Genomic DNA, 72,089 nt, shown 5'->3' on the forward strand with positions numbered 1-72,089 from the left:
AGCCAAAAGCAACCCTTTTGTGTTTGCTCTGTTTAAAATTAGTCTCGACTGATTAAAGGGGCAACATGTTCTGCTTGGCAGGGGTGTTCTGGCTGAAACATATCAGAACTGGCCTGTCCCACTTTAAGGTTATCTGTCTCCAATATGAGATCAAATTTTCTCTCTCCATAGTTCTTGCCTGATTTGCTGGCATTTCCAGTATTGTCTTCTGGGTTCAGCTCCAACCTGCATTTTACAGCAGGTCAGAGCTCTTGCAGAAATCCGAAGCCAACTTTTTGTTTTTTTTTGTTGAAAACTCTTCAACCAGAAATGTTAATTCTTCTTTTCTTCCTATACATGCTGCTTGATGTGCAGAAGGTTTCCAGCATTTACTTAGTCATAGGGCCCACTCAGCTAGTCCTAATTTCCTTTATCCCTCCAAACACTATCCCTCTATGTGCCTGTTCAAGTGCTTCTTAAAGGAGAGGAAAGATCTCTTTAGGCCCAGATTCAAAATACCCAATAACAATTGGAAGAGTTGGTTGTATTGACTTCTGGGGAAAAAGTTGGACTGCCTGGGCTTACATTCGAATTTAGAAGAGTGAAAAAGATTTAATTGAAACAAAATAAATAATCCTGAGCTCTTGACAGGGTGGTTATGAAAATGATGTTTCCTCTTGAGTGAGAATCTAGAATTGAGGATCATTGTTCTTTATATAAAAAAAAAAAAGGGTAATCCATTTTTGGACCTCTTGCTCAAAGCTGGTAGGAGCAGAGCCATTGTATATTATTTTTATAAAAGAGACCAACAGATTATTGAAAAATGAGGGTGTCAAAGGTTATGGCAAGTGGCAGGAATAAGGTTAACATTGGATCATTTGTGATCATAGTAAATGACAGAAAACTTGAGAGCTAATGGTGTGCTCCTTCTAATTATTCATGTATTTTTAATTTGCATTTGTACAAAATAAACAGCTGGAGCTACTCATCAGGTCAGTCAGCTTCCAGAAGAGAGCAGTCATGTTATCCTTTTAGCCTCTGATGACAAGTCATTGACTTGAACAGTTAATTAATTTTCTCCCTCCATAGATGTTGTCTGACCTGCTGAGGTATTCGTACATTTCTTGTTTTAGAAAAAAGGTGCAGGAGTAGGCCATTCGGCCCTTTGAGTCTGCACTGCCATTCACTGTGATCATGGCTGATCATCCACAATCAGTACCCCGTTCCTGCCTTCTCCCCATATACTTTGACTCCACTATCTTTAAGAGCTCTATCTAACTCTTTCTTGAAAGCATCCAGAGAATTGGACTCCACTGCCTTCTGAGGCAGAGCATTCCACAGATCCACAACTCTCTGGGTGAAAAAGTTTTTCCTCAACTCCGTTCTAAATAGCCTACCCCTTATTCCTAAGCTGTGGCCTCTGGTTCTCGACTCCCCCAACATTTAGAACATGTTCCTGCCTCTAGTGTGTCCAATCCCTTAATAATATTATATGTTTCAATCAGATCCACTCTCATCCTTGTAAATTCCAGTATATACAAGCCTAGTCGTTCCAATCTTTCAACATATGACATTCCCGCCATCCCAGGAATTTACCTCGTGAACGTACACTGCACTCCCTCAATAGCAAGAATGTCCTTCCTCAAATTTGGAGACCAAAACTGCACACAATACTCCAGGTGTGGTCTCACCAGGGCCCTGTACAACTGCAGAAGGACCTCTTTGTTCTGATGCTCAACTCCCCTTATTATGAAGGCCAACAAATTTTATTTCAGATTCTCAACATGAACAGTATTTTACTTTTGGGTATATTTATGGAATGCTGCTTGAGGCAGGAAAATATCCCAAGATGCATCATTAAGGCATGATTGGCCAAATGAGCCAACAAATGTGATAATAAGATAGCTAACAAAAAGTTTCATCAAAGTAATAGGTTAAAAGATATAAGGGGGAGGGATAAATATAGTGAGACAATTTACAACTTGGAGTTCAGAAGGCTGAAATCTATTATGTGAGTTGGAAAAGAATAATTTAACTGCATGTGAGAAGAATTTCAAGCCGGTCTAAAATACTGCCCACTGCTGAATAATCTCATTACCACTGAATTCATTCTGATAATGCTACATAGCAAGCATACAAACCAGAAAGGAATTTCACCTTTTTGAAGAGATTCTTACTGTTGCCTTGTGTAAGTATTGAAAAGGTGGGTGCAGTATGAGGTAGCGGTAGGTAAATTAAATCAGAATAGATGGACGTCCATTTAGAACAGAGATGAGGATTTTGCTTAGCTAGAGGGTGGTGAATCTGTGGAATTTAAACCTTTGATTTTAAATGTACTCAATGTCTTGGCTATGGAGGCCAAATCATTAGGTATATTTAAAGCAAAGGTTAATAGGTCATTGATTCATAAGAGAGTCAGAGGTTATGAGGAGAAAGCAGGAAAATTGGGTTCAGAGGGATAATAAATCAGCCATGATTGAATGGTAGAGAAGACTTAATGGGCAGAATGGCCTAATTCTGCTCTTGTGTCCTATGGTCTTATAGAAAGATGTAGCATGATCTGCTACTCCATTTGTACAGGGCAACCTCAGTACCCTTACAATTTTCTGGCTTTCTTTTTGGTGTGCTTAATTTCAACTGAGATTTTTTGGCTATTTTATCTCCTGTTGTTGGCTATCAAAAGACCCCTGAGCAATTCACTTCATTGAAGAACATTTTACAACAATTACTTTGCTTATTTGCTTAACAATACTTTTTTATTAATTCATCCTTTTTATATAGATGCCACAATGAGGGCGGCAATCAATGACTGACCTTGGTAGCCCAGGATAATAAATTCTTTGCCCGAGAGGGTTGTGGAGGCTAGGTCACTGAAGATCATTAATGAAGCAGTAGATGAATCTTTAAAGGATATTGGAATTGAGAGTTATGGGGAACTTGCACAGATGAGGACTTGAGGCCTGTGGTAGGTTAACCAGAAAGTTATCAACATGGTGGGAAATGTATGGGGATCAATTTTTATTTTTATTTATTACAATCTAACAAAAAACACAAAATACAGCACATCCACAAAAACCACCACCACAAAATCAAATTAAATATTGAGCAGCAAAAGAGAGAAAAATATAAAGGCAAAAGTAAACATACACAGCAGAGGTGCACCACACCAAAAAACCTCAGTCCTCACCCCGTAAGAGAGTCCAATACAGGGCCCCATAGTTTTTCAAAGATGTCCCCTCTGTCCTCATTACATAGTCTCAGTCTCTCCAAATGTAAAGTATTTGCCAGTTCCCTCAGCCACAGATTGTACGTAGGCACAGAGTCCATTTTCCACATTTGCAGGATTAACTTCTTAGCAATCACCATTCCAAACAATACAGCCATTTTTTCATACATATTGGCTGAAGGTAGGGAGCTTGTTGCTCCAAGGATGGCTATGAGCGGGTCTGGTTCCCACTGCTTCCCAAAAGCCTCAGAGAAACAGTGAAAAATACTTTTCAATATGCATAAAGCTTACAACATGATCAGAATGAATGTGACAAGTTACTGTTCACAGATTTACATCTATTACAAACTGGTGAAACATCAGGGTAGAAACTATGCAACTTTTCTTTGGAATAATGGATTCTATGTATTGTTTGAAACTGTGTAAGTCTGTGTCTGATGTTGACCGAACAATCATGTATACTCTTTAAACACTCATCCCTCACCTCCTCTGTCAGTTCTATACCCAATTCATCCACCCATGCCTGTTTAAAACTTGCAGTATTCACCGAAGCTCCATTATGTATGATCTGATAAAAATAGGATACTGCACTATGAGTAACAGGATCAAATTTATTTATTGCCCCAGGGACTCATGTTTGTCTAAAACTTCGAAGTGACGTACAGTATATATTTCCTAACATAATCTCGAATTTGTAAACATCTTAAAAAAAAAACTAGATGCAGGGATATTGTAAACTGCTTGTAACTGTGCAAATGAGGCAAAGTTTCCAAATGTTAGGAATACATTTGCCTCATTCTCCTGTATTCTAACGGGCAGTTTAATCTGTTCAAGTGGCTTTTTGGAGGACTGCTAACCCAATCATATTGGGCAGGGCTAGAATAATGTACGAGCTTGACAAGTTAGTAAAAGTAGATTTAATTCCTTCAGAAAATTGGTTTATTTACAGCAACTGATAGCTTTGCAGTCACTTTTACTGATAGGAATACAATGCGCTGCAGATGTTGGAAAGGTGTGAGAGAGAGAGAGAGAGAAAAAAGAAAGCAGCATCCATCACCAATATCACAACTTCCAAGCCATGCTCTCTTCTTGCTGCTGCCTGTGGGGAAGGTGACGCAGGAGCCTTGGGTACCATACCACCAGATTCAGGAACAGCCATTACCCTTCAACCATCAGGCTTCTGAACCAGCGAGGATAACTTCACTCACTTCATCAATGAATTGATTCTACAACCTGTGAACTCACTTTCAAGAACTCCTCAACTTGTGTTCTCAATATTATTTATTTACTTTTTTAATATATTTTTATAGTTAGTAATCTTTTGCACATTGGTTGTTTGTCAATCTTTCTGTGGCTTTTGAATAATTTTACTGTTCTACTGTGAATGCCTGTGAGAAAATGAACCTCGGTAGTATATAGTGACAGATACATATTTAGATAATAAATCTGCTTTGAACTTTGTGCATATGTGAAAAGAGTTAATATTTCAGGCGGATGGCCTTTCATCAGAAAACCTGCTGAGTATCTAGAGTATTATGTGTTGTCAATTTGCTTTTGTGGATGATTAATTTTTCATTAATTTGTTCTACCACTTTATGAAATAAACCATTAAAGAACTTGATAACTGGCTTGAATTGCAGTAAGATTTTTTTTTAATTTCTGTAACTAATTGAGCTAGCTGTTTTGAACAGAAAATCTTGGCTAAATATTTATCTTGCAGAAGGTTCTGTCCAATGCTTGGAATAAGCCACTGCAGTTTGTAATTTGTGGATACGCTGTAACCTAATCAATAATCTTGGTGAGATAAAGCCATTTCTAATGATTTATTGATGGATCTTTTGACCGTTCTTGAAGGTGGATTTTGAAGTTTCACATTTTCTGTGGACAGCAAAGGGTCGGCTAGATTTTTTTTAACATGTACTTCTTTGAAGTACCAGAAAAAGCTGTTAATTAGTGTAACCATGCCAGTTACGCACTTGAAGTATTGAAAGCACAGTGATGAGACAAAACTTGAACTAATACCTTTTCCCCTTCTGATTAAACACTTGTTATGATGGCCCATCATCTTACTGACTATATACTCTGGAGGTCTGAGCTTGCAAGAATGCTCTAGAATTATTACATTACTACATCTATTAATGCCAGTAATAATAATGTGATATAATATGCTCACAAGGATTTTGATAAAGGCCTATTGTGTTTAAATAATTCCAATAGAATCCTCAAGTTGTACAGCATGGAAACAGGCCCTCAACCCTCCAAGTCCATGCCGACCATTAACACACTAATGGCAATTTATTCTTATCAACTACCCTAATCCTACCCCTAACTCTGGCCCAAATGTTAATTAATCTGAAGATGAATCTGAACAGTTACATTTGTTTGTGAAAGACCAAGGAATTGAGAGCTGTGGGGAGCTGGCACGGAAGAGGTGAGGCCTGGATGGCTGGGTCATGCGAGAGGAGTTGAGCAGTCTATCTCTGCTCCTACCTTCTGATCACCTTGATTTGTATGCTCACAAGGTTGGCCATGTTGCTTGGATAAAGCGAGTTCTCCAAGAGCCCTCTCCTGTATAGTCTGGTGAATTGTGTTTGCCATGACATTAATTGGATGTGTGATCAGGGCTGAGACTGGGGATGGGGAAAACCAGAGGGTTGGAATGTGAGCAGGTTTATGGCCACAGCCCTTCTCCAGTGGACGGCTAAAGTGGGAAATTGCAAACAGGAGAAAATCTGCAGATGCTGGAAATCCAAAGCAACACACAAAATACTGGAAAAACTCAGCAGGTCAGGCAGCATCTGTGGAAAAGAGTAAACGATTGACTTTTTGGTCTGAGGCCCTTTGAATTCAGATGAAGGGTGTCGGCCCAAAACACTGACCATTTACCTTTTTTCCATAGATGCTACCTGGCCTGCTGAATTCCTCCTGCATTTTGTGTGTGTGTGCGTGTGTGTGTGTGTGTGTTTGTGGCCAAAGTGGGGTTTGGATTATTAATACTAGAGGATTGTAGCTGGAATGCTTGTATATTTTAGCTAAAAATATAAACTTAAACTTACCAAGACATTGTTCTTTCTGTGTTAGGATTCATTACAATGTGTCATTACAGTGTCTGTATCATTACCAACAGCCCTGGTTGAATCCGTGTTTTTCCTCTTGCACATGGAAAGTCAATGTCTCACAATTAACAAGGATTTCGTATACCTCAAGACATGCATTACTTGCAATTACCCTGCTACCTCGATCTTTCTGAGATACGCCTTTTAGATGTTTCTTTACAAGCAAGTTACTACATAAATGTTACTCATTTTACAGGGTGAGCAACACAGCATTTTTTTTTTTTGCAGTGACAAAATCCTTGTGTGCAAGTCAGAAAATCCCAACACCATAGCTGCGTTAAATAAAAGATTAATGCTTGACTCAGTGAAGGAGAAATTTGATGTCTTGACACTTCATACAGAAACCCCAATGGACTGTTCATGCATTTCTGAATCTACAGCTTGTTTTATTTCTACTGTTCCAGGACATGCTTTCATTTTTCATGCATTTTTGACTTATGAAAGGTGCACTAAAATAACCTCATTAAACTGCATGTAGAACAAACCATTTTATCTCCAACTCTCCAATGCAATGAATCTCTAAAGTTGCAGCATAATTATTAAAGCACAGGAATAATTTAGACAGAGCTGAAATCCTCCAGTGTATTGGTTGCTAGGATTTTAGTATTGATAAAGGTACACTTGATTTTGTTTTATTCTGAATTTCCAAGTTTTGCATGGCAGATGCCAATCATTTCTTTCCCATCAAGTTTGTAAAATTTATTAGCAAGATTGCATATTTTGTTTTGTTTCTTGGGGTTTATTAGGTTATCTTCAACTAATATCTAGTTTTTCAGCATGTCAGTTCTGAAGCTAAGATGCTTATTTTTAAGAATCATTTTTCTTCCACTATTTAACTAAATCCATCACTGTTGTGCTTGCATGATGAAGTGTTGGCAGATTGTTCAGAAATAATGACACATCATAGATCTAGCCTCATGTGGTACTTAACTGTGTGTTCTGGCAGAAATCAGATCGTACCAGGTGTAGGAATACAGCATTCATTTCGATTATAAAATACACAAGTGGGGTGACTGTGAGCATTACAAGACCAGAGCAGAAATAATATGTATTGTTATGGTCATCACAATAGAAAACACTTGGACAAATGCATTGTTAGGAAAAAGGATCAGGGGGATATGAACAAAGTACAAATAAATGGAACAGGAGTTACACACACAAAATGCTGCAGGAACTCAGCTGGTCAGGCAGTCTCTATGGAGAGGAATAAAAAAATCAACATTTCGGGCTGAGACACTTCATCAGGACTGGAAAGGTAAGGAAAGAAACCAGAATAAGGAGATGGGGGAGTGGAAGGAGAACAGGCTGGAAGGATATAAATGTAGCCAGGTGAGGGAGAAGGTAGGTAGGTGGGATGGGTGGGGGCTGCAGAGATGGAAATAAAGTGAAAAGCTGGGAGGTGACAGGTGTAAAGGACTGAAGAAGAAGGCACATGATTGAAGGGTTGGAGAGCAGCAGAGATCACAGAGGGGGAACAGTGAGAGCAAATCTCATTGAACTCCTACCAAAGGGAAGTTTTAAACTACTTCAGGGTAGAATAGATGACCATCTTGGTTGATTTGGACGAATTGGAGTGAAGGGCCTGTTTCTGTGCTAGATTACTCTGACTCTTTGACATTACAGAAAAAATAATACAATTAGATCACAAGATATAGGTGCAGAATTATGCTAAACTGCCTATTGAGTCCAATCCACCATTCAATCATGGCTAAATTTTTAAACCCATTCTTCCATTGTCTTCCTTTAACATTGAACCCCCTTTCTGATTAAGAATCAATCAACCTCTGCCTTAAGTATACCCAATGACTGAGCCTACATAACCCTCTATGGCAACAAATTCCACAAATTCACAATCCTTTGGCAGAAGAAATTCTTCCTCATCTCTATTTGAAAGAGATGTCCCTTTATACTCAGGCTGTGCCCTCTGATCCTGGACTCTCCAGCTAATGGTAATATCCTCTGCACATTTACACTATGCAGGCCTTTCAGGGTCGAGTAGGTTTCAATCAGTACTCCATTCAACACAGGCCCAGAGTCATCAAACACTTCTCATGTGAAAGACTTGGTAGGCACTGAAAAAGCTTACAAAGGTTTACAAGAGGAATTCCAGACATGAGAAAGAATTGGTTAGGCTGGAGTTGTTTTCTTCACAACAAAGCAACCAAGGACAGACTTAATCAAGATGTATTGCACATCATAAAATGGGTAACAGTCAGCATGGTTTCCTCAAGGAAAAATCTTTTCTGACAAAATCTGTTGGAATTCTTTGAAGAAATAACAAGCAGAGTAGATGAAGGAGAATTGGATGAAGTTATGTACTTGTTTTTCAGAAGGCCTTTGACAAAGTGCCACACGTGAGGTTGCTTAACAAGCTACAAGCCCATGGTATTACAGGAAACATCCTAGCATGGATGAGGCAGTGGCAGATTGTCAGGAAGCAAGGAAAGGGAATAAAGAGAGCCTTTTCTAATTGTTTGCTGGTGACTAATTGTTTTCCACAGGGGTCTGTGTTGGGATTGATTCTTTTTATGTCATATGTCAATGATTTGGATGATGGAATTGATGGCTTTGTTGCAAAGTTTGCAGATGAAATGAAGATAGGTGGAGGGGCAGGTAGTTTTGAGGAAGTAGAGAGGCTACAGAAGGACTTAGACAGATTAGTAGAATGGGCATAGAAATGGCAGATGGAATACCATGTTGGGAAGTGTACGGTCATGCATTTTGGTAGAAGAAATGAAAAGGTTGATTATTTTCGAAATGGAGAGAAATACAAAAGAAATTGAGGTGCAAGGGAGTTTGGGAGTCCTGCAGGATTCCCTAAAGGTTAATTTGCAGGTTGAATCTGTGGTGAGGAAGGCAAATGTTATGTTAGCATTCATTTCAAGAGGACTAGAATATAAAAGGAAGGTTGTAATGTTAAGACATTAGAAAGCCCTGGTGAGGCCTCACTTGGAGTATTGTGAGCAGTTGTGGGCCACTTATCTTGGAAAGGACGTACTGAAGCCGGAGAGGGTTCAGTGGAGGTTCACAAAAACAATTCCAGGATTGAATGGCTTGTAATATGAAGAGTGTTTGATAGCTCTGGGCCTGTATTCACTAGAATTCTGAAGAATGAGTGGTGACCTGATTGAAACCTAATGAATGGTGAAGGGCTTTGCCAGAGTGGATGTGAAGATTACATTTCTTATGGTGGGAGACCAGAGGACACAGCCTCAGAATAGTGGGGTATCTTTTTAGAATAGAGATGAGGAGGAAATTCTTTAGCCAGAGACTGGTGAATCTATGAAATTCTTTGCCACAGGAAGCTGTGGAAACCAAGTCTTTATGTATATTTAAGGCAGATGTTGATAGATTCTCATTGGTCAGAACATGAAGGGATATGGGGAGAAGGCAGGAAATCGGATCTGAGAGGAAAATTGAATCAGGCATGATGAAATGGCAGAGCAGACTTAATGGGCCAAATGGCCTAATTTTGTTCCTATTTTTGTTTCTAACTTTGAAGTCTTGTGGTATTATAATGTCATGAGAGGCCGAAGCAGGTTTAAGAACAAGAAACGATTTCCCTTAGATGAACAGCCAAAGGGGAGAGCTGGGAAAGATATACTTTCACCCAAAATGGTTGTTTGAAACTCGTCACTTAAGGGGGGAAACCCACCTCACACTTGGGAAAGCACTTTATGTAATGTAGACCTGAAGGCCATGGATTGAAAAACATGAGGTGGGCAGACTTGTCTTGTGCGTTGTATGTAATTATGCAAATTTAGTCAAATTGAGAATTGAACAAACTAGAAGTGGGGCCAAGCAATGAAGTGATAACATTCTTGTGATCTCATGGATTATTCTGCAATTGGCGGTAAAGCCTGTTTTACAGAATGTCCTAATTGCAGTTGGAACTGGAATATTTCTGGCCCAGGCTCTTGATGTTGTCTTCTGACCATTCAACTCCAACTGAGGGCAGAGGGAGACTTGGATGTTTGCTGTCAAACATTATTCCTCATTTTATTTGCTAGCTTCTCCTTGTCAGAAGACATGGAAAAATTAAGAAAGTTATCTGTCTCTTTTAAGTGGGATTTTATTCACTCGGATGAGTTGGGCTGAAGTGTTTATTTCTGCCCTGAATAACTCTGACTCTACAAATAAACTGACTTGCTAACTGGTTTGATTTGCCCATTATCCCACCTTCCCCTCTCTCCTCTCAGAACACAAATCACATATCTCTGTCTCACCACGCCCCCTCTCCATTTGATACTGGCTCGCTGCCCTCTCTGGGTCAACATCCAACACATCGACAGTTCCTTTCCTTGCTGCACAGATGCTGTTTACTTGGTGGAGTTTCTCCAAATAAAATGATCCAAGTGTATATCCCAATCAGCTAGTTTCATTTAGTTAGTCCCCTCAAAACATAAAGACCAGAAATGGAAAAAAAGATCTTGCAAGTAGAAAAGTGGTATTCCACATTCATCAAATGAGAACCTAAAAAAAGTGATAGATGAAAGACCTCCTGCCCATTAGGGATTTACTGTGAATTGCTGTTTGGTAATTGGTTTACTATTGTCACATCTATTGAGGTACAGTGAGAAACTTGTCCTGTCCATCATTTACAGACATCAATATGTTACAACAGTGCAAAGTTAGCAATAACATAGTGCAGAAAAGAAGTGTTACAGTACAGGGAAAATGCGGTGCATTGCCCATCTTGCCTGCCCATCCATAAAGTTGTGCTCACTTACGTCTGTGATCTCAGAGAATCTGAACTGCAATCTCGCACTGATGCCTACACTGCTCTCGAAGCCTCAGTCTCCAAATCATGGGCTCAGAACCCATCCAGGTTCCCGCTGCTGACATCGCATTGCTTGGATTGAACTTGCATGAAGCCTGAAATTCTGTGCTCTGTACTATCAGCTCACTTAAAAAGGGCTGAAGAGTTGTCTACCTGTGCCTTTTTCCCAGGATGCCAAAGGCCAATAGCAGAGGACATCTGTTCAAAGTGAGTAGAAGAAAGTTTAGTGGAGATGTCAGAGTTGGGTTTCCTCCACAAAGGGTGCTGGATTGGTGAGACCCGCTATAAATTGGGGGACCACTCCACTGAGCACCTCATCAAAAGCAGAGCTTTCCGAAGCCCCAAAATTTAAATTCTGATTTCCATTCCTGTTCTGGCTTCCTTTTGTGGTACGATGAGACCACCCTCAGACAGAGGAGCAACACCTTATAATCTGTCTAGATACCTCCAACCTGATGGCATGAATTCAATTTTTCCTTGCAGTTAAAAAAGAATTCCTGCTCCTCTCCCCTCTTCTTCTGAGGCTTTATGGCAGACAACTTTAAGGTGCGTTACTGCCACCTTCTGAACTGGAGTGTGGGTCACAATATGCAACATTTTTATATTTGTATCAACTTCTCTCATAAAAGACCCATAATCCTGTGATCTTCTCTGCAAAATATTGTTAATAATAATTTGTATTTTATTTTATGATAACTTTAAAGTCAACCATGCTCTCTCAACTATATCTTGAACACCTCACCAGTACATGCTCAACTATTCCTTGCTGATTACAATGCTCACATTTCCCATTATTTAAAAACAATATATTACTTAACCTAGTGAGCTCAAATCGCAATCTCGATATAATCACCTTCTCCCTCCCGCTCTTTTCTGCATGCCTCGACCATCCCACTTCTTTCTGGATATTATAAGGATGTCTTCCTGTTCTCTCCTGTTGATTTCACTTTTAATAATCTTTTTAGTTTCTCCTTTACTGTAATTTATTTGGACGTTCAAATAACTGGAGAAATTGGCTGTCTAGTTGCCTCCTTTGCTAATTTATCCGCTTGCTCATTCCTTCTCCCATTAACGTGCTGAAATTCATATAAAACATATACAGAGTCCCATCATTTTAAGTCTAAATCAATAATGTATTATCTCACACATAATGTCTGGTCTTGTCTCTGAACGTAAATCGCTTAGACTCCTGATTGTTGTGCTTCAATCAGACAATATAAAAACTCTCATCACTCTCACTTCCTCCACCCATGGCAAAGAAAATAAATGGTCCAGCTGTTGTTTCACCTGTATACACAGAGAAATTATCATTTATCCTCACCAGCTTTTTAATGTTAAAACTAGACACTACAAATCCTACGTCTAATCTACTATTACCATTTTTAGTATTTTTTGTGTATATTTCTAAATATCCATACTAATTAATATTTACCTAAGATTCAACTACACCTTGATTTAAAATTACTTCTCTATTTCCTGTCTCGTTTTGAATAATTTAAAATCTTTCTCTGGTGCTTCATACAACCAGGGAGGCACCCCAGGAAAAGGCACTGTAGCACTCACTGCCTTGTGACTAATTCTGTCCTTTCTGCTTTGCCTTCAATAATTCATGCAAAACTTTTGATTTTCTTTCCTTCCTTTTCCCGACATAGATCTGAAAACTGTTTAGTTGGACAATTTTCTTCAGGCCCTTGCAGGTTTACCCACTATGTTAATACAAGCTGTGTTCTTCTCAGTTCCAGAGATGTCTCTCCCAACTCCGCCTGCATTGCCATCACTGGTGATGTCTTTATGGTTCCACTGATTAAGCTTACTGCTTGACTTTGAATTGTATCCAATTTCTTGGGCATACTGCGTGATGCTGATTCATATACCATGCTTCCATATTCCAGTATTGATCTTGTATATTGCTTTCAAGGATATCCTATTGGCTCCCCATTCCTTTCCTATTAACATTAAGCACTTTCTTACTTTTGGTTATTATTTCCTTAATGTGTGTTGACCATGCAAGTCTTGTATCAAACCAAATTCCCCTCTTCTTCTCACGAACAAGATAAAATCTGCAGATGCTGGAAATCTGAGCAACACACACAAAATGCTGGAGGAACTCAGCAGGCCAGGCAGCATCTAGGGAAAAGTGTACAGTTGACATTTCAGGCCGGAACCTTTCAGCAGGACTCTTCCTCTATTCTCCAATCTGATCTCTCGCCTCTTCGCATCTGCCTATCACCTCCTCCTGGCGGCCCTCCTCCTTTCTGTTCTCCTACAATCCACTGTCCTCTCCACCTGGCTTCATCTGTCACGTTTTAGCTATTCCCCTTGCCCTCTTCCTCCGCCCCCCTACCACCTTTTTATCCTGATGTCTTTCCCCCTTCTTCTGCAGTCCTGAAGAAGGGCCTCAGCATGAACCATTAACTGTTTGCTCACTTCCATGGATGCTGCTCAACCTGTTGAGCTCCTCCAGCATTTTGTGTGTGTTACTTTGGATTTCCAGCAACTGCAGACTTTCTTGTGTTTACATTTAGAATTTAGTTATTTATTGAGGTACAGATTTATTGAGAACAGGCTCTTCTAGTCCTTTGAGCTACACTGCCCAGCACACCACTGATTTGGCCCTAGCCTAATTAACGAATTACAATGATCAATTAACCTTTGGACTGTGGGAGGAAACCTGAACACCCGGAGGAAACCCATGCAGTCACAGGGAGAACATATTAAGTCCTTACAGACAGCCATGGAAATTGTACCCAGGTCATTGGTACTGTAAAGCATTATGGAAACCACTTCGCTACCATTCTGACATATATTGGCAGCATGGAGAATTCAACTGGTAAAAGTGATTGTTTCTGAAACAGCGAGTGTTGCACAATGGATCTCGTAGCTCTGCGTTTGAATAGTTCCTGATGAATTTTACCAAATACTTATCACAGTATTATAAAGGTGGCTAACATTGCTTTAACACGAGGACTAACAAAGTCAAATTTCTAGGCCATTGCCTTTAAAACAGGGCCGTACAACTAAGGTTGGATCTTTAATGTCATTAAAATACTATCTCCGCACGGACAGAAAGTAGCATGGTGATAAGACATAAGCAGAGTATTCAAATCAGAAGGAAAGGATTAAATGGGGAGGAACCAAATGAGTAATCTAATTAAATGCATCATCACACTGCTTGGATTTAACTCATGTGAAGCCTGAAATTTGAAGCTCTGTATTAAGCAAGCTTATTAAAATGTGCTAAAGGAAAAGAAGTTTCCATTTAGTGAAATAGATGCAAAATCTCCATAACCTTAAGAATATCTGAAGATAAGAACAAAAAGATATGTTCAACTCATTTGTAAAATTATAAGATGATTAATTTGGTATTATTCCTTGGAGCTATCCATAAGAATCAAGTGGTTTATCTTTCAACCACTGTCATTGGATGCAATTCCTTAATTGGCCAATTAAATCAGACCAGTAAGTATAGTGTATTAATGAGGTTAAATCATTAATTATCTTTTCAATGCTGACCAATCAGAAAGGAGCACAGTGGATTATCACCTTGGCAATTATATTTTCACCTTGATTTAATTTTATACAACATACTTCAATAAAATCTGAATCTAAATCTCTGAGTCTTATTTCAGAAGACTGACTACGAGAATTAGGATGGTAAAATACCACCATACAAAACTTTAGTAAGGCTGCATTTGGAATACTATGTTCTATGTTGGTCACCCTGCTCTAAATAAAGAAGCAAGGGACTAAATTATTGAAGACAAGCTGTGTAGAGTCATAGGTCATATAGCACTACAGTGCACAATCAGGCCCTTTGGCCCACCTATTTAATGCCAAATTATTATTCTGCCTAGTCCCATCAACCTGCACAAGGACTATAGCCTTCTGCACCTCTCCCAGCCATTTACATACAGTAACTCTTTGAAAGGAGAACAGATCAGACCCTATAGTGACAGGAAAGGGTCACATAACCGAAGAGCTGGAAGGGGCAGGAATGACCCTTCGGCTATCTGCATGGAAAGACGCAGGAGTAGTTTCCCCTCCGATTCTTGCAGCATCCCCTTACAGATCGCTGCTTGTAGCCAGGGAACAGGTAACACTCACATGTCAGTGCTCCATCTTGATTTTCGTGGATTTTTGGGGCCTGAGTTATTGCAGAACTTCACTTTAAATTGATCAGGCATTGTGTTCAAGATATTAAGGGTTGCCTTAAAACCTACAATAGCTAATATGACTGCGATGGTGTAGTCATTGGGATACAGAATCTTGTACCTACCCCAACTCGACATACATTGGGCAAAAACAGGAAAAACATACTTCAGGCCTCTGCCCCTTCCACGTACCTCTTCCTGGCTCTTCACATCATCCCCTTTCATCCACTCTCCTCACCTGCCAGTTAGTGGTCCTCCCCATCCTCCTACCTTTTTAATGTGGCCTCTGCCCTCTTCCTTTCCGTTCCCAATGAATGATCTTGGCTTGAAACCCTGACTGTTCATTTCCCTCTGTGGTGCTGCCGGATCTACTGAGTTCCTCTATCATTTTGTGTATGTTGTGCCAGCACGCAAGCATCTAGATTTTGATGTGCTGGCATGAGAGAGGATCCAGAGTAAGTTCACAAGAGTTATTCTGGAAATAAAAGGGTTAATGTATGAGGAACATTTGATGGCTCTGAGCCTGTATTCACTGGAGCTTAGAATAATAGTGAGGGGATTTCTCTTTCAAACCTATCAAATACTGAAAGGCTTAGATGGAGAAGATGGTAGGTGGTGTAGGACCAGAGTGCACAACCTCAGAATAGAGCAGGGGTTCTGAACCTGGGGTCCACAGACTCCTAGATTAATGAAAAAGGTTTGGAAACCCATGAAATAGATGTATTTCCCTTTAGAACTGAGATGACGATGCATTTCTTTAGCCAGAGGGTGGTGAATCTGTGGAATTCATTGCCACAGATGGCAGTGAAGGCCAGATCATTGGGTGTATTTAAAGCAGAGGTTGACAGATCCTTGAATAGGAAGGGTGTTAAAGGTTTTTTTTTAAGATTATGAGGACATTCAGTCCTTGTTTATTGTCATTTAGAAATGCATGCATTATAAAATGATGCAATGTTCCTCCAGAAAGCTATCACAGAAACATAGGACAAACCAAGACTAACTGACAAAACCACATAATTATAACATATAGTTACAACAGTGCAAAGCAATAATGTAATTTAATAAAGAGCAGACCATGGGAACGGTAAAAAAAAAGTCTCAAGTCCCGATAGCCCCATCATCTCACGCAGACGGAAGCACCGCAAACTTGCCGATGCATTGGAGCACCTGACCGCAGCCGACTCTGAGTCCGTCCAAAAACTTCGACCCTCTGACCAGCCCTCTGATGCCGAGCACCATCTCTGATGAGCGCTTCGACCCTGCTCCAGCCGCCGAGCAACAAGCAAAGCCGAGGATTTGGGGCCTTCCCCTCCGGAGATTCTGGATCACACAGTAGCAGCGGCGGCTAAACAGACATTTCAGAAGTTTCACCAGATGTTCCTCCGTGCTCTCACGTCTGTCTCCGTCAACTCAGGATTGTGCACGGCACCCTACTTGGCAAATAACAAATATCATTCACCAGAGTGGCCGCTGCAAGCTGTGTCACGTCGCCATCTTCTCCTCCCTTATAGGGAGAAGGCAGGAGAATGGGGTTGAGAGGGATATTAAGTCAGCTGTGATGGAATGGCAGAGCATACTCAATAGGCCAAATGGCCTAATGCTGCTTCTAAATCTTATGGTCTTATCTGCAGCATCTCCTGCGTCCCCACATTCTGTTTTGAATACACACACACACACACTCCCTCTCTGCCTCTCTGCCTCTCTGTCTCTCACTCTCTCACTCTCTCCCACACATTTTTGGTGTTGATTAAATTTTATGGCATTAGATTGTAGAAAATGCAATGGGAGTACAAGGCGGAATGTCTGATATTAAAAAAATTAAAGTAAAATGAATGTAAGGACTCATCAGATGGATGAGGCCCAATGAAGCTAAAAATTGAATCAAAGGCACAACATGTAATGTGAGATAAATTCAACTTTAGTAGCTCACATGAAATGCTTAGCTTAGCAGTGGCTGAATTTGACGTAAATGGAACTGATTTTGAGATGTATTACCATTATAAGTTGTGTATTTAGTGAGACCGACCAGGAAGAAATCCTGGGAGTCTGGGTTTGAATCAGAGCCGAATAATTTCACTGGAATTGAGAGTCTTAACCTGCATTCAGTTTGTGGAGGTCGCAAATTAAGCATAAACATATCCCTGTGGGAATATTGAACATGTGTCAGTACTGTAAAGTGTTTCCCTTTTCATCCAGAGGAAAGACGAGGTTCACAATCTGAGATTCAAAGAATTATCACATCATTATGGCACAGAAGGAGACTATACAGCTGTAAAATGTTCTCTCATACAGAATAATTACTCCTATATTCCCAAATTGCTGCAAGTTATTTGCAATTAAGTGCCTGTCAAATTTTCATTTGAGTCCATAAGACATAGAAGCAGAATTAGGCCATTCAGTCCATTGATTCTTTCCATCATCATTTCAGGTCCTTAGCACATTTTATGATTATGAGGGCACGCAGTCCCCTTTCATTGTCATTCAGTAATGCATGCATTAAGAAATGATAAAATGTCTCGGCCTGAAATGTCGACTGCTTCTTCCTATGGATGCTGCCTGGCCTGCTGCATTCCACCAGCATTTAGTGTGTGTTGCTTGAATTTCCAGCATCTGCAGATTTCCTCGTGTTTACGACCTGAAATGATAACCGTTTCTCACTCTGTAGCTGCTGTTCGCCCTGCAGTCTCACTTTTTTTTTTGTTTAAGAATCCCAGCAGTCTTGGTATTTTCCTCTTGCATTCAATGGAATATTTTTTCAGTGCTTTTTCATTTACTAACACTTAACTTTTGTGAACTATGCAATGAAGTGATCCATGCACTGTGAACATTTTGTCTTTGGATTGGTAACCTGGTGCCCTAGTAGCAAAGCGGTTAGCACGAAGCTCAAGGTGTCGGGATGTAGGGTTAATTTCTGGTGCCATCTATAAATAGTTTGTATATTCTTCCTGTGACTGTGTGGGCTTTCCTGAGGCCAAGGGTTCCCAACCTGCAGTCCGTAGACCCTTCAGTTAATGGTCAAGGTTCATGGCATAAAAAAAGGTTTGTGAATCCCTGCTTCAAGTGCTCCAGTTTCCTCTGATGGTTAATAGGTTAACTTGTCATTGCAAATTGTCCTGTGATTGGACTATAGTTAAATAGGTGGGTTGCTGGGCTGGGCAGCTCATTGGGTGGAAGGACCTGTCCTGTGTTGTATCTCTAAATAAACTCAAGGGATTAGATTAATGTTTGAATTGGGCAAATGGGTATTCAAAAACCATTGACCAATCTGACATAGCCTTGAAAAGGAATAATCTGCTGCAGCTCTGTGTAATAATCCTTGACAAATCTTATCAATTTAATGGGGAGGGAGTCATTTACTAAAGTCTCATTTTCTTATCAGTAAGCCAATTACTAAGCACTCAGAGATTCCTCTGGTGTCTGATTCATTTAAATTCTATCTTGATCTCTTCCTTCATTGCCAAAGTGGCCTGTTCTGGAAAAGATGTGTGAAGGATTAAAATCCAGTGAATCCCCTTGCAGCAGGTAGAAGATCTTAACTGTAACTGATTGAATGTCAATCACATCAATTGTAGCTAAGGTTATTGAACATCAACGGTAAAGAATAAAACATTAGTTCAAATCCCATTTTCAAATCAGAATTGTTTCTTGCACGTACTGTTTGCATTCAATCACGTATCAAATAGAGGTGCCGTGGCTGATTTTACAATGGCAGATGTTTCTCTGAACAATTTGTATTAAATGTTAAACCTTACTTAGCAGAGAATATGGGTGGATAACTGATGCATAACAGACCTGCATCCATTATCCCTTTTTAAATTTCCTTCCTTCCAAATCAAAATGCATATTTTTTTTTCTTTTGTTTTAACTCAGGCAGTGTCAACTGCAGAAAGTACTGCGCTTCTAAAATGTGATTCCATCAACTTCAGTGGAACTCAATCTTAGAGGCAGTGTATAAAGTAAAGGTACTATTTTATATCACTCAATTGAGAATGAATTTAAGTCTGTGGGTTTTGACCACCTATGATGCACTCTACTTGGTTTCCTTATCCAGTATCCAGTTCCAACAGATCAACGTCTTCAAAAATGAGATGATTTCATTTCAAATTATTCTTAAACAGTAGCCAGTAACACAAAAAGACGTGTCTTCCTTAATGTACATATCTTGGATGTAAGTGATGTGTTACGAACATGAATGGCTTGATAAAACACCATTTATATTATGTCAGTCAGCCACAAACTAGAGATTATAGTAATTTTAACACAGCGGAACGGTGTCTATCATCCTAACTGAAGTAATAAGCATTAATTCTAAATGGGCTAAGATCTCTCTTAAAATACAAGCATATTACCTGAACACATTACATATTCACACACTGATATTGCACTAGAAGGTTTAGCCCCAGATACTTACAGTTATCTTCAATTTAAAACAAAGTTGAATACAGATAATTCTTACCCAGATCTGAGTGGAGATATGTTTAATCTGTGTAGAAATGCATACATTCAATTTTATTTTTAATTCTGGCACTCATTACAATTTGAAGGAACAATTTGGGGGTAAGATAACAATGCGAGGAATCCTACAGTCATTTTAAAAAACATATGAACAATTTTAGACCGGAAGGACCTACTCCGCACAGTATTGCTAAATAAATAAATACCGCATGCCTGCCTCAAATGCCTTGAAATTTGCAAGTCAAAATATCACCACCTTCTAGTTATGTACAGATTAGAGAATGCTCTGACATTAAACAAGAGGACGGAATAGATTACATTACCATATGGAGACTGTGGTACATGTTGATGTTCTTTCCTTCATTCAGAGCTCAGTGCAAGGACATCCATAGGTTGTATGCTGAGGATGTTCTACGAGTCTGTGGTGGCCAGTGCTATCATGTTTGCTGTTGTGTGCTGGGGCAGCAGGCTGAGGGTAGCAGACACCAACAGAGTCAACAAACTCATTCGTAAGGCCAGTGATGTTGTGGGGATGGAACTGGACTCTCTCACGGTGGTGTCTGAAAAGAGGATGCTGTCTAAGTTGCATGCCATCTTGGTCAATGTCTCCCATCCACTACATAATGTACTGGTTGGGCACAGGAGTACATTCAGCCAGAGACTTATTCCACCGAGATACAACACAGAGCGTCATAGGAAGTCATTCCTGCCTGTGGCCATCAAACTTTACAACTCCTTCCTTGGAGGGTCAGATACCTGAGCCAATAGGCTGGTCCTGGATTTATTTCCTGGCATAATTTACATATTACTATTTAACTATTTATGGTTTTATTACTATTTAATTATTTATAGTGCAACTGTAACGAAAACCAATTTCCTCCAGGATCAATGAAGTATGACTATGACTATTCAAGAACATTATTCAAGTAAATATGAAAAAACTTCACATTCAGATTCCTGAGGCATAAAATATAGTTTGCTGAAATTTCTATATATTTTTTTCTTTATGCTGCCCCAGCTCTCCCATTCCCCTTTTGCTCCCCCCCCCGCACTCAGAAGGGCCTTTGTTGATTTCTCTGCATTGAGAGTGTAGTGTAAATGCAACTTTTTGTTGCTGAAGAGATTTTAAATAAGCAGCCATTTTCCAGATATCATGTAAATGAAAAACTAAAATGACTGTTTTACCAACTATTTCAGCATATAATCGTGAAATAATATGTTTATCCTTTTGACTAATAATTCAGCTTCTTCGTCTGAAACAATCTCATTATACTTCCTGTGAATTGTGCAATTATATTATGCTGCTCAGTAAACTTTTTGTCTTTTTTTTTAGTTGTGGCAACATTGAGCACAAAAGCACAAACCTGAAACAGACTAAAACATATTTTCTGAATCTCGGCAAGGTGCCCCCTTAGAATTTCTCACACCGAGATCCATAAGACAAGAGATGACATGGGTTGACATGTCAGAGGGCCAGATGGTCATGCACAGACAATAGTGATATGGAAATACTCAGCTGGTCATTGAGTGATTGAGTTGAGCAAGCCAGAGACTTGCAGTCGAGAAATACATATATTTTACATTGCCCGTCAGATAGATATAACAATGACTACACATATTCATAAACTTTGTTGCAGCATTTCTTCCTGGTTAAGCTATTCTTTGCATCCTCTGCCACAGTCCAGTTGTGCAAGTGTTAACAAGCACTGTGATTTTTCACATAAAGGTTTAAGTTTAGTGCATGTGGCAGAAGCCATTTTATGATTATTGGTTGATGGAGTCATTTTGCTGAGGAGGTAATTTACAGAGTCTCTATTTTTCTTGGACAAGGGTCATTTTGTGATTACCTATTATATTTTTCCTACATAATCAGTTTCAATTATTAGTAAGATCTCAGTAAAATCCATAAAGAATTCATACTATATGCACTGAAAATTAAATGTGCCTTTTTCTACGGGTACTGCATGGGAAGTCACAGTCTTTACATCTGTGATTGTAATGGTGGTGTATGTTTAAGTAAGCAGGCAAGTATCCCAGAAGCCTTGCTGAACATTTCTGGCATCTGAATTTTAGGATAGTTATGGAAAAAGGTAAGCTTGGTTCTTTAAGATGTTGTGCTAAATTGGAGGGAGTTTAATTTTGATTGCGTCAGACAAGGTGCTTGCAATAATTGCTTGGGACAAGCTTTTTGCTTGGAAAGGGATGTCTGGCAAGTGGGAGGCTTTTGAAGGGAAGAGGGGCAGAAGTAAAAGTCTTGCATGTTCTTGTCAGAGTCAGGGACAAGGCCAGTAAGGTTAGGGATCCTTGGTTTATAAGGAATTTTAAGGGAAATGAAGAACACGTATGCCAGGCATAGGCAGTCAGGAGTGAGCGAGTCCCTTGAACGTACAGGATGAAGAAAAGGAAAAAATTAGGAGGGCAAAGCTTAGCTATGAGGTGCCCCTGGCAGACAAGCTAGAGATTGGTGTGGTTATCAGTATAGAAACATTGAAAACCTACAGCATAAACCAAGCCCTTCGGTGCACAATGCTGCGCTGAACATGCACTTACTTAAAAATTACCTAAGGTTACCCATAGTTCTCTATTTTTCTAAGCTCCATGTACCTATCCAGGAGACTCTTAAAAGACCCTATCATATCTGTCACCACCGCTGTCACCGGCAGCCCATTCCATGCACTTGCCACTCTCTGTGATTTAAAAAAAAAAAAAAAAAAAATCCCTGACATCTTCTCTGTGCCTACTTCCAAGCACCTTAAAACTGTGCCCTATCATGTTAGCAATTTCATCCCCGGGGAAAAGCCTCTGACTATTCACAAGATCAATGCCTTTCATCATCTTATACACCTCTATCAGGGGTCAACTCTTATCCTCTGCCACTCCAAGGAGAAAAAGCTGAGTTCACTCAACCTATTCTCATAATGCATTCTCCCCAATCCAGGCAACATCCTTATAAATCTCCTCTGCACCCTTCCTATAGCTTCCACATCCTTCCTGTAGTGAGGTGACCAGAACTGAGCACAGTACTCCAAGTGGGGTCTGACCAGGGTCTTATATAGCTGTAACATTACCTCTCGTCTCTTGTACTCAATCCCACGGTTGATGAAGGCCAAAACACTGTATGCCTTCTTAACCACAGAGTCAACCTGTGCAGCAGCTTTGAGTGTCCTATGGACTTGGACCCCAAGGTCTCTCTGATCCTCCACACTGCCAAGAGTCTTACCATTACTAAATTTACAAATCCATCCCTCCACTTCCTCATCCGGGTCATTTATAAAAATCACAAAGAGCAGGGGTCCCAGAACAGATCCCTGAGGCACACCACTGGTCACCGATCTCCATGCAGAATATGACTCATTTACAACCACTCTTTGCTTTCGATGGTCAAGCCATTTCTGGATCCACAAAGCAAGGTCCCCTTGAATCCCATGCCACCTTACTTTCCCAATAAGCCTTTCATGGGGTACCTTATCAAATGACTTGCTGAAATCCATATACACTACATCTACTGCTCTACCTTCATCAATGTGTTTAGTCACATCCTTAAAAATTTCAATCAGGCTCTTAAGGCACGACCTGCCTTTGACAAAGCCATGCTGACTATTCCTAATCATATTATGCCTTTTCAAATGTTCATAAATCCTGCCTCTCAGGATCTTCTCCATCAACTTACCAACCACTGAAGTAAGGCTCACTGGTCTTTGATTTCCTGGGCTATCTCTACTCCCTTTCTTGAATAAGGGAACAATATCTGCAACCCTCCAACCCTCTGGAACCTCTCCCATCCCCATTGATGATGCAAAGATCATCGCCAGAGGCTCAGCAATCTCCTCCTTTTCCTCCCAGAGTAGCCTGGGGTACATCTTGTCTGGTCTTGGAGACTTATCCAACTTAATGCTTTCCAAAAGCTCCCGCACATCCTCTTTCTTAATGTCTGTATGCTCAAGCTTTTCAATCCGCTGTAAGTCATCCCCACAATCGCCAAGTTCTTTTTCCGTAGTGAATACTGAAGCAAACTATTCATTAAATACCTCTGTTATCTCCTTTGGTTCCATACACACTTTTGCACTGTCACACTTGATTGGTCCTACTGTCCTGTGTCTTATCCTCTTGCTCTTCATATACTTGTGGAATGCCACACAAATATCCCCTGAACATTTGCCACAAACAAACTATTACTATTGGGTGGTCTATTAAAAAGAAAAACACCCAGTAGAGTTATTGATGCAGTAGAGCTTCTAACTTCCACCCACAAAGACTCAGTAGACAATCCCTCCATGACTTTCTCCTTTTCTGCAGCGTGATACTATCTCTGATCAGCAGTGCCAAGCCCCCACCTCTTTTGCTTCCATCCCTGTCCTTTCTGAAACAGCTATAGCCTGGCACACTAAGTAACCATTCCTGCCCCTGAACCATCCAAGTCCCTGTAATGGCCACAACATCATAGCTCCAAGTACTGATCCACGCTTTCAGATCATCCGCTTTGTTCACAATACCCCTTGCATTAGAGCATCCCTTCTCTATCACCTGCCTACCCTTACTCTTGCATTGTCTCCAAGCTTTCTCTATTTGTGAGCCAACCACCTCTTCCTCCATTTCTTCAGTTTGGTTCCCACCCCCCAGCAATTCTTGTTTAAACTCTTCCCCAATAGCCTTAGCAAACCTCCCTGCCAGGATATTGGTCCCCCTCGGATTCAAGCACAACTCATTCTTTTTATACAGGTCATGCCTGCCTCAAAAGAGTTTCCAATGATCCAGAAATCTGAAACCCTGCCCCCTGCTCCTATCCCTCAGCCATGCATTTATCATCCACCTCCACTCTATTCCTATTCTCACTGTCATGTGGCACAGGCAGTAATCATCAGATTACTACCTTTGAGGTCCTGCTTCTCAACTTCCTTCCTAACTCCCTGTAGTCTGTTTTCAGGACCTCATCCCTTCTCCTACTTATGTCGTTGGTTCCAATATTTACCATGACTTCTGGCTACTCTCCTTCCCACTTCAGGATATTGTAGATGCGATCAGAAACATCCCGGACCCTGGCACCTGAGAGGTAAACTACCATACATGTTTCTTTCCTGCGTCCACAGAATCGTCTGTCTGACCCCCTAACTATAGAGTCCCCTATTACTGCTGCCTTCTTCATTTCTCTACTCTTCTGAGCCACGGGGCAAGACTCTGTGCCAGAGACGCGGCGACTGTTGATTCCCCCAGGTAGCTGCTCCCCGCCAACAGTACTCAAACAGGAGTACTTATGGTTAAGGTGGACAGCCACGGGTACTCTCTAGTATCTGTCTCTTGCCCTTCCCTCTCCTGACTGTTACCCACTTATCTGATTCCCGAGGCCCCGGTGTGACTACTTGCCTATAGCTTCTCTCTATCACCTCCTTACCTTCCTTGCCCAGATGAAGGTCATCGATCTGCAGCTGCAATTCCCTAACCCGGTCCCTAAGGAGCTGCAGATCGACGCACCTGGCACAGATGTGGCCGTCTGGGACGCTGGGAGTCTCCCGGACTATCCACATCTGACTCCCAGAACAGAACACTGGCCTCACAGACATACTTACTGTTTCTGTTCTTCACAGATAACCCACCTTGCCACAACCTGTTGAGCCAAAGCCCTCCTACTCTGACTCCAACTACCCTAGGGCCCGCTCTATAAAGCTGTCTCCTATTAAACTTGCTGACGTCCATGCGCTTGCGCAGTCGTCCCTTGATATATAGAACCATGGGAAATGGTCAAGGGTTTTATCTGCATTTACCATGGAGAAAAATGTTGAAACTAATTAATTCAGGGGAGGGAATAGAGAAATCTTATTTCGTATCAGCATTGCAAAGCAGGTGTTGTTAAAGGTCTAGACATGTCTACAAAAATCACCAGGGCTTAGTCAGGATGTTATCGGAAGCAAAAGAGAAGATTGCATGGGCAATGGAAAGATTCTTAGGTCTATGTTGTCCACAGGTGAGATATCAGAAGACTGTCGGATGGCTAAGGTTTAGAAAGCCTTTTGTTTAGAACAAAACAAAAGAAAACCTTTTGTTTAGCTAGGGAACTAAGGCTGGTGAGCCATGAATCAGTATGGGAGCTGGACTGGATTCTGAATGGCAAAATGTGGGGGAAGGGGAAGAGGGTTAGCTAGAAGTTGAAAGGTGAAGCCAGGTGGGTGGGAAAGGTAAAGGGCTGGAGAGGAAAGAATCTGTCAGGAGAGGAGAGTGGATCATAGGAGATAAGGAAGGAGGAGAGGCACGAGGGGGAGGTGATAAGCAGGTGAGTAGAGATATGAGGCCAGAGTGGGGAATAGAAGAAGAGGGGAAGGGGAGGGAAAAATGGTTTTACCAGAAGGAGAAATCAATATACATGCCATCAGGTTGGAGACTACACAGGTGGAATATAAGGTGTTCATCCACCACCCTGAGGATGGCCTCATCTTGGCACAAGAGGAGGCCATGGACCGACATATCAGAACAGTAATGGGAACTGGGATTAAAATGTTTGTCCACCTGGAAGTTCCGTCTTTGGTAGTTAGAGTGGATGTGCTTGACTAAACAGTCCCCCAATTTGTATCATAAACGAGAAAATCTACAGACGCTGGAAATCACAAAATGCTGGAGAAACCCAGCAGGCCAGGCAACATCTATGGAAAAGAGTAATCTCAACATTTTGGGTTGAGAACTTCATCAGGGCTGGAAACAAGAGATAAGGCAGAGTATGAAGGTGAGGAGAGTGGGGATGAAGATGTACAAGGTAGTGGGTGAAAGGTGAAACTGAGAGAGGGGGAGGGGTTATGCAAAGAGCTGGGAATTTGATTGGTGAAGCAGATAAAGGGCTGAAGAAGAGGGAATCTGATAGGAGAGCACAGAAGGCCATGGAAGAAAGGGAAGGTGGGGGGAGTACCAGAGAGAGGTGATAAGCAGGTAAGGAGATGAGGTGAGAGATGGAAATAGTGAAGGAGGAGGCAATTACCAGAAGTTCGAGAAATCAATGTTCATGTTCATGCCATCAGGTTGGAGGCTACTCAGATGGAATATAAGGTGTTGCTCCTTCAACTTGAGTGTGACCTCATCAAGGCAGTAGAGCAGGCCATGGACTGACATGTCAGAATGGGAAGTACAATTGAAATGGGTGCCACTGGGAGATCCCGCTATTCCTGGTAGACAGTGTGTAGCTTCATAGCGAAGCCGTCTCTGAATCTACGTTGGGTCTCACCGATATACAGGAGGTCACGCTGGGAGCACCAGATACGGTAGATGACCCCGAACAGGCTCACAGTGAAGTGTCGCCTTACCTGAAAGGACTGTTTGGGGCCCTGAATGGTAGTGAGGGAGGAGGTGTAGGAGCATGTGTGGTACCTGTTCTGCTTGCAAGGATAAGTGCCAGGAGGGAGATCGGTGGAGAGGGATGAATGGACAAGGGAGTCGGGTAGGGAGCGATTCTCGTGGAAAGTAGTGCTGGGGGTGGGAGGAAGATATGCTTTGTGGTCGGATCTGGTTGGAGATGGAGGAAGTTACAGAGATTTGTTTGCTGGATGTGGATGCTGCTGGGGTGGCAGATGAGGACAAGAGGAATCCTATCCCTGGAAGGGTGGTGGGTAGATGGGATAAAGGCAAATGTGTGTAAAATGGAGGAAATGCAGGTAAGGGCAGTGTTGATGGTGGAGAAAGGAAAGCCCCTTTCTTTGAAGAAGGACAACTCGGTGGTTCTATAATGAAAAGCCTCATCCTGAGAGCAGATGCAGCGGGGATAGAGGAACTAAGAAAAGGGGATAGCATTTTTACAAGTGACAAAGCGGGTAAGAGGTATAGTCAGGTAGCTGTGAGAATCAGTGGGTTTATAAAAGACATCAGTTGATAAACTGTCTCCAGAGATAGAGACAGAGAGATCAAGAACCCCAATTTGTATATATATTTTTATGTAGTTGTCTCTTGCACACATTGAATCTGAATCAGGTTTATTATCACCGGCATGTGACGTGAAATTTGTTAACTTAGCAGCAGCAGGTCAATGCAATACATAATCTAGCAGCGAGAGAGAAAAAAAAAACATAATAGGATGCAGGAAGTGGCAGATGGAGTTCAACCCGGAGAAGTGTGAGGTGGTACACTTTGGAAGAACAAACTCCAAGGCAGAGTACAAAGTAAACAGCAGGATACTTGGTAGTGTGGAGGAGCAGAGGGATCTGGGGGTACATGTCCACAGATCCTTGAAAGTGGCCTCACAGATAGATAGGGTAGTTAAGAAAGCTTATGGGGTGTTAGCTTTCATAAGTCGAGGGATAGAGTTTAAGAGTCGCAATGTAATGATGCAGCTCTATGAAACTCTGGTTAGGCCACACTTGGAGTACTGTGTCCAGTTCTGGTCGCCTCACTATGGGAAGGATGTGGAAGCATTGGAGAGGGTGTGGAGGAGATTTACCAGGATGCTGCCTGGTTTAGAGAGTACGCATTATGATCAGAGATTAAGAGAGCTAGGGCTTTACTCTTTGGAAAGAAGGAAGATGAGAGGAGACATGATAGAGGTGTACAAGATAATGAGAGGAATAGATAGAGTGGATAGCCAGCGCCTCTTCCCCAGGGCACCCACTGCTCAATACAAGAGGACATGGCTTTAAGGTAAGGGGTGGGAAGTTCAAGGGGGATATTAGAGGAAGGTTTTTTACTCAGAGAGTAGTTGGTGCGTGGAATGCACTGCCTGAGTCGGTGGTGGAGGCATATACACTAGTGAAATTTAAGAGACTACTAGACAGGTATATGGAGGAATTTAAAGTGGGGGGGGTTATATGGGAGGTAGGGTTTGAGGGTCGGCACAACATTGTGGGCCGAAGGGCCTGTAATGTGCTGTACTATTCTATGTTCTATAATAATAAATAAACAAGTAAATCAATTATGTGTATTGAAGAGATTTTTAAAAATGTGTAAAAACAGAAATACTGTATATTTAAAAAAAAGTGAGGTAGTGTCCAAAGCTTCAATGTCCATTTAGGAATCGGATGGCAGAGGGGAAGAAGCTGTTCCTGAATTGCTGAGTGTGTGCCTTCAGGCTTCTGTACCTCCAACCTGATGGTAACAGTGAGAAAAGGGCATGCCCTGGGTGTTGGAGGTCCTTAGCAATAGACGCTACCTTTCTGAGACACCGCTCCCTGAAGATGTTCTGGGTACTTTGCAGGCTAATACCCAAGATGGAGTGGCTGACTAGATTTATAACCTTCTGCAGCTTCTTTTGGTCCTGTGCAGTAGCCCCTCCATACCAGACAGTGATGCAGCCTGTCAGAATGCTCTCCATGGTGCAACTATAGAAGCTTTTGAGTGTTTTTGTTGACATGCCAAATCTCGTCAAACTCCTAATGAAGTATAGCCGCTGTCTCACCTTCTTTATGACTACATCAATATGTTGGTTCTTCAGAGATCTTGACACTCAGGAACTTGAAGCTGTTCACTCTGTCCACTTCTGATCCCTCTATGAGGATTGGTATGTGCTCCTTCGTCTTGCCCTTCCAGAAATCCACAATCAGCTCTTTTGTCTTACTGACGTTGAGTGCCAGGTTGTTACTTCAGCACCATTTCACTAGTTGGCATATCTCACTCCTGTACTTCTGTCCAGAACTATTTGCTTTCTCATCCAGTTTGAGAAAATAGAGCGCTAATTGAATTCTTTTCAAATATTTAAAGTTTGCTCCAATTAATTAATCAGTTCATGAGATCAAAGCAAAATGTTATCATATAAAATGACAGGTAATGAGCCAAATCAGTCAATAGATTGTGATTTCATTTCAGAGGAATCTTTTCCTTAAAAATACAAGGTCAGAATTCTCAATTTTCTTCAGCTAAGTCCCTGAATAGTCATCTTAAATGTGACAGACTTCTATAATATTTTTAAACTATTATTTGTTGACTGGATATATCAAAGAAATTCAACCTCGACCCCTTTCAAAGTAATGGAGATTTAAGGGTTAATTCTTAATTTCCTTACTTTTGTGAATTGATTTATTCCGTTCACATAGCTTATACGCCAATCGTGGAAATGGAATGTAGTGTATTTTACTCCATTTTTCAATTCAGTTTTTAATATAATTTTTCAGGGAACTATTCACACAACAGGCAGTTAAACAATTCCTATTTGTATACAGCACAAAGCAATAAATGGCATGTCTACTGATTAAATGATTAGGCTGCAGGCAGAAGTGTTTGATCAAATTATGGGAGCTATCTACTGTCAAGGACTCGGGGAAACAAACAGAACCAATGCTACTTATAATCTCCATTTTGCAAATATAAAACCATTACAAACAAAGTACACTGAAGGAAGAAGACATTAGGCCCATCTTGCTTGTGATAGCTTTTTGAATGAGTTATCTAATTTGCTGGATGACTACTTTCTCTCCATAGGTCTACATGTTTTTCTTTTCAAGCATATAATTGAGCTTGCATAGTGTACGTTTTTGGATGAGAGTATTGTCGCTTCTCAAACAAAACACCTGTTGAGAGACTGATAAGAGAGACGTGTTTGATGTCCTGAAAAGTCTGTTCATGGTTAAGAAGTTTAATGTTTATTATGTTTGCAGACCATCATTCTGGAGTGTGCTAAATGTACTACATATCGCAATTATTTAATAAGATTGTGGCCTCTGCACAAGAATGGCACTGCCTGGCTTTATAGACTACAGATGAATTGACTTTCTGTAAATATGCTGGATTCCAGTTAACTGAGACAGCCGTTTAAATAGGTCAACATTTGAGGAACAAAGACTAATTGAGAAAATAGTCGGGATGCCCTTCGTTTATTTGAGATATTATGCTGCCTTATTGGGACAGGAGACCTTTGCTGAACAGTTTCTAACTAACACCATTTTCTTGCCCTTGTGTGGCTGTTAGACACTACAGCATCCTTAGAGCAAACAGTTTTTAAATAGTGTTTGTGTTCAAAAAGCAGTGATTGTTATCATTGGTAGTTAGTGAGAAATATGAAGTAAGGCAATTCAGAACTGTCTTGTCACTGCAGTTTCAAGCATTTAGGCTTGGAGATGCCAGAAATGACTGGGATTGAGAAATGAAACTATTTCACTACTTCAACAAGTTAGGGACAATGAAGAGTTTCAAGATATCAACAATCAGATGGGTGGAAGTTCCCATTTGCTTCTATAAGGCAACAATTATACCAGTGCCTAAGAAGAATAATGTGAGCTGCCTTAATGACCATTGCCCGATGGGACTCACATCTACAGTGATGAAATGCTTTGAGAGGTTAGTCATGACTAGACTGAACTCCTGCCTCAGCAAGAACCTGGATCCATTGCAATTTGCCTATCACCACAATAGGCCAACGGCAGATGCAATCTCATTGGCTCTTCACAGGACTTTAGACCACCTGGACAACACAAACACTTGTGTCAGGATGCTGATCATCGACTGTAGCTCAGCATTTAATACCATCATTCCCACAATTCTGATTGAAAGATTGCAGAACCTGGGCCTCTGTATCTCCCTCTGCAATTGGATCCTCGACTTCCTAACTGGAAGACCACAATCTGTGGGAATTGATGATAACATCTCTTCCTTGCTGATGATCAACTCTGGTGCACCTCAGGGGTGTGTGCTCAGCCCACTGCTTTACTCTCTATATATACATGACTGTGTGGCTAGGCATAGCTGGGCATAGCTTAAATACAATCTATAAGTTTGCTGATGATACAGCCATTGTTGGTAGAATCTCTGATGGTGATGAGAGGACATATAGAAGTGAGACATGTGAACTAGTGGAGTGGTGTTTCAGCACCAACAACCTGGCATTCAACATCAGTAAGAGAAAAGAGCTGATTGTGGACTTCAGGAAGGGTAAGACGAAGGAACACATACCAATCCTCAAAGAGAAATCAGAAGTGGAGAGAGTGAACAGTTTCAAGTTCCTGGGTGTCAAGATCTCTGAGGATCTAACTTGGTCCCAACAGATCAATGCAGTTATACAGAAGGCAAGACAGCGAGTATACTTCATTAGGAGTCTGAAGAGATTTGGTATGTCAATAAAAACACTCAAAAACTTCTATAGATATACCATGGAGAGCATTCTGACAGGCTGCATCACTGTCTGGTATGGAGGAGCTACTGCACGGGACCGAAAGAAGCTGAAGAGAGTTGTAAACTTAGTCAGCTCCATCTTGGGTACTAGCCTACAAAATACCCAGGACTTCTTCAAGGAGCGGTGTCTCAGAAAGACAGTGTCCACCATTAAGGACCTCCAGCACCCAGGGCATTCCCTTTCCTCACTGTTACCATCAGGTAGGTGGTACAGAAGCCTGAAGGCACACACTCAGTGATTCAGGAACAGGTTCTTCCCCTCTGCCATCGGATTCCTAAATTGTACACTGCCTCACTTTTTTAATATATATTCTTTCTGGTTTTTTCTGCATGATTTTTAATCTATTCAACATATGTATATTGTCAGTGATTTACTTATGTATTTATTATTATTATTATTCTATTTCTTCTATATTATGTATTGCATTGAACTACTGCTGCTAAGTTTACAAATTTTATGACACATGCCGGTGATAATAAGCCTGATTCTGATTCTGATTCTGATTCAACTTGAATGTTATAACGACAATGAAGGTTTGGAGGATGTAATTGTCAACAGAATGATATGAAGGCAGCTATCTGCACCAGTTTCATTTACAATCAATCAAAAGAACATAGCAGCAGAGACTGAGACTTCCACCATCGATTATTGGTTGGTTATCTGTCATATCCAACAATATATTAAAATATATTAAACTTATAAGTATAAATTATATTAAACAATATATTGAAAACAATAGAGTTTTTAAAGTGGAAAAGCCGTTCCACTGCATCGGTTCCACTCTCTTGACCCTGGAAGTGATATAAGTAGTCGTCATAAACTTGGGTCTTTTTTGGTTGCGGTAGTTGGCCATGACTTGTGTGCCTTGTCAAGACCTTCACTCTCCATGTAGGTTGAAAAACTGCTTTCCTGGTTGTCGGATCTCACCGTTGATCTTATCTGCCCAAGTCTCCTGATTTTGTATGCTAGAACAGGCATGTCCGTATCTCACCGGTGTATGAGGCTTCTCCAGCTACTCCCACCTGGTTTTAGCCTGTCTGTTGAAATGGTATACCAGGGTGTGGCCGCTGTCACGTGCAAACAGCTACTTGGAGCCATAGCTGAGAGCTGAAACAATAATTATTAGGAACTAATACAGAGTTTTATCATATGGTAGTAGCATTGGTAGTGTTCTAATTTGTTCTCTATTTATTTCAATACATAATTTGTTACTCAGCTAAATAGTTTTTTTTAATCTTTTTAACCATCTCCATGAAACATCAGCTAATTAGGGCAGCCAATTAGTTGGGTCAAATTATACCGGTCCCAATTAAACAGAATCCACTGGACCAAACAAAATTTGAATCAACTTGCAAAAAAAAACAGATCAGCATTCTTTTGCTCACATATTGGAAAATATGCATTATTTAGTCATAAGAGGAAAATGTGATCTGTCAGTACAAAGGGATTGAACCTTAGCAATGAAATTACTCAAATATAAGCCAAGGTCCTAGACCATAGACTCGGAGACACAGTCATACTCCACCACCGCAATTAAAGAATTTGAAGTAATCAACTAAATCTTGAATAGTACCCATAACAGGATTTTCCAGAAGCCAAGCATTTCAATCTCCATTCCCTTTCCGACATGTCCATCCATGCCTTCCTGTACTGCCATGATTGCGTCATTCTCAGGTTGGAGGAGCAACACCTCATGTTCCATCTGGGAGTTTGTAAATCTAGTAGGAGCAAAAAATGTTGGCAATGGAGAGGGTGGCAAGCTATGTAAGAGGTGTGGGACAGGTGGCAGAGAAGGAGTACCAGGGGTGGTGGTTGATGCAGGTGCAGACACACCCAGCCCTGAGACACCAGGCAAGGTTATTTGATTCCAAACAATTGGTTTATTGATCATTACAGAATGTCTGTCTGGTGCTTCCCACTTGCTCACCTCTCCCTTCCACTTTTCTCCACCATGATTCCCCTCTCCCTGTTCCCTTCTCACTCTCGATCCACAAAATAGACCTATGTCGGAATCAGGTTTATCATCACTCACGTCATGAAATTTGTGTATAATTTGCAGCAGCAGTACAGAGCAATACATAAAATGACTATAATACTGTACAAAAAATATTAGACACCCGAGCTATATACAGTGTATGTGCCAAAGACTTTGGTATTGTAGAAGAGTTGCTTTGCCTATGAATATAGTCCAATCCAAGTAGAAGGATCAGAATCCAGGAGGGAACAGTAGGAGCTTCCCTCCTTGTGGAGTGCTGAGAATCTGGAACATATTCCCAAAAGGACTGTGTAAGATGGATACATGTAAAGGGAAATCTGGATAAACTGCTAAAAGAAAAGGTCACATTTCTTCTATTCCCATTTGATAAGCTGTTAGAATGCATATCATATTTTACAATAAACTGACACTAATCCAGTTTAAAAGTTCTCAATGAGATGGGGGTCATTTCATCATAAAAATATGATGGATTAATATCAGCTGCTATTTTAACATTTGGAATATCATAAATTTGACTTACAACTGTTTCCCAAACTGTTAACGTCTAGCTTTAACATGAGGGCTCTTCATCAGGCACTTCCCAACTGTCATTATCATTGGATGTGAATTATTTGCAATTAAAGCATCCTCTGCAACCTCGGGCACCTCTCAAAAGGTTGGAGAATGGTCATCTCTCACATTTATACATAATATATCCCAGTGGCAAGTCCTGCCTGACTGGGCACAAATTCTGTTCCCTACAGCAATAAGGAAAATCTTTAGGTTAAAACCCAAGCCCTATAACACCATCATTGCTCCCACTAATCCAAATGCAGGCTGATTCACTTCCCATCTGGCTGGGTGTTAAACCAAACACTCTAGAACACTATTTGACTTTTCAAATCTTTATTTTATTTAGAGATACAACATGGTAACAGGATCTACCAACCCGACAAGCCCACAGTGCCCAATTACACTCATGTGACCAATTAACCAAATAACCTATACATCTTTTGGAATGTGGGAGGAAACTGGAGCACCCAGATGAAACCCATGAAATCACGGGAGGAATGTACACAGTCCATAAAGACAGTGGCGGGATTGAACCATGCATTGTAATAGCATTATGTTAATAGTTACACTACCATGCCACCTCAATCTTCTGGGCATCCAGAGGACAAACAGTTAATACTCTTCTGGTCATAAGTTTCACCCCAATAGATTTGGACACTAAGCATACAATGATTAGTTAGCTTTATCAGATCTCCTGTACAATCACTCCGTGTCCACTTCATTAGGTACACATTAATGCAAATATTTTATCAGCCAATCGAGTGTTAGCAACTAGATGCATAAAAGCATGCAGATGTGGTTACAGAAATTCTAATGTTGTTCAGGCCAAACATCAAAATGGGAAGAAATGTGATCTAAATAGCTTTGATCATGGAATGATTGTTAGTGCCATACAGGGTGGTTTGAGCCTTTCGGAAACTGCTGATCTGGGATTTCCACACACAACAGTCTCAGAGTTTGCAGAGAATGGTGCAAACAACAAAAAACATCCAATGAGCAGTAGTTCTGTTGGGGGAGAAACACCTATTTATGAGAGAGCTCGGAGGAGAATGGCCAAGCTGGTTCAAGCTGACAGGAAGGCAATATTCAACTCAAATGGCTACACATTACTATAGTGGTGTGCAGAAGAGTATTTCTGAATGCACAACACATCAAACCTTGTAGAAGACCACACTGGGTTCCACTCCTATGCACAATAAAGTGGCCACTGAGTAAACATATCAGTAAGCTAAATTACTTTGTCATTCAACAACCTAAGTGAAAATGTGTTCAATTCTTTGCATAAGTTATCTTTGTTTTTTTTCTTAAATGTTTGACATTGTGCACGTTTTAATTCTAGCATTTGGTAAAAGTGCAAGCTTTTAAAAAATAATAATGTAATAAAACAGTCTTTTAAATTTTCAGTGGACTACCATTATTCCTCACTTGTGGTCTTGGTATAAGTCACCGATGTAGGATAGTGCAGAGGAGGAGATGTCAGGATCTGAAGCACCATTTCTGCAAAAAAGTGTAACGTTTATACCTGTGGCCTCGATATTTGGCTGATTCCATCCATGTTGTTGTGGAAGTTGTCTGTGAACAATAATATCCAAGTCCTAGCTGTTTGGCATTAGGTTTTGGTGAGCAGAAATCACTCACTTATGGTTTCAACCAATTTTGCAGGAGGAAGAAACAAACAAAATTTTTAACATGGACTCCTGAAAACAAAGAATACATTGACAGCATTTCACATATACAATTCATTCCAACCCATTACTTCATAGAAGTGGGGAGTAGGTTTAAATTTCCTAATGATTTAGTCATTTTCCCAAATCTATGTTTTTGTGAGATTTGGGTATGGGGTTGAATAAACTCTGACTTGAGAGATTAGTCATGGTAGTGCTCTTGACATTGCTCCAGGTCCTTGAGGTTGTGCCTCAGGCATTGCTCTCCGTTGCGCGGGTGCATGTGTGTTGTTTCACAGAATAGTACAGCACAGTACAGGCCCTTCAGCCCACAATGTTGTGCCGACCCTCAAACCCTGCTTCCCATATAACCCCCCCCACCTTAAATTCCTCCATATACCTGTCTAGTAGTCTCTTAAACTTCACTAGTGTATCTGCCTCCACCACTGACTCAGGCAGTGCATTCCACGCACCAACCACTCTCTGAGTTAAAAACCTTCCTCTAACATCCCCCTTGAATTTCCCACCCCTTACCTTAAAGCCATGTCCTCTTGTATTGAGCAGTGGTGCCCTGGGGAAGAGGTGCTGGCTATCCACTCTATCTATTCCTCTTATTATCTTGTACACCTCTATCATGTCTCCTCTCATCCTCCTTCTCTCCAAAGAGTAAAGCCCTAGCTCCCTTAATCTCTGTTCATAATCCATACTCTCTAAACCAGGCAGCATGACGCTTCTGATGACATAAACCTGTGCGGGAGGAGTTTTGGAGTGAAAAGGCCATTTCTCTGGGGCAGTTCCACTCTCGGCCTCAAAAATCTTGGTCCAATGGTGCAAGCAATCATCATGACTGGAGAGTTCCTCAGCTGCAGTGAATAACCATGATGCCTTCTGTGCCTTGTCAGGCCCTTTGCTCTCCACGAAGCGTTACAGCACCGCCTTCTTGGCCATTAGATCTTGTAGTTGATCTCATCCACCCAGCCCACCAGAACTGGATTCACATGCTGGGGTAGGCAGGTCCCTATCTCACCGGGGTTGGAGGTTCCTGGCTGCCCTCACCTGGTTTAGCCTGCCTGTCGAAGCGTGTGGCCACTGTCATGTGCAAATAGTTACTTGGAGCCACAGGTGAGAGCTGGGTGGCAGGTGGGGACCAAAAGTGGACGAGCTACCCCAGGGCAGAGCACAACAAGCCCACGACCAGGGGAGCTGCCACTCCCTGGACACTGCATACACCCATAATCCTGTCACCAATGACTTTCCCTTCATTATGTGTCTGTATGTTTGCAGATGACTGTGTCTGACAGTTCCACTTGCAATCCTTCAAATACTGGAATGGTTTGTGCTTAATGCAGAAAAGGTTGGCTGATAAATGGCAAATAACACACGAGTGCCAGACAGTGACCCTCTCTCTGTTAAATCCTCTTGCCAATGAATCATCCAGTGGTCATTGCCAAAACCCTCTTCATAAAGCCAGCTTTTCCACCATTGGCAAGATAATATGCCTGGACTGTGATGATAAATTTTCTGCTTGAGTGCAAGTGTGAGACCAATCCAAATGCATTCAATAGGTCAACATTGAAGATGATGTTACCTGCTTTAGAAACACAGAAAACCTACTGAACAATACAGGCCTTTCTGTCTACAATGCTGTGCCGAACATGTACTTACTTTAGAAATTACTCTGGGTTACCCATAGCCCTCTATTTATTTAAGATCCATGTACCTATCCAGAAGTTTCCTAAAAGATCCTATTGTATCCACCACCACCACCGTCACCGGCAACGCATTCCACACACTCACCACTCTGCGAAAAGAAAAGAAAACAAAACAAAACAACAACAGCAACAACAATAACTTACCCTTGACATCTCCTCTGTACCTACTTCCAAGCACCTTAAACTGTGCCCTCTTGTGCTAACCATTTCAGCCCTGGGAAAAAGCTTCTGACTACCCACACGATCAATGCCTCTCGTCGTCATCTACACTTCTATCAGGTCACCTCTCATCCTTTGTCGCTCCAAGGAGGAAAGGCCGAGTTCACCCAACCTATTCTCATGAGGCATGATCCCCAATCCAGGCAACATCCTTGTATATCTCCTCTGCACCCTTTCTATAGTTTCCACATCCTTCCTGCAGTGAGGTGACCAGAACTGAGCACAGTACTCCAAACGTGACATTACCTCTCAGCTCTTAAACTCAGTCCCACAGTTGATGAAGGCTAATGCACCATATGGCTTCTTAACCACACAGTCAACCTGCACAGCAGCTTTTAATGTCCTATGGACTTGGATGCCAAGATCCCTCTGATCCTACACTTTGCCAAGAGTCTTATCATTAATACTATATTCTGCTATCATATTTGACCTACCAAAATGAACCACCTCACACTTACCTGGGTTGAATGCCATCTGCCACTTCTCAGCCCACTTTTGCATCCTATCGATGTCCCGCTGTAACTTCTGACAGCCCTCCACACTATCCACAACACCCCCAACCTTTGTGTCATCAGCACATTTACTAACTAATTCCTCCACTTCCTCATCCAGGTCATTTATAAAAATCACAAAGAGAAGGGGTCCCAGAACAAATCACCAAAGCACACCACTGGTAACCAACCTCCATGCAGTATATGACCCTTCTACAACCACTCTTTGCCTTCTGTGAGCAAGCCAATTCTAGATCCACAAAGCAAGGTCCCCTTGGATCCCATGCCTCTTTACTTTCTCAATAAGTCTTGCATGGGGTACGTTATCAAATGTCTTGCTGAAATCTATATACACAACATCTACTGCTCTACTTTCATCAACATGTCTAGTCACAGCCTAAAAAATTTTAGTTAGGCTTGTAAGGCACGATCTGCCTTTGACAAAGCCATGCTAACTATATTATTATGCCTAATCATATTATGCCTCTCCAAATGTTCATAAATCCTGCCTCTCAGGATTTTCTCCATCAACTTACCAACCACTGAAGTAATACTCACTGATCTATAATTTCCCCAGCTATCTCTACTCCCTTTCTTGAACTATGGATCAACATCCGCAACCCTCCAATCCTCCGGAACCTCTCCCGTCCCCATTGATGATGAAAAGATCATTACTAGAGGCTCAGCAATCTCCTCCCTCATTTCCCACAGTAGTCTGGGGTACATCTCTCTGGTCGCGGTGACTTATCCAACTTGATGTTTTTCAAAATCTTCAGCACATGCTCATTCTTAATGTCTATATGCTCAAGCTTTCAATCTGTTGTAAGTCATCCCTACAATCGCCAAGATCCTTTTCTATAGTGAATACTGAAGCAAAGTATTCATTAAGTACTTCTGCTATCACCTTTGGTTACATACACACTTTTCCACTGTCACACTTGATTGGTCCTATTCTCTCACATCTTATCCTCTTGCTCTTCATATACTTGTAGAACGCCTTGGGGTTTTCATTAATTCTATCCCCCAAGGCCTTCTCATGGCCCCTTCTGGCTCTCCTAATTTCATTCTTAAGCTCCTTCCTGCTAGCCTTATAATAAGACCATAAGACAAAGGAGCAGAAGTCGGCCATTTGGCCCATTGAGTCTGCTCTGCCATTTTATCATGAGCTGAACCATTCTCCCATTTAGTCCCACTCCCCCACCTTCTCACCATAACCTTTGACGCCCTGGCTACTCAGATACCTATCAATCTCTGCCTTAAATACACCCAATGACTTCGCCTCCACTGCTGCCCATGGAAACAAATTCCATAGATTCACCACCCTCTGACTAAAAAAATTTCTTCGCATTTCTGTTCTGAATGGGTGCCCTTCAATCCTTAAGTCATGCCCTCTCGTACTAGACTCCCCCATCATGGGAAACAACTTTGCCCCATCTACTCTGTCCATGCCTTCCAACATTCGAAATGTTTCTATGAGGTCTCCCCTCATTCTTCTAAACTCCAAGAAATACAGTCCAAGAGTGGACAAACGCTCCTCATATGTTAACCCTCTCATTCCCAGAATCATTCTAGTGAATCTTCTCTGTACCCTCTCTAACGCCAGCACATCCTTTCTTAAATAAGGAGACCAAACCTACCCACAGTACTCCAAGTGAGGTCTCACCAGCGCCTTATAGAGCCTCAACCTCACATCGCTGCTCCTATACTCTATTCCTCTAGAAATGAATGCCAACATTGCACTCGCCTTCTTCACCACCAACTTAACCTGGAGGTTGACCTTAAGGGTATCCTGCACGAGGACTCCCAAGTCCCGTTGCATCTCAGAACTTTGAATTCTTTCCCCATTTAAATAATAGTCTGCTGGTTTATTTCTTCTGCCAAAGTGCATAACCATACACTTTCCAACGTTGTATTTCATTTGCCACTTCTTTGCTCATTCTTCCAATCTATCCAAGTCTCTCTGTAGACTCTCCATTTCCTCAGCACTACCAGCCCCTCCACCTATCTTCGTATCGTCAGCAAACTTAGCCACAAAGCCATCTATTCCATATCCAAATCGTTGATGTACAATGTAAAAAGAAGCAGCCCCAACACGGACCCCTGTGGAACACCACTGGTAACCAGCAACCAACCAGAATGGGATCCCTTTATTCCCACTCTTTGTTTTACTGCCAACCAGCCAGCGCTCTATCCACGTATGTAACTTTCCCATAATTCCATTGGCTCTTATCTTGTTAAGTAGACTCATGTGTGGCACTTGTCAAAGGCCTTCTGAAAATCCAAATATACAACATCCACTGCATCTCCCTTGTCTAGCCTACTTGTAATTTCCTCAAAAAATTGTAATAGGTTTGTCAGGCAGGATTTTCCTTTAAGGAATCCATGCTGAGTTTTGCCTATCTTGTCATATGCCTCCAGGTACTCTGTAACCTCATCCTTGACAATTGACTCCAACAATTTCCCAACCACCAATGTCAAGCTAACAGGTCTATAACAGGGTATAGTCTTCTAGATCTCTATCATTACCTAGTTTTTTTGAACCTTTTGTAAGCTTTTCTTTTCAACAGCCTTTGTACGCCACAGTTCCTGTACCCTACCATCCTTTCCGCGTCTCATTGGAACGTACCTATACAGAATGCCATGCAAATATCCCCTGAACATTTACCACATTTCTACTATACATTTTCCTGAGAACATCTGTTCCCAATTTACGCTTCCAAATTCCTGCATGATAGCTTCATATTTCCCCTTACTCCAAGTAACGTTTTCCTAACTTGACTCTTCCTATCCCTCTCCAATACTATGGTAAAGGAAATAGAATTGTGATCACGATCTCCAAAATGCTCTCCCACTGAGAGACCTGACACTTGATCAGGATCATTTCCCAATACCAAAACAAGTACAACTACCCCTCTTGTAGCGTTATCTATATATTGAGTCAAGAAACCTTCCTGAACACACCTAACAAACCCCACCCCATCCAAACCCCTTGCTCTAGGCCGATGCCAGTCAATATTTGGGAAATTAAAATCTCCCACCACAACAACCCTGTTATTATTACACCTTTCCAGATTCTGTCTCCATATCTGCTCCTTGATGTCCCTGTTATTACTGGGTGGTCTATAACAAAATACCCAGTAGAGTTATTGACCCCTTCCTGTTTCTAACTTCCACTCACAGAGACCTAGTAGACAATCTCTCCGTGTCTTCCTCCTTTTTTGCAGCCATGACACTATCTCAGATCAGAAATGCCATGCCCCCAATTCCTTGCATCCCTCCCTCTCCTTTCTGAAACATCTAAGGCCTGGCACTTTGAGTAACCATTCCTTCCCCTGAGTCATCCAAGTCTCTGTAGTGGCCACAACATCATAGTTCCAAGTGCTGATCTACACTTTAAGCTCATCCACTTTGGTCATGATGCTTGCATTAAAATAGACACATCTCAGACCATCGGTCTGAGCGCATCCCTTCTCTATCACCTGCCTATCTTCCCTCTCGCACTGTCTCCAAGCTTTCTCTGTTTGTAAGCCAACCACCTCTTCCTCCGTTTCTTCAGTTTGGTTCCCACCCCACCCCCCAGAAATTCTAGCTTAAACTCTTTTGCAATAGCCTTAGCAAACCTCCCTGCCAGGATATTGGTCCCTTTCAGATTCAAGTGCAACCCATTCTTTTAGTACAAGTCACGCCTGCCCCAAAAGAGGTCCCAATGATCCAGAAATCTGAATCCCTACCCACTGTTCCAATCCCTCAGCCACACATTTATCCTCCACCTCACTCTCTTCCTATACTCGCTGTTGCATGGCCCAGGCAGTAATCCCGAGATTACTACCTTTGAGGTCCTGCTTCTCAACTTCCTTCCTAACTCCCTGTAGTCTGTTTTCAGGACCTCCTCCCTCTTCCTATAATATGTCGTTGGTACCAATATGTACCATGACCTCTAGCTGTTCACCTTCCCACCTCAGGATATCGTGGATGTGATCAGAAACATCCCGGACCTGGGCACCTGTGAGGCAGAGTACCATCCATGTTTCTTTCCTGTGTCCACAGACTTGCCTGTCTGACCCCCTAATGATAGAGTCCCCTATTACTGCTGCTGCCTTCCGTTCCCTACCCTTCTGAACCCCAGGGCCAGACTCTGTGCCAGAGGTGCGGCCACTGTTGCTTCCCCCAGGTAGGGTCTCCCCCTCAACAGTATTCAAATAGGAGCACTTATTGTTAAGGTGGACAGCCACAGGTGTACTGCCTAGTATCTGCCTCTTGCCCTTCCCTCTCCTGACTGTTACTCACTTATTTGTCTCCCAAGACCCCGGTGTGACTATTTGCCTATAGCTCCTCTCTATCACCTCCTCACTCTCCCTGACCAGACAAAGGATATCGAGCTGCATCTCCAGTTCCTTAACCCGGACCCTAAGGAGCTGCAGCTCGATGCACCTGGAGCAAATGTGGCTGACTGGGAGGCTGGGAGTCCCCGGACATCCCATATCTGACACCCAGCACAGAACACCGGCCTCACAGACATACTTACTGTTTCTTTTCCTCACAGGTAACTTACCTTGTCTCAACCCGTTATTGGCAAAGCCCGAATGAGCCAAAGCCCTACCGCTCTGATTCAGATCATTCCGTTGATGACCACTCTGCGAGGCAGTATCTCCCTTTAATGCGGGCACCTTCCCTGCTATCTATCTCACAATTGGTGCTCCGGTTATAGCCACTGATAGGCCACATACAATGGACAAATGCTCGCGAAGCTCCCTTTTTAAATAACCGCCACCGACCTGTGAGAAATCCCTCTTGGTAAAGCTCTGTTGATGCCCCTGATAGGCCACACCCAGTGGACAAATGCTCACGAGGCTCCTTTTTTAAATAACTGCCGCCAACCTGCTTTATTTACAACCATTTGCTAATTTGCTACATTATATGCACCACGGCTGCCCTGTGTCCTATTTACCAGGGGGATTGCCTCAGCTCCCTCAAAGTCAAGTTTGTAGTCGTCTGCATGGGTAAATGTGTGCACGTGTACCCTACTTGCAACAGCATCACAGCCAGATCACATCGTATGAATGGCATTCACAAGAAAAAAGCATAAATTCAGCACAAATTTCACTGACGACCTCTTCCAAGCCCACATCCTCAATTGACAGCCACATGGGAGTAAAACTATCTGCAAATAGCACCCCATCCTGCTTGGCAAATGTATTGTCATTATTGCGCTATCACATGTACCAAGATACAGTGGAAAAATTGGTTTGACAAGATATCCATACAGATATTCAAAACATAAAATATTTCCAGGTAGTACAAGGCAAAAGCAATAACAGAATCATACTCCATTGAAATCCTATAATAGCCTCTATAATCAGGGAGTTGCATATAGCATGGAGTGAAACAACATGGAAACAGATCTTCTGGCCCAAGTGCTCTATGCTGTCCAAGATTTCCCATCCTAGCTAGTCCTATTTTCCGGCATTCTCTGCACATCCTTCTAAACCTTTCCAATTCATGTACCTATCCAACTATCTTTTATCACTCCCTCTGGCATCTTGTTCTACATACTGGACATACCACGAGTTGTTTTTTTTTTAAAGTGTTGCTCCTCAAGTTTTTCTTCTTACCTCTCACCTTAAACCAAAAATCTCCAGTTCATATTCAACATCTTCAAAACAGCTTCTTACCCTCTCCCATCTGAATGGCCCACGAATGCTATCTCAGTATTCTGCTCTCTTTTGCTCTATTTGTTTTATATATATATATATATATATATATATATATATATTTCTTCAAAGCTCAATGTAAATTTATTATCGAAGTGCATCTATCTCACGATATACAGCCCCAAAATTCATTATCTTGTGGACATTCACAGTAAATACAGGAAACGCAATAGAATCCATGAAAGGCTGCACCCAATATTGCAGTGTACTGCTGACACAAAACAACAAATTTCACAACATATGTCAGTGATAATGAATCTGATTCAGATTCTTGCTTCCCAGCTCTGGGATAAAGACTGAGTGCAGTCACCCTATTTATGCCTCTCAGGAGCTCATATTGCAGAGCTATGCTCATCGCGCTGCAGAGATTCAATAAAGCGATGCAGAACGACCTTCTCAAGGACAATTAAGAAAGGGTAATTATGCTTAAAGCCCTTGAAGTAATTGAAACAAGTTTAATGACTGCGTTAGCTGCCTAGAAACAAACTGAAGTGGACACATATTTATTGCCTTGAATTGAAACACTCTGACTGCAGGAAAATATGGCTGATTTTACTGGCGGAGATAACAAGTCAGCAGGCTAATTTCAGGCACATTGAGGCAGAACTTTACACTCAGTGGCCATTTTATTAGGTATAGGTGGTACCTACAAGCCACTGAGTGCATCTTGTAGTCTTCTGCTGCTGTAGCCTATCCACTTCAAGATTCACCATGTTGTGCATTCAGAGATGCTCTTCTGAATACCCGTGTTGTAACACATAGTTATTTGAGTTATTGTTGCCTTCCTGTCAGCTTGCATATAACCATATAACAATTACATCACAGAAACAGGCCATCTCATCCCTTCTAGTCCGTGCTGAACTCTTATTCTCATCTAGTCCCACCGACCTGCACTCAGCCCATAACCCTCCATTCCTTTCCTGTCCATATATCTATCCAATTTAACTTTAAACAACAACATTGAACCTGCCTCAACCACTTCTGCTGGAAGCTCATTCCACACAGCTATCACCCTCTGAATAAAGAAGTTTCCCCTCATGTTACCCCTAAACTTTTGCCCTTTAACTCTCAACTCGTGTTCTCTTGTTTGAATCTCTCCCATTCTCAATGGAAAAAGCCTATCCACACCAACTCTATCAATCCCCCTCATAATATTAAACACCCCTATCAAGTCCCCCCTCAACCTTCTACGCTCCAAAGAATAAAGACCTAACTTGTTCAACCTTTCTCTGTAATTTAGGAGATGAAACCCAGGCAACATTTTAGTAAACCTCCTCTGTACTCTCTCAATTTTATTGACATCTTTCCTATAATTCGGTGACCAAACTGATGCAGTTTGGTCATTTCTGTTTTTTTTTGTTTTTCACACTATTCTCTGTAATCTCCAGGGAGTATTGGGCATGACAATCACAGGAGATTAGCAGTTTCTGAGATACTCAAACCAGCCCATTTGGCACCAACTATCATTCCACGGTTAAAGTCACTTGGATGACATTTATTCCCCATTCTGATGTTTGCTCTGAACAACCACTAAACTCTTGACCACGTCGGCATGCTTTTATGCATTGACTTTCTGTCACGATTGGCTGATTAGATATTTGCATTAACGAGCAAGTGCACCTAACAGAGTGGCCACTGAGTATAAGTGTTTCTGTAATAATATTACTGGGAATAGAGTACTAGTGAACAATGTGGGCTTGCTTGAGCAAGCAATGATAAGGAAATTACACTGCAGTTAGAGGATGTAGACTGCAGCTGAGGAGGTCTCACTCAAAAGATCAAAAATTCCAACTTGATTTTTCCAGGATCCACTACAGCTGCTCTGTACAAGGCAAATACAGGTCTCATCTAACAAAGAATTAACATTGTAATAAATGAGATGATGGCCTGGCCCTTCAATTGATGAATCATTATTATGCAATGGAGCAGGGAGCAGTGAAGTAGTGCAAGAATAACAATGTTTTTAGGGGGATAACAAGCCATAAAGTAAAGCACATTGGCAAATGCAATGTCAACTTCAGAACAGGGCATCTTGGTAATCTCTCTCAAGATCAAGGACAATCCTAGGTTCACTGTTCACTCTCCAAAATGAGGAAAACAAAATATTTTCTCAAGAATCCACCTCAGTTTATGATAAACTGTATATGTAAAAGAAATACTTTCCTCTTCAGTTAGAGAAACATTATATTAGAAAGCCAACTCAAAATCTATTCTGTATGGATGGTAATTTTAGTTTGGTTAGATTTTCCTTCAAGAATCTGCTGATTAATGTGTTTGTCAAAAATATTTGCACGTAAAGTATAATAAAAATGTATATAAACCTATGTTTGGGGCCACAGTTCATGTTCTCTTGTTAGTACCATTGGAGAGGAAGTATAGGGGCCTGAAGTCACACACTCAATGTTTTAGGAACAACTTCTTCCCCTCCTTTTATCAAATTTCCGAACGGACAGTAAACCAATGAATACCTCCTCACTATTTTTGCTCTATTTTAGCACTACTTATCTAATTTTTTTTTGTATATTTCTTTGTTTTTTTTATGTATTGCACTGTGCTGCTGCTGCAAGACAAATTTCATAACGTATGTCAGTGTTATTAAACCACCTTCTTCCAGTAAGTAAATTCAAACCCCCCCCCATCTATGTCCCCACCCTGACCTTTACTTCTTCTCACCTGCCTATTACTTCTCTTTGGCTGCTCTCCTCTTTCCCTTTCTCCTGTGGTCTACTCTCCTGTCCTATCAGATTCTTTCTTCTCCTGTCCTTTATCCTTCCCACTCACGACTTCACCTATCACCCTCCCCTTTTTATTCTGGCATCTTCCCCTTTCCTCTCAGTCCTGAAGAAGGGTCTTGGCCCGAAATGTCGACTGTTTATTCATTTCCATAGATTCTGCCTGACCTGCTGAGTTGTATGTGTGTTATTAAACCTGACTCTGACAGGTCAGTCTGGTACATGCACCATATCACATGATAGACCATAACCAGGGCTCAGTTAATGAAGATACCAGGTCAAATCAAGAAATGGGGGTGAGGGCTTGGGGAAATAAAGGAGAGTAGCAGAGTTTAACAAGGTCTAGCATCCACCCTCATGACTGCAAAGCCGTGTAACTTCAAGACTTGCAAGTAAAATCCCCACTGCATTATTTCCAATGGTGCCACGTATAATGATAAGTTTACTGTTACCCTTTGAAACATTTTCCCACCTTTATCCAGCTCTTCTGTGTACCAGTGTTGGCTGTTTTATCCTCAGATTATGCAGTTGGGTTTCACTAATTCCCCACTCCATTGTCAGATTATGTCACCTGGATTGAAAACATAATGGGATTCTCATGAATGTATTATATTTGAACAAAAGAAAAATATAATAGATGTCCAATAATACTTGACTTATATACTACTTAAAAGAGTTTCTGAAATATAAAAGAAAATCATGGAAGTAAACATTTTAAGTTATGAAACTGCAGAATCAGCAACACTTTTATCTCTTACATTTGGCTTCGGTTTTATTCAATATAATTCAAAGGAACTTATTCACTATCACTATAGATCTTTGAAGGAACCTATCATTTTCCTCAACAAGCCAGTAATTATAATATTATATTTTTAACACATGTATAGAACCCTTGACAGTTTGGTGTTCTGCCGTCCATGAGGAAAACTTTGAAATTTTCAACTGGCAAGGTATTGACGTATCTTTATAGAAACCGTGGAGCATGTGCCACCAAGGCAAACATCCAAACAGTCTTGCGCTACAAAAAAAGCAAAACTGGGTCTGAGTAGATTCTAGTCACAGGCAGTCTATAAACAGAGGTCAGCCATGTCGGCTTTGAAATGAGCAGCTATCTCCAGATGATTTATCTCAATTCTTCTGCACAGACCCTTCTACATAACCCTTCACAAAGTGTACCTGATGGCATTTTATTACATGTGTAAAATGTTCGTCAAAATCTAAGAGGGAAAAAAAAACACACACACCTATTATTTATTTATTTATTTATTTATGTACACAATATGTTAACCTAAAATCCCCCCCCCCAAAAAAAAAGAATAAAGCTAATGCCGAGGTTTACAGATAGACTGTGTCACAGGGAAGCAATACCATCATTATGGGGTTTTCATTGTTGCCTACAGGCAAGAGCAACAGGAGTCCAAAGACCCACATCTCAATATTCAACAACAGCTTCTTCCCCACCGCTGTCAACGTTCTTGAACCAACATTCAAAGCAATACTTCTACCTTGGATGATGTTTCCTCCAACTTGTACTGATGCCATTATGTTTATTTTTGTCTATTTTGCGGTAGAAGGTTTGCATCACTTATTTTTAAGTTTTACGTAGATTACGTTTTTTCCCTCTTAGATTTTGAACAACATTTTACGTCTATCATGTTTGTAATGTGCTGCTGCTGCACTACAACTGGTGTACCCTGGGCATGTCTGCCCATGACTATAAACTCAAACTTGAATCTATTAAGGAGGCTAGAATTAGGCAGATAGCATTCTCAGAGGAGGAAGATTAAGTAATTTGTTGAGAAGTTGTCTGTATGGTTCACAAAGACCATGGTGCAATATCTGACTATATGGTGTCTGATTTTAAAAAAAACTGATGGAAGTACTCAGCAGATGAAAGAACATCTGTGAAGAGTTTTTTTTAAGACTTTTGAAGAGTTCATTTCAAAGACTTTTCATCAGAAATACTTTCTGATGCTATTTTTAATTTTTTTAGTTAACTATGATTGAGGTTGGGGGTGGGGGGAAGAATTACTGCCCAATTCTGTTGTACTGGGGTGACATCCAATTTAATATATATAGAGACAATTTTTTTTTGTGAAAATCTCTGAAATTAACCAGAGCCTGGAGAGCTGGTTCTTCAATATATATATATTGGAAATAAATGATATTGTCAAATGCAGAAAGATTTTTATGTTTATAACATTTTTTGCTCTATTTCTGGAAGCTCAGAGCACTTAAAGCCAATTAAGCACTTAGAAAGAAGTGCTTTTTGCTGCATTGTGAGAAACATGGCAATCTTCTACAATGTGATGATGATTATTTAGCACCATGAATTAGTGTCACAGTAGTGTAGTGGTCAGTGCAGTGCTGTTATAGCTAGGGGTGTTAAGAGTTCAAAGTTCAATTCTGATCCTGTCTGTAAGCAGTTTGTATGTTCTTCCTGCCAGTGCATGGATTACTGCTGGGTGCTCCATTTTTCTCCCGCAGTCCAAAGACCTACCAGTTGATAGGTTAATTAGTCAATGTAAGTTGTTCCGTGATTAGGCTAGGGTTAAGAAAATGGGTGTCTGGGTGATGCGGCTCGTTGGGCCGTATCAGCCTGTACTTTTGTGGTATCTCTAAATTAAAAATAAATGAGAAGTTGCCCAGTAAAATAGTACATGAGATCTTTTGCATGCTTGGGTTTAAGGTCTCAGTGACAACGTGAAACCTTCAGCGATGCATCAAGGGCTCGGTACTTCAGTGGCAGGCTAGAGCGTTGTACTCAGAGTGCTTCAGGTTCAAATCTAAGCCCTGCCCTCTGATGCAGAGGCAAGAGAAATCCCGAAGGAGCACATTTGAATGCAATTTTCATAATTAACTGTAAACCATAGTATTGTATTATGGCACATCTGAGGTTGGAAGTCTTGTTTCATGACTACGATATGATTTTATATAAAGATAATTGCTTTGTTATTGTCTTATGTACTGAAGAACAGTGGGAAACATTATTTTGCATGCTGTCGATACAGATTATTCAAAAGCATTCCTTGGCAAATTGGCTTTTGCGGATCACTTGTTGCAGTTGTCACCTGTCCAAGCAGAGAAGCAAATTGTTTGATGCCCACCTCATGTTCATCCTTTCTGGTTGGGAATCGAAACTATTTACTCCTATCTGAGATGCAGCATGGGTTATAAAATGTTGTAATGTCTGGATCTAGTAGTTCAATTTGTGATTTTTTTTTTTCAAATTGCCCATCAATGTGTTGGATGTCATGCTAACTTGAAGGAGTTCCTTTTGTTAGACTTGGGGTCCCTCCACAAAGTGTCTGGGAAAAGTAGGATGGACATACTGAACAGGGGCTGGCACTGAAGGAACCTTTAATACAATAAGTTGGCCTCTTGACCTCAAGAGATACCTTATTATGATCCTGAATTTTATTGTTTATTTGCACTGCACTTTCTCTGTAGCTTTACACTTTATTCCGCATTGTTATTGTTTTACCTTGTTCTTCCTCATTGCACTGTGTAGTGATTTGATCTGTATGAATAGTATACAAGAAAAGATTGTCTCTATCTCGGTACATGTAACAATAATCTAATGCCACTGTTGAGTGTCAGAATTAGTAGTAGTTCAAAAGTTCATATTTTATGTTCAATTGCTTAAGTTCAGGAGGTTTATGTACATCCAGTGCTGACTAAAGATAAAGTTTTCAGCTGTCTTCACAGGACATAAATCATAGTTACAGTTTTATTGTTCCGTTGAGATATTAAGCTGAAGTTCTGTCCTATTATTCCAGTTCAGATGAAAGAGTCCCTCCGTAACTTGGAAGGGAATGAATGTATTCCATTTTGCAGAATTAAGCCACTAAACAAAATCTTCTTGATTAAGATGGAGCTGGAAAATCTCAGCAACTTCTTGCCGGTGGCCAAAGGAATAAAGAAAACAACTAAATAGTCTCTTAATCACTCTTTCTGGTAAATGATTTTCGCAAACAATAGCCTGTAACCTCCCTTTGGACCTGAAAGCAATTCAATGTGGCAGAACCCAGGTGAGGCGAGGCAACATTCCCGTTGCCGAGAGTAAGGAAGATCCAAGGTTCAATCGATTTAAGGTCCAGGCCCCAGAATGTATGAAAGTGACTAAACCTGATGTTTGAACAACAATTTAAGTGCCAGACCAAATCTGAAAGGTCAGCTACAGGCCAAATGGAGGCGATGGGGTCTAGGCCCCAGAGCATATCGAAGAGACTGAACCCGATATTTGGACAACGATTTAAATGCTGGGCCAAATTGTAAAGGTCGGGGTGTCAGGGGCCCGAGGCAAGAGACCGGCCAGTTCAGGTTGCTGCTCCACTGTTTATTCGGCCCTCTGCGGAACTAAGAGTCTGTGGACGGACTCTCTTTGTGGACTTCAGTTCAGAATGCTATTTACTAACTTTTATTGTTTGAATGAGTTGTTTTTTTTCTCGCTCCAGTGGGTGTTTGATGGCCTTTTTTTAATGGATCCTTTTGGATTTCTTTGTTTTGTGGCTGCCTGTAAGGAGATGAATCTCAAGATTGTATAGTATATGCATACTTTTGGAAAAAAACTGTACTTTGAAGTGCTATTTCCAAATTGTTATACTGTTCATCACAAATGCCTAAATAAGCATTATCACTCACACTGGAGGAACTTCTTGGTCAGCAGCCAGGAAATAAAAGCTCAGAGTAGAAGAAGTGCTCAGGTCAAGCAGCATTTATGGAGAGAGAAAACATTAAACATCAAATGAAAGGGTGTCAGCCTGAACCATAAACTTTGCTTCACTCACCACTGGTGTCTGATCAAGTGAGTATTACCAATACTTCTTAATGAGGTCACCCCTCAACCTTCCATCATGGAAAACAAAATCAATCTGTCCAGTCTTCCCTCACAATTGAGACAAATCAATTCTAGGAATATCATAGCAAATCATAGCATCCAATCCAATGCAAGTCTTCCACTATGTAAGTGACTAGAATTTCAGGCAGTAGTCCAACTATAGGCAAACCACTAACTGCCCTGCTCTTATATTCTGTGTCCTGGCTAATGAAGGCAAGTATCATACATGCTTGCTTTGCTACCTAATCCATTTGTGCTACTAAATTCATGGATACGTTGATTTGTATGCCATAGTCCTTTTCTTCCTCAGTACTGCTTAAAGTTCTACTATTCATTGTGCATATCCTAGCCTTACTTGTTCTTGGCAAATGGATCACCTCATACGTATTGGGATTATAGTGTGTCTGCCTTTCCTTTACACATCTAACCAAACTCAGCAAAACCATGTGTGACTTCAGACTATCCTCCTCCTCCTCCTCATCAACAATACTGCTAATTTTTGTGCCATCTGTGAATTTAGAAATTGTAGAATACTGTGCAAAAGTCTTGGGCGCATGTATATAGCTAGGGCATCAAAGACCTTTACACAGTACTGTATTTGTCAACATGGAGCGGAGAGAGAGTTTGGAAATCTGACGGGAGCAAAGGATGTTGGGAATGGTGAGGGTGGAGCGCTGCAGGAGGCGTGTGGGACAGGTGGCAGAGAAGGAGTTCCAGGGGTGGGGGATGGCGTGGGTGCAGCCCTGAGACACCAGGCAAGGTCATTTGATTCCAAGCAATTGGTTTATTGACAGTTGCAGAATGTCTCTGCAGCTTCCCGCAACCTCCCCTCTCCCTTCCCTTTTTCCCCAACCATAATTCCAGGTAATCAGAAGTGCATTCGATTCCACAAGTGCATCCTGAACAACAATATGCTCATCTTGGGGCAGCATGGTAGTGTAGTGGTTAGCTTAATGCTTTACAGCACCAGCTGCCCGGCTTCAGTTTCCGACACTGTCTGTAAGGAGTTCGTTTGTTCTCCCTGTGATAACGTGGGGTTGCTCTGGTGGCCTCCCTGAACCCCAAAAAATGCACTGGCTAGTAAGTTAATTGTTCACTTGGGTGTAATTAGGCCAGAAGGGCCTGTTACTGTGGCGTACTTCTAAATAAAAACAAAATAAACTTTACTGTGACACACCAAATTATGCCTTGTGCCTCATCTGATAAAGGTAGGCATTCCATATGCATTCTTTGCTACTGTGTCTATAGGTGTCGCTACATGCAGCGTAAGGGAAATTAAGACTAAAAAATCCTGAAGGGGATCTAAAAATAAAGAAATTGCTGAAAGCACTCAGTAGGACAAATAAAATGTAGGGTCTAGGATCTGAAATATTAACTTTGGTCTTCTCTCCGTAGAACTGCCTGACATGCAAATGCTTTCACCTTTTCCTGCATTTTTATTTATAAAAGAACATGTGTGATCAGTGCATTTTTGAGTAATATTGTTGGTTTTGTAATAATGACGTACAAAGCACCTTGAAAGTATATCATAATGCTTTGAAAAAAGTGAAAAGCAAAGTAGACATGTTACTGTATATACGTAATCATGGTAATCCACTGAAACACTCTACAATATCCTGTGCTTGGCCATGTTCATTTTTGTCATTTTGTCTGCAAGGAGAAAGAACTTTCAAAATGAATGTTTCCCATCTGCTGAGAGCAATGATTGATTGTTGGCGAGATTGTTATCACCCTGTTGTCAGTGCATCATAGAGTTTATATTGCTTGTATTTGAGAGTGCAGGTAATGTCAGTGATAGAGGAGTGGTTGTTTATATCTCTGCTTTCTCATTAATCTGGACCTGGACTTCCAGTACCCACCATGCATACAGCTTTTGTGTGATGCTTAGGTAATGTGCCTAACAGTGGTTACATCCTCACAATGTGCAATGCATCTTACACCATTCCAGTTTAATTGGAAACCTTTGTAACACTGAGGTTTAAAAATGAGAGTGGAGATAAAATCAGAGGTTTGAAGTTGCAATGTGTGTGGTATCCAGCTGCTTAAATTGTTGAAACTAAATTATTTTTTGTCTGTTGCTTTAGTGAAAACATGAACCTGTCTCAGAAGGAGCAGGATGATGCCTCCTAAAGAACGGTCAAAGGAATTTTATCGTCAAATTGTGGCGATATCACGTGCAACGATGTGCCAGTACATGATTGGACAGAGCACTGAGCATGTGCGGGATTGCCCGAATGTTCCAGCATGTGGCTGGGTTAAGACGTGTTTGTTTATTACTGTAAATAAAAGTTCTCTAATTCTTCCAGAATATGATTCTTTCCTGTTAACCCACAGTATGTTTAAACAGAAGTAACATAACACAAACGTTGAACATTCAAATGTACAGAAGAACTTCATACTGACTTGTTAAAAACTCTCATGCAGTATCAGAGAGACCTAACCAAAACCACAAATGGATTTTACTTCTTCAGAATACTTTATTCTTTGAGTAGTCATTATCTGAAGCCAGATTCTTTTTATCATGACCGCACTGAGATATTGTTGCTCACTAAAAATCAAAGTTCTGCCTTCAACTCTTTCTCTTAATGTGCTGTATCCCAGGGAGTTTAGAGGGATTCCCCTTTGGCATTCAAAGCCAATAAGTTTCATCTCAAACCAATTCACAGAAGAGGAGTTGCATAATAAAGTAATTGATCAAAGAACTCAAGAGGTCGATAGATTAGGAGGTTCAGAAATAATTTTGACTCACTCTAATTAAACACACCATTGTCCATCAAAACAGTAAACCTTCCACTGACTGTAATGAACTAATTGAACTCATTGGCCACATTATTAGATATACCTGTACACGTCAATAATGCAAATATCCTATCAACCATTCATGAAGCAGTAGCTCAGTGCCAAAAAGCAAGCACACACAGTCAAGAGTTTTGGTTGCTGTTCAGACCAAATATCAGAATGTGGAAAGAAATGTTATCTAGGTGACTTTGACCATGTTTTTTAAATTATTTTTCTCAAAAATTAATCTCTTTCTTTCCCTTCCATAAATTTTAAAAAGTCATAAGGCAAACATAGTAAGTTTCTCAATTCAGGGTCAAACTTGAGATAAGTACACATGGATTTTATCTTTTACAGAAATGAGGCAATTTCTATCCTTGCTCCTGATGCTTGTTATACAAGAAAAGTCTTGTTCACATATTTGAGAAGTTGAAAACTGCAGCAAACTGTTCATTGTTTTCTTATAAATGGCAGGATACCCTTCTTTCACAGAAATCCAGAACTTGTCTAGGGGCAGGTCAGTAAATCTCATCTTGAGTGCAGCTCACAAAGTTGTTCCTCTCTCTCACTGTCAAGTCCTCAGTCTTAGGAGAAGATTCAGAGAAGTGGTACCTCATCCAGTCTGAACAGAAGTTTTGTAGGCATAAACACTTTGTTCAAGCAACACACAAAAAATGCTGGTGAATGCAGAAGGTCAGGCAGCATCTGTAGGAAGAGGTACAGTAGACGTTTCGGGCCGAGACCCTTCGTCAGGACTAACTGAAAGAAGAGCTAGTAAGAGATTTGAGAGGGGGAGGGGAAGATCCAAAATGATAGGAGAAGACAGGAGGGGGAGGAATGGAGCCAAGAGCTGGGAAGTTCATTGGCAAAAGCTATACAAGGCTGGAGAAGGGGGAGGATTATGGGACGGGAGGCCTAGGGAGAAAGAAAGGGAGAGTGGAGCCCAGAGGATGGAGAGCAGGCAAGGAATTATAGTGAGAAGGACAGAGGGAGAAAAAAGAGAGAGAGAAGAAAAGGGGGGAAAATAATAAATAAGGGATGGGGTACGAAGAGGAGGAGGGGCATTAACGGAAGTTAGAGAAGTCAGTATTCATGCCATCAGGTTGGAGGCTACCCAGATGGAATATAAGGTGTTGTTCCTCCAATGTGAGTGTGGTTTAATCTTGACAGTAGAGGAGGCCGTGGATAGACATATCAGAATGAGAATGGGACGTGGAATTAAAATGTGTGGCGACTGGGAGATCCTGCTTTTTCTGGCGGACAGAGCGTAGGTGTTCAGCGAAACGGTCTCCCAGTCTGCATTAGGTCTCGCCAATATATAGAAGGCTGCACCGGGAGCACCAGATGCAGTACATCATCCCAACCGACTCACACTGAAGTGTCACCTCACCTGGAAGGACTGTCTGGGGCTCTGAATGGTGGTGAGGAAGGAAGTGTAAGGGCATGTGTAGCACTTGTTCCGCTTACAAGGATAAGTGCCAGGAGTTTGATCGGTGGGAAGGGATGGGGGGGTGGGGCAAATGGACAAGGAAGTCGAGTAGGGAGCAATCCCCGCAGAAATCAGAAAGAGGGGGAGGGAAAGATGCTTGGTGATGGGATCCCGCTGGAGGTGGCAGAAGTTATGGAGAATTATATGTTGGACCCAGAGGCCGGTGGGGTGGCAGGTGAGGACAAGGGGAACCCTATTCCTAGTGGGGTGATGGGAGAATGGATGTGCGTGAAATGGGAGAGATGCGTTTGAGAGCAGAGTTGATGGTGGAGGAAGGGAAGCCCCTTTCTTTAAAAAAGGAAAACGTCTTCGTTCTGGAATGAAAAGCCTCATCATGAGAGCAAATGCGGCAGAGACAGAGGAATTGCGAGAAGGGGATGGCATTTTTGCAAGAGACAGGGTGGGAAAAGGAATAGTCCAGGTAGCTGTGAGAGTCTGTAGGCTTATAGTAGACATCAGTAGATAAGCTGTCTCCAGAGATAGAGACAGAAAAATCAAGAAAGGGGAGGGAGGTGTCAGAAATGGACCAGGTAAACTTGAGGGCACGGTGAAAGTTGGAGGCAAAGTTAATGAAGTCAACAAGCTCAGCACATGTGAAGGAAGCAGTGCCAATGTAGTCGTCGATGTAGCGAAGGAAAAGTGGGGGACAGATACCAGTATAGGCTTGGAACATGGATTGTTCCACAAAACCAACAAAAAGGCAGGCATAGCTGGGACCCATACGGCTGCCCATGGCTACACCTTTAGTTTGGAAGAAGTGGGAGGAGCTAAAGGAGAAATTATTAAGAGTAAGGACTAATTCTGTTAGACGGAGGAGAGTGGTGGTAGAGGGGAACTGGTTAGGTCTGGAATCCAAAAAAAGAAGTGGAGAGCTTTGAGACCTTCCTGGTAGGGGATGGAAGTATATAGGGACTGGATATCCATGGTGAAAATAAAGTGGTGGGGGCTAGGGAACTTAAAATCATTGAAAAAATTCAGAGCATGAGAAGTGTCACGAACATCAGTGGGAAGGGATTGAACAAGGGGGGATAAAACAGTGTCGAGGTATGCAGAAATGAGCTTGGTGGGGCAGGAGCAAGCTGAGACAATGGGTCTACCTGGTCAGACTGGTTTGTGGATCTTGGGTAGAAGGTAGAAACGGGAAATGCGGGATGTGGGAACTATAAGGTTGGTGACAGTGGATGGGAGATCCCCTGAGCTGATAAAGTTGGTGATGGTGTGGGAGACAATGGTGTGGGAGACAATGGCCTGGTGCTCCTTAGTGGGGTCATAATCGAGGGGTAAATAAGAGGAGGTATCCGTGAGTTTTCGCTGTGCCTCAGCAAGGTGGAGGTCAATGCGCCAGACTACAACAGCACCCACCTTATTGGTGAGTTTTATAGTAAGGTTAGGATTAGTGCGGAGGGAGTGGAGAGCAGAGCGTTCGGACTGGTTCAAGCTGACATATTACAACACTGATATGCAGAAATGCACTTCCAAATGCACGACGTGTTGAACCTTGAAAGTGGATGGGCTAGAGCAGCAGAATAGCACACTGGGTTCTACTTCTTAACCAAATAAAGTGGCCATGAATGTACTGTACATTGTAGCATAAAGAATATTAGACAACATGTCTTCACTGAATGTTAAATGGCTGTTTATATGGGCAACAGATTACATTGATCTTGGATGATGTCATTATAGTGCTGATTTTCAGTTGGGAAACTGGGAAAGCTGACAGTTTTTCCCCATACCACAATAGTTTAAGTGGGAATTTGCTCAGAATTCAAACTCGTAACAGGTTTTTACTTGCATAATAAGAAATATATAGGTATACAAAGTTATGAAGGGTATAGATATAGATAGGGTACATGAAAACAGGCTTCTTCCACCTAGGCTGAGTGAGACTAAAATAGAGGTCGTGCGTTTAGGGTGAAATGTTTAAGGAAAAGATAAGGTGGAACAACTTCAATCAGAGGGTAGTGAGGGTGTGGAGCAAGCTGCTAGCAGAAGTAGTGGATGCAGATTCAACTGCAAAAAAATTTGGATATATACATGAACGTGAGGGCTATAGTCCAGATGCAGGCCGGATTAATAGTTCAGCATGAACTAGATGGGCCAAAGGGCCTGTTTCTGTGCTGTAATGTTCTATGACTTTATGACTCTATATGATCTGTACACAGTGGAAGAAAGGTTAGTAGCCATTGGGCGTGAATATAATTGGCAAAAATATCAGCGGCAACACAGGCAAGCAAAAGTTTTACACAGAGTTGTTATGATTTACAAAACAATGAAAAAACGATGAATCCAATTTGTATTAAAAATAAAAATAAACCTACAAGGTGACTGGTATATAATTAAAGAGCAGGAGCAGAAATCTAATTGGATAATCCATTGTCAAAGCTAACACAGGCTGAGTGAACTGAACGACTTTCTGTACGATTCCATAAATCAGTCTGTCAATATGTGGAAATCCTGAAGTTGTTATCATTTTCGTAATGTAATGACAGCTAATTCTGAGTTTCCCTGCGAATGTTCCCTGAAAACCTAAGCCAATATAAAGGCACTGCCAAATCAGACTTCAAAAAAGAAATGGAATTCACTCTAAAGTGAAAACTGGTACCCTGCTGGTGTAAGCTATAGCTGTTAAGATGTCAAGGCCGTAGCTTTGAAATATGAAGCAATTATATTTTTGCTCATTTAATTGAAGTAAAGATGCATTAAGAATGGATGTAATAATATATTCTTCATGTGTCTTTTGTGTCTGAAAGAATATAGCTGGAATACAGTTTAAAGGGATTCTGGTATCTCCATCACTTGGCTCACAGAATCTGTGAAGACTGTTAAGCTTATGCTTCATCTTTCTTGATCTCCTGCAATTCCACCTTAAGGGAGATGAGGTCAGGTTTATTCAGTTGAACCTGCAGTTCCAAATTCTTTGATGGCCACTGGATTTTTTAGGCCATGTGCTCTCATGTGACAACAGGTTTGTATTTGACACAAATCTCCTGGGTAGCCTGACACAGAAGCGATATTTTCGTAGCTGACTGTCGGATGTCTTAGTAAGTTTTGTTTGATATTAAATGTGACCTTTCTTCATCTCATAGGAGAACACTAGCCCAGTTTATTTGTCATGTGCAAATACAAGCTTTCCCATCTTCCATACTATCTTCTAACACAAATTTGTGATTACCTTACTTGGTATCAGGAGGCAATAATATTTTCCTTTATTGGCATGTAACTAAAACATTAGATGTTTGGGGATTCACTTGAGTTTTATTTTAATGTACTATGATTTCATTATCCAGAATCATTGCATGTATGAACTCTATTCTGATTTCCCACCCAGGTTACTGCAGAAGCAAAGGTACACTATTTCTAAGCAATGTTCTACACAATACAAATTTGCTATGAATAAATATGAATGATATGGAGGAAAAATAAATATTCTGACACAAAGGAATCTGAAATATTTATCGTTCTCACAATTTATAGTCATGGGGCATAGTGCTCAAGACTAGTTCCTTCTGCCCTCTGTATCCATGTAGGCCATCAATTTCCCATCCATATTAATCCCATTAACTAGCTCTTCATCCATGGCCTTCTATGCCTTGGCAATTGAGGTATCTCATCCAGACATTACTTTAATGTTGTGTATGCAGGCCTCTCCTTCACATGTTCTTCCAGTCTGTTGTCGCCAGTACAATTTTATCTACGGTGGTGTGCTGGGGCAATGACAACAACATGGCGGATGCCAACAGACTCAACATACTGATTAGAAAGGCTGGCTCTGTTGTAGGAGTCAAACTAGACACACTGGAGGCTGTGGTAGAACAAGGACCCTACATAAAATCCTGGTAATTCTGGACAGTGTTTCTCACCCTCTGCATGCCACCTTGACTGAACAGAGGAGCACTTTTAATAAGTCAACTGCGCTGCTCCAAAGAGCGATAAATGAGGTCATTGTTGCCCTCGGCCATTAGCCTCTATTAGTCAACCTATAGCAGGGGACGTGATGACCCCTCCAGTTAGACTGTTTGAGGTAACTTATTTTTTTTTTATCCTTTCTGCTTCTCTTCTAATATTTATATCTCTGCACTTGTACTACTACTGTGACACTGTAATTTCCTTTGGGATCAATAAAGTATCTCTCTATCTAATGCTGTAATATTCATCCACTCAATCAGCCAATGTGTTCTAGATTCTAAATAGTCTCTGGGTAAAAAAAATCTTGTCCAAATCCCCTCTAAACCTCTTGCTCCTTACTCTAAACCAGGGGTTCCAAACCTCTTTTATGCCTTTGGCCAATACCATTAAGGAAAGGGTCTGTGGATGCCAGGTGGGAACATCCGCTCTAAACCTATGTCCTCTAGTTTTTGAAAACACTGTTATAGGGGAAAAATTTTCCTACTCTCTATGCTAACAATGTACCTTATATACCTCTATCTCCTCTCCCCTTCCCTCCATGGAAAACAAACTTGGTCTATCCAATCTCTCATCTTGCACCATTATTGAAGTGTTCCCACAACCTATGGACCGACTTTCAAGGACTCTTCATCACATGTTCTTGATTTTTATTGCTTATTTATTTATTATTATTAATTTTTATATGCACAGTCTTTTTCACACTGATTGAATGCCCGATTGGCGTGGTCCTTCATTGATTCTAATTATGGTTATTATTCTATTATGGATTTATTGAGTATGCCCACAAGAAAATGAATGTCAGAGTTGCATATAGTGACACATATGTACATTGATAATAAATTTACTTTGAACCTTGAAACCCTTATCTCAGGCAACATTTTATTGAATCTCCTCTACACCCTTTCCAGTGAAACCCCATCTTTCCTGTAAATGTGGTGACAAGAACTATGCACAGCCCAGGCACAGAAATGTCTCCTGTTCAGTGAGTTATACCGACTTCTATGTGACTGAATACAGAGGACTGATGGACAATAAAAAGGCAAAGTTCTCTCTTGTCTTCTGGGTCCATTAAGTCTGTCCTGTACTATGTAAGAAGGGAGTATCACGACTAAGCACTTAGTTACCCAACACCACCTTTGCTCTTCTCAGACATTTTATATGATGTAAAAAGGCAAAATAAAAAAAAAAAATTCTGAAAGTAGCTAATGAATCTAATGAATCTAAATAAAACAAGCACCTCAGTATTTGCAGAGCAAGATATGGCATAAGTATAGACTATAAAACAAAAGAGCAGAATTAGGCCATTTGATTCATCAAGTCTGCTCTGCCCTTTGTTCATGATTGATTTATTTTCCCTTTCAACCCCATTCTCCTGCCTTCTCCTCGTAACCTTTGACGCCCTTATTAATCAAAAACCTATCGGCCTCCATTTTAAATAAACCCAATGACTTGTATAATAGAGCGACTCAGTAAGTAAGCATGAAAACCCACATTTAACATTTTAGGAACAGTTCTTTCCCCTCTGCCATTGGATTTCTGAATGGTCCATGTACACTCTCTCGCTATTCCTCTTTCTCACATCATTTATTTATCTATGTATCTATCTCTGTATTTATTTATGACTGCTTTGTACTACTGCTACAAAACAACACATTTCATAACTTGTATCAGTGGCTAGAAACCTGTTTCTGTTTCTAAGTATTAGGCATGGACTCCATAATTATCCTAATGCTCTAACAAGTGAATTAATGAGAGTAGCAGGAGAATATGGATCAATGAGATAATTTTGATATTGCTTTTTCTTGACGAGACAATGATTTTAATGATGAAATTTTGCTATAAGCTACAGAAATAATGCAAAGCTTTCCATTATTGTTTACAGGTGTTGTTAATTCTGGGTCAGATATTTGCGGGTTCCAGCTCAGCTCAAAATCTAGGCTGACACTCCAGGGAAGTCAACAGCACATCACTGGTGCTTTCTTTGTTGATTTAGATCTAATCTCCAACTATTCCAAGGGAAGAAAGTCCTCATGCTTTTGTTCAGTGAGGAGTGGAGCTTTCCTAATGTCCTATTGCTAATAATGGAATCATTAAAATAGAGAATATAATAAGTAGTAAGAATCTGAGAGAGCTGCAAGACTGGAAGAGAATAGCAGAGTGGAGATGAGCTGAGACAAGGAGTGGGGGATTGAGAAAGTGGAGGGATTGGAGAACAGCTCTCAGAACACAAACCATTCATAACTTTGTCAGTGTTATTTCCTTGTGATTGTGAGTTAGTATATATTTGAATTTAGTGTAGTGTATATTGGTTACTACACAATATACAGTGATATCCAGCAGTTTTTTGGTAATACAATAACAGCAGGCATCAAGCATTTCTCTTTCAGAGTGTGATGCCAAGGCGGAGGAAGATCACACTGTAACCTTGTAAGTTACTCATAGACATCTTAATACCTAACTCAGTGCGCATGCACCGGTCGTGCATGCAGCCTGGTACAGCCGTTCCGATCTATTCTTTTACTTTCTTCTTCTTACTTTTAATTTACATTATTTTTTGTATTTTTTTCTCACGGTAACACCTCGAAGCTTCACCCTCTCTAATATGCTGGTAGAGAGAGTTTTATTTGGGTTTTCTTTAGCGCTGGAAATGGTTACATCCCGACACGTGGGACAGAAGCAAGGTCGCATCGTGTATTCACGGACCAGCAAATTCCGGCCAGCTTAACGATCAGAGCGACAGATACCCCTGCTGAAATTCGGAGGAAAACACACAGAGGATGCAGACGGGGATCACAAAGCCAAGGAAAGAGGACCGGGTCGAGACAACAGAGACTTTTGGAGAAGAGGAGTTCGGTGGGTAAAACCGTTCCGCCTGACCGGAAGTGCACCGAGAGCGGTAAGCATGAAGGATTGGGGTGCTTACTGACCTGGCTAACAACGGATAGTGCAATCCAGGGTATATTATGATCGAGGAAGATGTTTGCAGACTGGATATTGAACTTTTTACTGTTGGACTTCGGCCACATTCCACCGTGATACAAAACTTGGCGGCACGGGAGGTCGTTCCTGCCTGTGGCCATCGTACGTGCAGCTCCTCCTGTGGAGGGTCAGACACCCTGAGCCAATTGACTGGTCCTGGACTTATTTTCCATCTGGCATAGTTTTGCATTTTGGTGTTTGATTGTTGGGGTTTCTTGTATTGCTATATTTACACTCTATTCTTGGTTGGTGCAGCTGTAACGAAACCAAATTTCCCTCGGGATTAATAAAGTATATCTATCTATCTATCTAAATTCAAAATATGTGACAGGGACTGCTTTATTGAAAGGAAAAACAAAATACTTGGAGTATAATGCAACATGGCTTTAGAACTATATGTAGTTGTTATGAGAGAAAGGATAAGAAGCAAATCTGTTTTGCCCAGAACTTCCATATTCAAGATAAATTCAGAACATCTGAGGGTTTGCTTTTCATGGGAATTAATGAATAGTGAAATCAACATCCATGCAAAGGGATGTTAGACTACCTATATTTGTCATAGATGGGAGACGGCAATTACTTGAGGAAACTTTTTGATCACTGTAAGGATTAGAAGAGGGCAGGGTCATGAATTTTTTTGAATTCGTTTATCATCATTCAACTGTACACATGTATACAGCCAAATGAAACAACATTACTCTGGGACCAAACACATACAGTACATAAAATAATATTAACAGATTAAAAAAAGTTCTGTAGATGTACAAGTTGACTTAAAGTGCAGATGCGACATGTAGAATCAGGTTTATTATCAGAATCAGCTTTATTAACACTGGCATGTGTCGTGAAATTCGGTGACTTAGCAGCAGTTCAATGCAATACATGATAATATTGAAAGAAAAAGAAAGTAAATCATTTACAGTAAGTGTGTCTGTGTGTGTCTAGATTGAATCAATTAAAAAGTAGAAGTAATATATATTTAAAAAACAAGTGAGTTGGTGTTCATGGGTTCAATGTCCATTTAGGAATCGAATGGCAGAGGGGAAGAAGTTGTTACTGAAACTGTTTACTATGGAGGCTAGTACCAAGATGGAGCTGGCTAATTCTAAGACTTTCTCTAGTTTCTTTTGGTCTTGAGCAGCAGCACTCCCCTTAAAGTGATGGACCCTGTCAGAATGCTATCCATGGTACATCTATAGAAGTTTTTGAGTGTTTTAGTTGACAATCCAAATCTCTTCAGTCTGCTAATGAAGTATAGCCTCTGTCTTGCCTTCTTTATAGCAGTACCGATATGTTGGGGCCAGGTTAGGTCCTCAGAGATCTTGACATCAGGAACTTGAAGTTGCTCATTCTCTCCACTTCTGATCCCTCCTATGAGGATTGGCATGTGTCCCTTTATCTTGCCCTTCCTGAAGTCCACTATCAGCTCTTTCATCCTACTGACATTGAGTGCAAGGTTGCTGCTGTGACACCACTCAACCAGCTGGTATATCTCACTCCTGTACGCCCTCTCATCTCTATCTGAACTTCTAAAAATAGTGGCTGTATCATCAGAAAACTTATAGATGATATTTGAGCTATATCTAGCCATACAGTCATGGGTACAGAGAGAGTAGAGCAGTGGGCTAAGCACCCACCCCTGAGGTTTGCCAGTGTTGATCATTAGTGAGGAGGAGACATTATCAAAAATCCACACAGATTGTGATCTTCTGGTTAGGAAGCTGAGAATCTAATTGCAAAGGGAGGTACAGAGGCCCAGGTTCTGTAACTTATCGATCAGGATTATGAGAATGATGGTGTTAAACGCTGAGCTATAGTCAACGAACAGCATCCTGACATAGGGCTTGTATTGTTGGATAGTTAAGTGTACAACAGCATAATACTACTGGCACTGTCAAAAATACTGTGTACTAGGGTGTTCAGATGTCCCATAGTCTGGGGGAGGAAGCTGTTACCCAGCCTAATAGTCCTTGTTCTTGCACCACGGTACCTTGTACCTGATGCTAAGAGGTGAGAGAGATTGTGGATGGATGGGAAGGGACCTTGACTGCTGAGGGCTTTGCAAATGCAACACTTGCAGTATATACTTTATACTTTATTGTCGCCAAACAGTTGGTACTAGAACGTACAATCATCACGATGATATTTGATTCTGCGCTTCCCACTCCCTGGATTACAAATATTAAATTTTAAAAATATTAAAAGTAGTTAAAATTAGTAAATATTAAAAATTTAAATTAGAAATCATAAATAGAAAATAGAAAAATGGAAAGTAAGGTAGTGCAAAAAAACCAAGAGGCAGGTCCGGATATTTGGAGGGTACGGCCCAGATCCGGGTCAGGTCCGTTCAGCAGTCTTATCAGAGTTGGAAAGAAGCTGTTCCCAAACCTGGCCATACGCATCTTCAAGCTCCTGAGCCGTCTCCCGGAGGGAAGAGGGACAAAACGTGTGTTGGCTGGGTGGGTCGTGTCCTTGATTATCCTGGTAGCACTGCTCCAACAGCGTGCGGTGTAAAGTGAGTCCACGGACGGAAGATTGGTTTGTGTGATGTGCTGCGCCGTGTTCACGATCTTCTGCAGCTTCTTTCAGTCTTAGACAGGACAACTTCCATACCAGGTTGTGATGCACCCTAGAGGAATGCTTTCTATGGTGCATCTATAAAATCAGTGACGATATCTATATATCCTAGATATGGGGATAAAGACCCTGATGATTCTTTCAGCAGTCTTCACAATTCATTGAGGTGCCTTAAGGGTCAGATGCCTTGCAATTCTCATACCAGATGGTGATACTGCTGGTCAGGACACCCTTGATGATGCTCCAGGTTAGAATGGGGACAGGGATCCTTGCTTGTTCCAGTTTCCACAGGAAGTGGAGGCTATGTTTTACTTTCTTGTCTAAAGTGGAGGTGCTAAGGAACTAGGTGAGATCATCCATGATGTACATTCCTGGAATTTTGGTGCATTGACTCTCTCCATTAAGAAATCGTTGATGTGCAGTAGGGAGTAAATCGGCATCCCACACATCCCAACGTTAACATCCCACTCATCCCAACATCAGCATTCCTCACATCCCACATTTAAGATCCATAGAGGGAAAGAAAATCAGCAAAGCATTACTTGAACAAAAGGTAATGGTGGATTTCCTTGCGATGGTCAACTACTATTCCAGCTTCTTTGGAATAGAACTGCTTAATTCAGCTACAACTTCAGTGGTCAGCACAAGCTAAGGGTTCAGCTCACTAATTATAGTTTTCCAGATGAGGTTGTAACAGACAATGGATGATAATCTCTTTAAGAACATTAAGATCCTAAGAAATAGGAGCAGGAATAGGCCATTTGGCCTGTTGAGCCTGGTCTGCCATACAATAAGATCATGGCTAATCTGAAAGGTAAAGTGATTTTGCAAAGTTTTTTGGTCAAGTGAGAATTTATTCATGAAAGGTTCATTCATAAAATATATCTACAGTGTCCATTATATTAAAAAAAATACACGGAGAATGCTATATTAAAATGAAAGCGAGAATTTGTTGCTGAGAAAGGCAAAAGAGAGTCAAAGTAAATTTATTATTGAAGTACCTATATGTCACCATACACTATTTTGAGATTTGTTTTCTTGTGGGTATTTACAGGAAAATAAAGAAATACAACCAAATTCATGAAAAGCTATAAATAATAGAGATCAACAAATAACTATTGTGCAAAAGAAGACAAATCATGCAAATAATACAAAATGTAAGTAAATAATAGAGTTGCAGAGTACTTGAAAATTAATCCATAAATTGTGGAGTCAGTTCAGCATTGAATAAGTCTAGTTATCCATGCTTAGTTCAGAAGCCTGATTGTTGAAGGTTAATAACTGTTCTTGAACCTGGTGGTGTGGGACCTAAAGCTCCTGTACTTCCTGTCAAATGGTACTAGTAAGAAGAGAGCATGGCCTGGATGATGGGGTTCCTTGATGATGGATGCTGCTTTCTTGCATCATCGCTCTTTGTAAATGTGCTCAATGATGGGGGAAATCGGTGATGAGGATGATTATGCCTTATCCAGTTACCATGGAGGAAGACATCCCATTGCAAATTTCACTTCCAGCAAAGCCGAGGTCCTGTTAAACTACTGAACCAGAACAATGCTGATGATAGCTGCATTGTCCCTAAAGCTTAACATTTCATCTAATAGGTAGAGAAAGATTGGGGTGGTGGAATGCAAGAGTTCTTTTACAACAGGAAAGCTAAGAATATGTTACAACTTAAAGCTAGTGATGAGAAAGAATTTTACAACAACACAAACAAGAATGTTGGAAAGCTCCAGTTATCAAGGGTTTGCAGCTAAGACTTCGAGTTATTGATGAAAACTGAGTGATTCTACATATAAAATGTGGAAGAGGCTCAGAAGGCTTAAACCAATGACAAGGTGACAGAGGGAGGACCTCAAACTCGGGTACAACACAAGAACGCTGAAGCTCAACCTTCTTCTTAGGTCATCCTTTGGAGTTGAGAATGATTTGTTCACTCTTCAGTTCTGTGGGTTCTGATGAGGCCTTTGTGAGATCCACAGATGAGGTTTAATGGAACAGGCTCCATAAAACTTTGGGAGGTGTACCTCTCCCTCTGCTCTTTATACTAGGTTTCTTTGTGCTCCCAATGAGGTTCTCAATCCTTCTCATATCCTCCTTCATTCTGAATGGTAGTGAACCAAGGATTCCCACAAGTCAGAGAGGATGTTGCACTTTTCTTTTCAAGAAAGCTTGTGGAATGTTTTAAGAATTGTTTGCTCTGTTCACCTGGTAATTCGTTGCCATGACACTGTTCAGGAAAGCATTCTAAGGAAAGTTTTTGACCTGCAGCATTAACTCTGTTTCACTTTTAACAGATGCCATTTGAGTGCTTCCAGCATTTTCTGTTCTTTTTTATATGTCAGAATTGGGTGTCAAATCTAGCTGTCTGCTATAGGGCATGAGTCCGTCGAACTGCCAATTGGAGCTAAACAAGTGTAATTAGGAGCTGTAATGCTGGAAGTGTTGGCCTGGGAGAAAACACTGACATTATTCTGTAGGTGGATTCGGAGGATTTTGAAAAAACATTATTCCTAAAGTGTCTTTTGTGCTTACTAGTTCCTACTGTAGATAGTCTGTGTCTTATAAACATAAAGAGGACAGGGATCTCAGTTGCCCTGCTCACTGGCTCTGGAGGTTTTGATGGCCATTCATTATTGAAATAAGACCATAAGGCAATGGAGCAGAATTAGGCCATTCAGCCTGTCGAATCTGCTCTGCTTTTCAAAAAAGCTAATTATTCTCCCTCTGAAGCTTATTCTCCTGCCTTCTACCCGTAATGTTTGATGCCCTGACTAATCTAAAATTTATCAATCTCTGCTTTGAATATACCCAATGACTTGGCCTCCACAGCCATTCGTAGCAATGAATTCATGCTGGTGCACTAAAATTGACATTAGATTTCATCATCAGAACCTAACTAAAGGTGATTCTTAAGAGTGATATTCACCTTTTCCACTATCTTGTTATGGACTTCAAAAGTCAGTGCATGGTGTTGTACAGTGGGGAGGAAGTTGGCAGATGAACAAGTCAGTGATGAGTCTAAAAATGTGCATAACACAGTGCAATGACTGAAGATGGGCTAACCTTGCTCTGAAATGGAGATGATACAGACTGAACAGTTTCCCATTTGTCCTACAGATTAGGTCCATTTCAGTGGGAAGCTGGTTACGGGTGAGAAACATTGCAGTATGTAATCGATGATAACACAGCATGCTCAATTGGGCCATGCCTCATGGACATTGTGGTGGAATGGATATTGATATTTATCGTAGTAACCTTATGATCAAATTTTAATCTGCTAACACAGCAGTTTGCATGAAGTAGTAAATTGTTTGCACATTAATGTTAGTAACTTCATTTAGACTTATTTCAGACTCTAGGCATTTAGATTCTGTTGAAATCAGAACACAAGATATAGAATGAGGATTGTAAGTGCCACCACGATCTTGACAATCTCACGGTAATGAAAGGATTATAAGCATTTTTAAGTAAAAAAAATTGTAAGTGCCTTCAAGTCAGAGTTTGGTGTCAAGATTGAAGATGAATTCATTTCAGGCTTATAAGCAGTTCAGCGATAACTTTTGATGTGGCCTCTGAAGAACAGAAACTGAGAAGTGGTGTATGGTACATTGTTAAAAATATGAACAAGGCACTTGCCTACAGAAATGGGGGTTAATATGGGTACTCAGTTGCTGCAGTGATACTTTGTGGCCTGTAGTATTAATAATGGGTTGTTTTTCCAAGTGTATCCAATACAAGGCAAAGTGGCAATGCAGTGAGATCCCAAATAGTACCTAGGATTGTATTTGTCATGAAAGAGGATTATTTGAGTGTTTCCATTCCTTTTGTATAGCTGTTACTGAAACTTTGGTGCTTAATATGCAGTTTTCTCCCAGAACTATGATAAAAATTTGGAAGATGTTTTAACATGAGAGCCATACAACACTAAATTAGGTCCTTTGGCACTGCATGTCTATGCTAACTGTCAAGTACCCAATATATCTAGAGGAATAGAGTATAGGAGCAGGGATGTGATGTTGAGGCTCTATAAGGCGCTGGTGAGACCTCACTTGGAGTACTGTGGGCAGTTTTGGTCTCCTTATTTAAGAAAGGATGTGCTGACATTGGAGAGGGTGCAGAGATGATTCACTAGAATGATTCCGGGAATGAGAGGGTTAACATATGAGGAACGTTTGATCGTTCTTGGACTGTATTCCTTGGAGTTTAGAAGAATGAGGGGAGACCTCATAGAAACATTTCGAATGTTAAAAGGCATGGACAGAGTGGATGTGGCAAAGTTGTTTCCCATGATGGGGGAGTCTAGTACGAGAGGGTATGACTTAAGGATTGAAGGGCGCCCATTCAGAACAGAAATGCGAAGAAACTTTTTTAGTCAGAGCATGGTGAATCTATGGAATTTGTTGCCACGGTCAGCAGTGGAGGCCAAGTCATTGGGTGTATTTAAGACAGAGATTGATAGGTATCTGAGTAACCAGGGCATCAAAGGTTATGGTGAGGAGGCGGGGGAGTGGGACTAAATGGGAGAATGGATCAGCTCATGATAAAATGGCGGAGCAGACTCGATGGGGCGAATGGCCTACTTCTGCTCCTTTGTCTTATGGTCTATATACTAATTGCATTCACGAGCTCTTTATCGGCAGTGTATGACCAAAGTTTCAGTCTATTATGATCAAGGCTCAGCTTTATTTGCCATATACAGTATATTGACGCATATTTGGAATTTGCTGTGGTATACTGGACAGGACATGACATGCAAGAGTAAAACAATATTCAATAATTAGAAAGAATAAAGAAATACTGGGGAAAAAAAGAAGTTAGAGGTTCCTCCAAGAGGAACCTTTTTGTAGTTTGGAGGTTTGTGTGCCTCAGTGACCTGGAGAGTTATGATGGCTGGAGCCAGGGCTTTGTGCTTTAGCTCTTGGTAGGGTCACCTATGCCAAGAAGATTAAAGGGTGGAGGCCAGGTTTGGGGCTAACAACCCTGAATGGTAAAAGACAATAACAATAAATAATCCTTCTACATCTGAGTGTGATGGTATTCCTGAGTCTCCACCCGGAACTTGAATAATTGACAATAGTGAAAACCGAGCTACTGTCACGACGAAGGAAGCCCCCGAACGCTGCCAGAGATGGGGAACCTTCATTCTGTCTAAAACACCAACAGTGTAAAAGGCAGTAAGTAATGTTTGAGGCTAAGTCAGGATAAAGTTTGTACAGCGGGTAACGTCAAGCAATGATTTTTATTACAAATATGTTTTGTAATAAATTATATGAACAATTATTACAAGAAACAATAGACCAAGTCTGGCAAACACACTTGGCCACAGTTGCATTCCTTGTCACTTCTTATTCCCTCACTCACGTAACCTCAGAAGGCCAATCTTCCTAGCTTGAGGTATCTGTCCTCGAGTAATGTGGCCTGGGAGTGACAACAGGATCTCAGACAGTGAAGCTTCAGTCTCAAAACACCCTTTATATCTTTGACAGCCCTGTGCAAGTCTTTACTGCCCGAGAAATTTGTAAGGATTTATAAATTGTGTTGTGTCTTGCTGACGATCAGAGATGCATAACCCAATTAAGAATGAAGAAAATAAAAAAGTAATAGTTAATGCAATAAAGAAAACAAATAAAATTAGTCTCCGAACCCTCAGTCTTTCCATTCCTACTGAAGTCAATGGTGTTACAGTACCTTGCTCGTTCAGTGGGAGACTCTAGGGACACCCTAGGGCTAAAGCAAGGCAATTGCAGCTGTTGGATTCTCTGTGGAGCCCAGGAGTAGCTGGAACTGACAGATTACATGAGGAAAAGAGGCAGGAGCAGATCATTCAGTGTCAATACCTGCTCCACCATTCAATGAGGTCACAGAGCGCTACAGCACAGAAACAGTCCCTCCTGAACTATTATTCTGCCTAGTCCTATGGACCCCAATCTGGACTATAGTCCTCCATACCCCTCCCATCCTTGTATTTACCCAAATTTGTCAGATTTTCACCTACATCTACCACTTCCACTGGCAGCTTGTTCCACACTCTCACCACCCTCTAAGTGAAGAAGTTCCCTCTCAGTTTCCCATAAAATGTTGATAGCTTTCACCCTCAACCTATGACCTCTAGTTGGGTGCTACACTATTACAGCCTGGGCTCTCTAGAGTAAAAGTTCAATTCCGGCATTATTCTGTAAGGAGTCTGTACGACCTCCCCTTGTAATGCATGGATTTTTCTCTTGGTGCTCTGGTTTCCTCCCACAGTCTAAAGATGTGTCAGGTAGGTCAAATGGTCATTACAAATTGCCCCATTATTAGTTTAGGGTTAATTGGGTTTGTTGGGGATTACTGGGGCGGTACGGCTCGAAGGGCCAGAAGAGCCTACTCTGTGCTGTATCACTAAATAAAATAGTACTGGTCTCACCCAACCCCAATGGATAAACAACAGGAATTCTGCAGATGCTGGAAATTCAAGCAACACACATCAAAGTTGCTGGTGAACACAGCAGGCCAAGCAGCATCTCTAGGAAGAGGTGCAGTCGACGTTTCAGGCCAAGACCCTTCGTCAGGACTCTTTCAGTTAGTCCTGACGAAGGGTCTCGGCCTGAAACGTCGACTGCACCTCTTCCTAGAGATGCTGCCTGGCCTACTGCGTTCACCAGCAACTTTGATGTGTGTTGCCCAATG

Source organism: Mobula birostris, chromosome 5 (assembly GCF_030028105.1).
Source record: "Mobula birostris isolate sMobBir1 chromosome 5, sMobBir1.hap1, whole genome shotgun sequence".
NCBI classification, from domain to species: Eukaryota; Metazoa; Chordata; class Chondrichthyes; order Myliobatiformes; family Myliobatidae; genus Mobula; species Mobula birostris.